This window comes from Lissotriton vulgaris, chromosome 3_1, assembly GCF_964263255.1.
Source record: "Lissotriton vulgaris chromosome 3_1, aLisVul1.2, whole genome shotgun sequence".
Lineage (NCBI taxonomy): Eukaryota > Metazoa > Chordata > Amphibia > Caudata > Salamandridae > Lissotriton > Lissotriton vulgaris.
In genome coordinates this window covers 1,871,432,211-1,871,504,299 of record NC_141689.1, presented here as the reverse complement: position 1 = coordinate 1,871,504,299, position 72,089 = coordinate 1,871,432,211, and positions in this window count along the sequence as shown.

Here is a 72,089-nt window from a genome sequence, read left to right as displayed (position 1 = left end):
TATCTGGAATATAAGTACAACAATGTTGCACTTTCAATATCCTGCAGACTCCTCCCTCTTTTGCTAAGAGTATATCAAGTGAAGTGAAGTGAAGTGAAGTGAAGAGGTTTTGTAAAGCGCGGCTGCTGCCCGAAGGCGTCCAAGCGCTGGTGGTGGAAAAAAAACTGATTCTGAGGAAGGGGAGGAGCGGGGGGGATTAGTTTCTGAATAGGAGTGTTTTAAGTTCTTTGCGGAAGTGTAGAAGGGTAGGGATGGCTCTAAGTGAGAAGGGGAGCGAGTTCCAGCGTTTGGCAGCGTTCAGAGAAAAGGACCTGCCTCCTGCTCTGGCTTTTTTAATTCTTGGGACCACTGCGAGAAGTGCATTCGTAGAGTGCAGGGTTTTTTCGGGGCAGTAGGGGGAGAGAAGTGAATGCTTAATTTCCGGGCTTGCTCTGTGAAATGCTTGATGTGATATGCAGAGCGCCTTGAATGTTATTCTCTCTCTGACTGGGAGCCAGTGAAGAGATCTGATCCCTGCCTTGACTGACTCTCTGCGAGGGATCTGTAGGAGAGTGCGGGCGGCGCAGTTCTGTGTTCTTTGCAGTTTTTCCAGCACATAATCTGGGGCTCCTAAGTATAGAGCATTATGGAAGTCCAGCCTAGATTGTACCAGGCCTTGAATGACCACTTGCCTGGCTTCGAAGGGTAGTAGTGGCAGGATTTTTTTCAACATTCGGATAATCCCGAAACAGGTTGCAGCTGTTATGGTTGCTTGAGTGTTTAATGTGAGTTTGTTATCTAGCCAAACTCCTAGGCTCTTTATATTTTCCTTGGGAGTTGGCATTGGTCCCAAGCTTGAGGGCCACAGCTGGTGGTAGGTGGTAGGAGGAGAGGGGCAGAGGATCATAATCTCGGTCTTATCACCGTTGAGTTTTAAGGATGACATTGTCATCCATCTTTTGACTTCCTCCATGCATGCTGCCAGATTGGGTTGGGGGAGCATGCTGCCTTTCTGTGCAGGGAGACCACCAGCTGGGTGTCGTCCGCATACGATATGATTTTGATACCGTATTTTTGGACGACACCCGCCAGTGGCCTCATGTACACGTTAAACAGCGAGGGGCTCAGTGAGGAGCCCTGAGGCACACGGCGATCTAGGGGTCGGTTTTTGGAGTAAGAGTCGCCATCGAAGACCTGGAAGGTTCTTTTGCTGAGGAACGAGGGCAAGTCGATTTTGCATTACCATTGCTCTCATGGCAACCATTTCAGTAACAACCATCAGGAAACCTCCTGCAGTATCTGTTAACAATCGATCAAGTATCGTAGACACTTTTCGGATTTTATTTGCATTGATTGAAATTCCCTCTGCTGGTATCAGTGCTCCAAAAACATCACCTATTATTTCTAATACACTCTCTCCTTTCTTTCTACTAAGAACTTTGCCTATCTCATGTTTACCATTAGTACCTCTATCTGCATGAAAAATTTCAGGAAAGACCAAACCCACATAACAAGTTCCATACCAATGGTCTGGTCGCTTATAATAAGCTCTATTCCCACAAAGAAAATAAACACCCGGGAAAACAGGATCTTTTCCTCCTTTAAATCCCCAACCCCCTATAATTCTATAGGTCTCTTTACATTGACTTGCACCCACAAAATAATTGTCATACACAGTATTGTCTCTTCTTATACAAAATTTCCCTAACATTGATGTATCTATTTTTATACCTACATTCACATTTTTATCATCCAGATTTTCATCTTTAAATGTCTCATATTTTGATTTTTCATGTTTAACTTTCTCACTTCTTTTATAAGCCATTCTCCTCTCTTCAACCATATCTAGAAAAGTCCTTTCCTCCAATCTTAATTTACATGTCAAATTATGTTTAAAAGCAAACTCATGAGTTAGCTCTTTTATTTGCAAAAAAACATTCTCCCATAACTTTTCCAGGTCTCTTTTTGTTCAATGAATTATCAATCCTTAATGTAGCAAAAATCCAATCTGTGTTGGAATAATGGTATTTCAATCTTCCAAGCTGGTAAAACAAACTTGCAATCACACAACAAGTTACTCTATATGGAAGAGGAAGGTGATGATACGTCACATCATCTGACACTGATGCAGGCAATTTTACACCAACATAACAGTCATCAACGTTCATGGTGTTGATATATTCAAGCATTAGCTTTGAAAATGTATTTTGCCAATAGTCACTGATGGACCTATCTTGATGCAACTCTTGTTTATACACATGAGTCTCATGAACCTCCACTTTGTCACTTGGTTTATTCAAACTCACATTTGATTTTAATGTTGTTAAATTATCCTGGAAAGGAATAATAATAGCTAAAATTATCCATAATATTATCAATAATCCCATACAAATGGAACAAAAGCTACACCATTTTCTATAAATAGAACACTTCATTTTATGATTATTTGGTGGCATTTTTCCCTAACAGTGTTTCTTCAACCTTGTGTCACTTATAATTTCTGCAATATCAGTTCACTAATAGAATTTTCTTCGACCTTGTGTCAGTTCTATTCTAATCTATTTTATAAATTATTTCTCTAACAAATTTTCTTCGACCTTGTGTCAACACCGACCTCTTCTATATTTACAATATTCGTCTCACAGGACTACAGACTTTTATTTATTATCATATACTTTTATTACCGATCAATTTTCTCTTAAGTTGACTTCTTTACTCACTTTTCCTAATTTCTTCTGGGAAGTACAAATTTTCCTGACTGCTATTAACTTCAGCAATAGGTGGTAGAACTTTATAAGTCCACTCAGGCAATTTGTATTTCTGATTTGGTCATCTTACTCTTTTTGGCCTTTGCACAACCTCTATTTTCTTTCCCAATGTTTCTTTCTGGCTGGTGATCTCATTCACCTGCTCTTGTGTCTCTTTTACTTTGTTTACAAGCTTAAATCTCGGTCCACAAGGTTCTTTAGGCCAATTATCTCCCTTACGGATTCTCTTGGTCTTTGGCTCTATTGTGTTATGCTCTACTCTCCAAGCTCTTTTCCTTCGACTTTTTCTTAACACAATTTCATCTGAACTGTCATCAGTTTCACTTTCTGTATCTTCAATTGTGTCATTGATTATGATTTTCACAATGTCTTTATCTTCGTCAGATTCAGCTTTTTTTCTGTTACTCTGTTAGGAACACCTTCATAACTGGTACTCGGAATCTCGTGCTTTTCGTGAGTCACTTCCTCTTCCCCAGTTTCAGGATTTCCGTTCCTGCCTTCAGAGTTTTCAGATTTTTTCCAGCTTTTTCCTCTTCAATTACTTTGTCTTTGCTTGCTTTTGCATCTTTACTGGTGTCTGTCTTTACCGATTCTCGACCCTCAAGTTGATCTTCGGAATCTGGTATCTCCACAATCTCCCTTTCACCTTCACCTTCAGACACAGAACTGGCTTCTGATACTTCCAGATGTCGACGTTCCTGTCAATCTTCAGTATCTGGATTTTCTTCTGATTCAGCTTCAGAATCAGAGTTAGTTGTACTTTCACCGTCGTATGGGTATTCAGGTGCAGGCACACGGATGGTGTGGCTGGCATGTACCCACCTCTTCAATCCAGCACACTTGACTGCAGTAGTACTGACCAGGATTACCTGTCGTGGCTTCTGCCACTGAGGTACCAAACAGTTTCTTCTGCAATGTACTTTCACTCGAACCCAGTCTCCAGGGACTAGATCCTGAGCTGGATTTTTCTCTTTAGAATTTGACTCAGTTCCCACCTGATGGAGCAAAGAAGTTACCACATCAGACACATTTTTGCAGTAGTTCAATATGATATCATCATTTATGGTTAGCAATTTATTAACAGGTACATAAGCTTGTCTCATAACCCTGCCCATCAAGATTTCATGTAGGCTTAATCCAGTCTTCTTGTCAGGAATACTTCTCAATGTCATGAAAACAAGTGGCAAAGCATCTGGCCACTTAAATCCTGTTGCCAAACACATCTTTGCAATTCTATTTTTAATGGTTCCATTTACCTGCTCTACTACCCCTGAAGCCTCAGGTCTGTATGCACAATGCAGCTTCTGGCGAATGTCCAGAGCTTCACAGATCATTTGCATCAACTCATTTTGGAAATGGACATTGGGAAACCAAATCGCGGTAATATTTCTCGTAAAAACAATTTAGCAACAGTTATTCCATCATTCCTTCTTGTGGGGAATGCTTCAACCCATCGGGAGAACAAACAGATCATCACAAGAACATATCTCTGTCTGTTGCATGGAGGCAATTCCACAAAATCAATCTGAACTCTCGTGAATGGACCACCCTCCCGTCCTATGGTTCCCAAACTCACAACGGTTCTTCTGTTTGGATTGAATTGTTGGCACATTAGACATATTTGGCACAAACTCTCAGCAATCATCCTAAATTCAGGATTATACCAAGTTTGTCTAAAAAGACGAATCATGGCATCTCTTCCAATATGGGCTTGACCATGGTACATTCGAGCCATGTCTGAAATCATGCTATCGGGCATTACTGATCTTTCATCTTTGTAAACCCAAATTTCATCTTCTTCTCGCTGTCTACATCCTGCCTTTAGCCAAATATCATTTTCTTCTGATTCTGCCTCTTCCTGTATCTGCTTCACTTCCTGCCATGTCTCAACTACAGTAGTTAGCATCAAAGGACTCGGAACATGTTCTTTTGATTTGTCTCGATTGATTGAAATTAGATTTTTTGCACAATGCTTTGTAATGGCATCCTCATAATTATTTCCTTTGGAAATATAATCCTCATTCTTTTTATGTGCTGTACACTTTACCACCGCTATTCTTGCAGGAAGCTGAATTACATCAATCAGTGTCTTCACAAACTCTGCATTCCGAAAGGGTGTTCCCGCAGAAGTTAACCCCTTCCATGCTCATGACAAGGTCAGCTCATCATGCAGTACACGGGTCGTTTGCTTATGACGAGCTGACCTTGTCATGAACAATGGTAAATCTGATTCTTCAGCACAGGAGGGGAATTCCCTTAGCACTAATGTGGTTAAATAACCTCTTTGAGACCAAAGCTGTCCATAATGATGAACAACTCCATAACCATACTGACTATCAGTCACTATAGTTATTTTCACCTCTGTTCCCAGTTCACATGCTCGTATCAAAGCAATACACTTCGCTTCTTGAGCAGAATGAATTCCTTTCAAACAAGATGCTTCCAACACTTCTGCTACTGTGCAAATGGCATAAGCAGCACTCAAAATGCCACTCTCTGTTCTCAAACATGACCCATCTACAAACATCAGGGTCAGAGCTGATTTGCATATCGCCATTGTCTAACCCAGGGTGGTGGGGAGTGCAAAAAAACGATGGATTTGGGCCCAGATCTTTGGACTGGGTTGAGTGTGTGACATTGATCCACATTCGGTCCATCACCTGTTGTATTTGCATATTCCGCCCTAAGTGCGCTGGGGATGCCCAGACGTGGGTCCCAGGCACTCCACACCACTGGAGTCAAGCTAGCCGGGCTGATGAGAGGTGTTACCTCGAAACCGGTCCGGTCCTCGGATGCTTGATTCCGTTCTGGGAAGGACATGGCTTTTGTAGTTCGGACTGGACTGTTCCCATGGGGCACAGGGTCAGAGCTGATTTGCATATCGCCATTGTCTAACCCAGGGTGGTGTGGAGTGCAAAAAAACGTTGGATTTGGGCCCAGATCTTTGGACTGGGTTGAGTGTGTGACATTGATCCACATTCGGTCCATCACCTGTTGTATTTGCATATTCCGCCCTAAGTGCGCTGGGGATGCCCAGACGTGGGTCCCAGGCACTCCACACCACTGGAGTCAAGCTAGCCGGGCTGATGAGAGGTGTTACCTCGAAACCGGTCCGGTCCTCGGATGCTTGATTCCGTTCTGGGAAGGACATGGCTTTTGTAGTTCGGACTGGACTGTTCCCATGGGGCACAGGGTCAGAGCTGATTTGCATATCGCCATTGTCTAACCCAGGGTGGTGTGGAGTGCAAAAAAACGATGGATTTGGGCCCAGATCTTTGGACTGGGTTGAGTGTGTGACATTGATCCACATTCGGTCCATCACCTGTTGTATTTGCATATTCCGCCCTAAGTGCGCTGGGGATGCCCAGACGTGGGTCCCAGGCACTCCACACCACTGGAGTCAAGCTAGCCGGGCTGATGAGAGGTGTTACCTCGAAACCGGTCCGGTCCTCGGATGCTTGATTCCGTTCTGGGAAGGACATGGCTTTTGTAGTTCGGACTGGACTGTTCCCATGGGGCACAGGGTCAGAGCTGATTTGCATATCGCCATTGTCTAACCCAGGGTGGTGTGGAGTGCAAAAAAACGATGGATTTGGGCCCAGATCTTTGGACTGGGTTGAGTGTGTGACATTGATCCACATTCGGTCCATCACCTGTTGTATTTGCATATTCCGCCCTAAGTGCGCTGGGGATGCCCAGACGTGGGTCCCAGGCACTCCACACCACTGGAGTCAAGCTAGCCGGGCTGATGAGAGGTGTTACCTCGAAACCGGTCCGGTCCTCGGATGCTTGATTCCGTTCTGGGAAGGACATGGCTTTTGTAGTTCGGACTGGACTGTTCCCATGGGGCACAGGGTCAGAGCTGATTTGCATATCGCCATTGTCTAACCCAGGGTGGTGTGGAGTGCAAAAAAACGATGGATTTGGGCCCAGATCTTTGGACTGGGTTGAGTGTGTGATATTGATCCACATTCGGTCCATCACCTGTTGTATTTGCATATTCCGCCCTAAGTGCGCTGGGGATGCCCAGACGTGGGTCCCAGGCACTCCACACCACTGGAGTCAAGCTAGCCGGGCTGATGAGAGGTGTTACCTCGAAACCGGTCCGGTCCTCGGATGCTTGATTCCGTTCTGGGAAGGACATGGCTTTTGTAGTTCGGACTGGACTGTTCCCATGGGGCACAGGGTCAGAGCTGATTTGCATATCGCCATTGTCTAACCCAGGGTGGTGTGGAGTGCAAAAAAACGATGGATTTGGGCCCAGATCTTTGGACTGGGTTGAGTGTGTGACATTGATCCACATTCGGTCCATCACCTGTTGTATTTGCATATTCCGCCCTAAGTGCGCTGGGGATGCCCAGACGTGGGTCCCAGGCACTCCACACCACTGGAGTCAAGCTAGCCGGGCTGATGAGAGGTGTTACCTCGAAACCGGTCCAGTCCTCGGATGCTTGATTCCGTTCTGGGAAGGACATGGCTTTTGTAGTTCGGACTGGACTGTTCCCATGGGGCACAGGGTCAGAGCTGATTTGCATATCGCCATTGTTTAACCCAGGGTGGTGTGGAGTGCAAAAAAACGATGGATTTGGGCCCAGATCTTTGGACTGGGTTGAGTGTGTGACATTGATCCACATTCGGTCCATCACCTGTTGTATTTGCATATTCCGCCCTAAGTGCGCTGGGGATGCCCAGACGTGGGTCCCAGGCACTCCACACCACTGGAGTCAAGCTAGCCGGGCTGATGAGAGGTGTTACCTCGAAACCGGTCCGGTCCTCGGATGCTTGATTCCGTTCTGGGAAGGACATGGCTTTTGTAGTTCGGACTGGACTGTTCCCATGGGGCACAGGGTCAGAGCTGATTTGCATATCGCCATTGTCTAACCCAGGGTGGTGTGGAGTGCAAAAAAACGATGGATTTGGGCCCAGATCTTTGGACTGGGTTGAGTGTGTGACATTGATCCACATTCGGTCCATCACCTGTTGTATTTGCATATTCCGCCCTAAGTGCGCTGGGGATGCCCAGACGTGGGTCCCAGGCACTCCACACCACTGGAGTCAAGCTAGCCGGGCTGATGAGAGGTGTTACCTCGAAACCGGTCCGGTCCTCGGATGCTTGATTCCGTTCTGGGAAGGACATGGCTTTTGTAGTTTGGACTGGACTGTTCCCATGGGGCACAGGGTCAGAGCTGATTTGCATATCGCCATTGTCTAACCCAGGGTGGTGTGGAGTGCAAAAAAACGATGGATTTGGGCCCAGATCTTTGGACTGGGTTGAGTGTGTGACATTGATCCACATTCGGTCCATCACCTGTTGTATTTGCATATTCCGCCCTAAGTGCGCTGGGGATGCCCAGACGTGGGTCCCAGGCACTCCACACCACTGGAGTCAAGCTAGCCGGGCTGATGAGAGGTGTTACCTCGAAACCGGTCCGGTCCTCGGATGCTTGATTCCGTTCTGGGAAGGACATGGCTTTTGTAGTTCGGACTGGACTGTTCCCATGGGGCACAGGGTCAGAGCTGATTTGCATATCGCCATTGTCTAACCCAGGGTGGTGTGGAGTGCAAAAAAACGATGGATTTGGGCCCAGATCTTTGGACTGGGTTGAGTGTGTGACATTGATCCACATTCGGTCCATCACCTGTTGTATTTGCATATTCCGCCCTAAGTGCGCTGGGGATGCCCAGACGTGGGTCCCAGGCACTCCACACCACTGGAGTCAAGCTAGCCGGGCTGATGAGAGGTGTTACCTCGAAACCGGTCCGGTCCTCGGATGCTTGATTCCGTTCTGGGAAGGACATGGCTTTTGTAGTTCGGACTGGACTGTTCCCATGGGGCACAGGGTCAGAGCTGATTTGCATATCGCCATTGTCTAACCCAGGGTGGTGTGGAGTGCAAAAAAACGATGGATTTGGGCCCAGATCTTTGGACTGGGTTGAGTGTGTGACATTGATCCACATTCGGTCCATCACCTGTTGTATTTGCATATTCCGCCCTAAGTGCGCTGGGGATGCCCAGACGTGGGTCCCAGGCACTCCACACCACTGGAGTCAAGCTAGCCGGGCTGATGAGAGGTGTTACCTCGAAACCGGTCCGGTCCTCGGATGCTTGATTCCGTTCTGGGAAGGACATGGCTTTTGTAGTTCGGACTGGACTGTTCCCATGGGGCACAGGGTCAGAGCTGATTTGCATATCGCCATTGTCTAACCCAGGGTGGTGTGGAGTGCAAAAAAACGATGGATTTGGGCCCAGATCTTTGGACTGGGTTGAGTGTGTGACATTGATCCACATTCGGTCCATCACCTGTTGTATTTGCATATTCCGCCCTAAGTGCGCTGGGGATGCCCAGACGTGGGTCCCAGGCACTCCACACCACTGGAGTCAAGCTAGCCGGGCTGATGAGAGGTGTTACCTCGAAACCGGTCCGGTCCTCGGATGCTTGATTCCGTTCTGGGAAGGACATGGCTTTTGTAGTTCGGACTGGACTGTTCCCATGGGGCACAGGGTCAGAGCTGATTTGCATATCGCCATTGTCTAACCCAGGGTGGTGTGGAGTGCAAAAAAACGATGGATTTGGGCCCAGATCTTTGGACTGGGTTGAGTGTGTGACATTGATCCACATTCGGTCCATCACCTGTTGTATTTGCATATTCCGCCCTAAGTGCGCTGGGGATGCCCAGACGTGGGTCCCAGGCACTCCACACCACTGGAGTCAAGCTAGCCGGGCTGATGAGAGGTGTTACCTCGAAACCGGTCCGGTCCTCGGATGCTTGATTCCGTTCTGGGAAGGACATGGCTTTTGTAGTTCGGACTGGACTGTTCCCATGGGGCACAGGGTCAGAGCTGATTTGCATATCGCCATTGTCTAACCCAGGGTGGTGTGGAGTGCAAAAAAACGATGGATTTGGGCCCAGATCTTTGGACTGGGTTGAGTGTGTGACATTGATCCACATTCGGTCCATCACCTGTTGTATTTGCATATTCTGCCCTAAGTGCGCTGGGGATGCCCAGACGTGGGTCCCAGGCACTCCACACCACTGGAGTCAAGCTAGCCGGGCTGATGAGAGGTGTTACCTCGAAACCGGTCCGGTCCTCGGATGCTTGATTCCGTTCTGGGAAGGACATGGCTTTTGTAGTTCGGACTGGACTGTTCCCATGGGGCACAGGGTCAGAGCTGATTTGCATATCGCCATTGTCTAACCCAGGGTGGTGTGGAGTGCAAATAAACGATGGATTTGGGCCCAGATCTTTGGACTGGGTTGAGTGTGTGACGTTGATCCACATTCGGTCCATCACCTGTTGTATTTGCATATTCCGCCCTAAGTGCGCTGGGGATGCCCAGACGTGGGTCCCAGGCACTCCACACCACTGGAGTCAAGCTAGCGGGCTGATGAGAGGTGTTACCTCGAAACCGGTCCGGTCCTCGGATGCTTGATTCCGTTCTGGGAAGGACATGGCTTTTGTAGTTCGGACTGGACTGTTCCCATGGGGCACAGGGTCAGAGCTGATTTGCATATCGCCATTGTCTAACCCAGGGTGGTGTGGAGTGCAAAAAAACGATGGATTTGGGCCCAGATCTTTGGACTGGGTTGAGTGTGTGACATTGATCCACATTCGGTCCATCACCTGTTGTATTTGCATATTCCGCCCTAAGTGCGCTGGGGATGCCCAGACGTGGGTCCCAGGCACTCCACACCACTGGAGTCAAGCTAGCCGGGCTGATGAGAGGTGTTACCTCGAAACCGGTCCGGTCCTCGGATGCTTGATTCCGTTCTGGGAAGGACATGGCTTTTGTAGTTCGGACTGGACTGTTCCCATGGGGCACAGGGTCAGAGCTGATTTGCATATCGCCATTGTCTAACCCAGGGTGGTGTGGAGTGCAAAAAAACGATGGATTTGGGCCCAGATCTTTGGACTGGGTTGAGTGTGTGACATTGATCCACATTCGGTCCATCACCTGTTGTATTTCCATCTACAAACATCACATAATCTGATTCAGGTAATGGTTCGTCCTTAATGTCCGACCTGGGTTTTGTGCAATACTCAAGAACACCCAGACATTTATGATCAAGTTCACCTTTTTCTTCTGCTTCAATAGTGTCAGGTAATAATGTAGAAGGATTAACATTCACACATCTGGCAATGGTCACATTTTCAGCTCCCAAAATTACTTTTTAATAACGAGTCATTCTGCTGTTAGTCATGTATTGTGTCTTTGCTCTTGTGAGGAGAATCTCCACTGAATGAGGTACATATACCCTCACAGGAAATCCCATCTCAATTCCTCTACTCTGCTCTAGGCTTACACTGGTTGCTGCTACTGATTTCAGACATCCTGGCAAAGCCTTTGCAACAGGGTCCAAAACAGCTGAGAAATACGCAATTGGTTTTCTCATTTTTCAATGTCTCTGAAATAATACTGACAATGCACAGCCTTCTCGCTTACTGCAGTACAGTTCAAACTCTTATTCATAATCAGGCATTCCCAATGCTGGTGCTTCACACAATTTTGTTTTCAGTTGTTCAAATGCTTCCATTTCAGTTTTGGTCAAAACTATTGGATCTCTGATGTCTGCTTTTGTCAGTCTCTGCAATGGTTTTGCAATCAATGAAAATACACTAATCCACTGTCTACAATAACCTACCATTCCCAGGAACATTCTTACCCGTCTTTGAGTTCTGGGTGGTTGCATTCGTTGTATAATTCTGATTCTGATTCTGATTCTGTCTATTCCCTTTGCAATCTTATGGCCAAAATATTTTACTTCTTTCTGACAAAACTGCAATTTTGACGGAGACACTTTATGTCGTTCTTCTGCCAAATGATTCAACAGTGCTACTGTGTCATTTACCCATGCATCTTTTGTTTTAGATGCAATCAAAAGATCATCTATGTACTGTACTAATACAGACTCTCCAGGCATGTTTAGACTTTCTAATGATTTCTTTAGCAACTGGTTAAAAATCAATGGACTCTCAGTGTACCCTTGCGGAATTCTACACCATGCTAGAATACGATTCTGGAATCGAAACACAAAAATTGGCTGACTTTCTGTATGTAATGGGTCAGTAAAAAACGCATTGCATAGGTCAATTACTGTGTACCATTCTGCATCATGAGGAATTTGGTACAAAATCACTGCTGGATTTGGAACAATTGGGCAACATGGGACAACAATTTTATTAACTTTTTGAACAACCTGAAATATTCTAAATGTTCTGTTTGGCTTTTTCAATCCCATGATCGGTGAGTTACAAGGGCTGCTTTCTATTTCTCTAAGAATTCCTTGCTCAATCATTATGTCAATCACTGGAGTGATTCCCTCAATTATTTCTGCAGACATCTTATACTGAGGTATATTTGGGTAACTTGCACCTTCTTTTACTGTGACCTTTAACAGGATCAACACCTTTCATCAATCCTATATCTTTTCCAGTAAAATCCCATACTTCCTCTTTCACTACTTCTTTCAATTCAACTGGAATCTTTTCTGGATCAAAAACAGGAAATACCTTGCTCTGCTCTGTCTCAATCATGAGCATCGTCATTTTGTACAAACTGTCTTCATCTGGAGTTTGCAATTCTATGCCATCTGGTGAGCAATATATGGCACAGTTCATTTTACACAGTATATCCCTACCTAGCAGAATAACAGGGCTACTGTCACACACCACAAATCCATACATATCTTTGTAACTTCCAATTCCTACTTCAACTGGTTCTGTCAAAGGGGTTTTTATCTGTCTATTTGCTACACCTACAACTTGGATGGACTCTCCCGATAGAGGAAGATTTTGAATTTCCACTGATCTTACAGTAGAACGGGTAACACCACTGTCCACTAGGGAAGTTATTTCTACATCATTCACCTTTCCGTTCACAAATGGACCAGACTGATCTACCTCAAGAGTGGCTCCAAGCACACTCTCTTCTCACTCTCTCAGGCACCGTCATAAACTTTCATCCGACTCACTGCCTACCTCTTCTTGGAACCAATACTGAGGACACGCATTCACTCTTTGCGGTCTTTTTACCTGTTCACCCCCGCTGGATCCTGTCTCTGCACTGTATCTCTGCTGGTTTACACTGTTTGGCAGTGGCGGTTGTGGCACCTGACTTTGCTGATTTGCTCTCTGCTGTTGTTGCTGTTGTGGATTTATCTCAAACTGCACCTGCAAATTCAATTAATTATTTTCCGCATTAACTCTTGGCGAACATTTACACTCTTTCTTCCAGTGCCCTAACTTGCCACAATTAAAACAAGGATGCTTCTTCTTTGATTCATCTATGTTTCCCACTAACTTTGGTTTACCCTTAAAGTTTCCTTGATTCCCTGCATTCTTATTTTCTATTTGCGCTACTTGCTGTTCCGCTACCTTTACTTGTGCCCACATGGCTTTTTCTTTTAGCTTTTTCTGTTTTGCATCAATCTCTTCACTGCAATATTCCGCTTTTCTCAAAACATCATCCACAGTACCTGACTGCCATCCTATCATGTTTTGTCGAATCATATCTCCAACTCTGGTCTTAATCCATAAACAAATCTGTATATGAAATGGCTCATATCTTTATCATTTAATTCCTCATAACCACTATATTGTTTAAAGACTAACAATCTTTCATAAAATGAATGTACTGATTCTTTTAGTTCCTGTGTGGTCCTGTCTATTTTTACCCAATCAGTTTCCTTTGGAGGTATTTTATTTTTCAGCCATTCTATTACCTGTTCATATTTTCGCATCACATCGGGTGACGGAGCTCCTGTAACTTTGTCTCTGACAAATTCTTCCCTTGGCGAATCTATAGCTATTTTGCATTCTGACCATAACTCTGCTGGCACCACTATGTCAAACAATCAATCTAGATCAATCCACAGAACTTTTGACACTTTCACAAATCTGTCTACTTGACGATACCATTCTACTGGTTTCTCTCTCAATCTTGGGAAATCATTAGTAAATGACAATATATCCTGTCTGCTCCGAGGAACATGTACATATCCTCCTCCAGGTATCTCTCTCATAGGAAACTCAGCTGCTACTGCCTCTTTTTCCCTGACCGGAAACGCTAATGTAGATTTGTCACTATTTTCTACCTTCTTCTTTGTCCACTTATGTCTCCATTTACTTACATCTCCCCATCTTCGCAATAGTACAATTAGCTCTTTTATTTGCAACAACCTCCATGCAGTATTCATGTTTTCAATGTCTCTTTCTGCAAAATCCACTCTGTATGATTTCTGCAATGATTTGAATTTTGAAAATTCCACTCCCAATTCATTTGCTAATTTCTCCAATTGATCATTCACTGATTTAGCTCTCCATGTAATGCTTTTACACATAAACATAAGTTCATCATCCTGATACGTTTTCAGTCCCTCTGTACCAATTATACCAATAATTAATTCTTCCATATCCACTTTTAATTTTGCTACATCCAATATCATCGGTTCATTCTCTTTTAATTTCAAAGTTTTAATCCACTCACTCAACTCCCTGTCTGACGGTCCTACAGGAGTTTGTATTAAATCTATTTTATCCAGGCTTCTCTCTGGTGTTGCAGAGTCAGATTCTGCACCCATCGGATATTTGTACAATGAACTTTGGTTAAAAGTCAATTCAGGTGGATTCACAATAACTATTCACTTTATTTCTGAAAAATATAGATAAATATTCTCTCTTGCTTTTTGCAAACTTTGTTGTAACGGAATTGTCAAACTTGGTTCTTTTATTTTCTGATTTTCAAATACTGATATTACTGGTCCTATTGTTACAGGGACTGTTACTGCTTCCATGTTTTTAGTTTTAATTAATTCATGTGTAGAACGTTCATAATCAGAAATATTTGGTTGCACATCATTTCTATTTTCACTACTTTGCACACTTCTGTGTGAATCATTCCTTGATACAGGAGTACCTGTAATTCTAGCTTCCGCAACAGGTGTATTTGGAGTATATCTAACCTCTACTCTGTCTAGCACATCTCTTAAACTTGAATATGGTCTTGGGGTTTCATCATTTCTTTCATCTATTGTTGGAGCATTCGGAGTAGTCCATAAAGAACTTGGTTGATATGATGGCGGTCTTCTATTTAATATTTCTTCTAATACAGCATCTTCTGATTCACTGTCACCATGACTTTGATTCACTGTCTCTATATTCTTTTTCTTCTCTGTACTTTTCCGACCCTCATATTCATCCACTAATCTGACTGGATACATACCATTGAACATATTACTGTCTCTTGATCTACGCATCCTGCTTTCATGAGTTTCACCCCATAAATTTCGACCTCTACCTCTCGGTCTGACATGTCTGCATAGTCTTTCACTCTACTGCTCATGCATCTCATCTTCCCCTTTAACTAAAGCCTCAAATTGTGTCGGTCTAGGTCTCGGATGAAGCTTCATCATTTTGTCTCTCAAATTTCTTAAAACTGCCGCATCAAGCGATCCTTCCTCAGGAAAGGCTAACACACCATCATCCTGAGAATATCTTGCCCAGTTTTCTAACCAAACACATGTATGGTAACCATATTTTGATAACATGTAAGAAGCTGGCGTTTTCAGTGGAGGAAGTAATTTGCCCTCTCTAGTCACAATTTCTTTGTCTTTCGAAAAGGCATTCTTCAATTTCTTAAACCATGAAGGCTTCTTCTTCTCTTCTTCGTAATAATAAGACATCTCTCTGATAATTCTCTGTCTTAAAAAAGATCGCGCACTCCCTGTTTACTGTTCCGTACACCAACCTATAGCAGCGCGGTTCACACTAACGCACCAATTAGAACACGATACGTTTTTCTAAGTGCTTAACCAATCTTTTTGCTGCTTTTTCGTGATGAACCTATCAGCTCCTACTCTGACTTGGTCACGTGAACCAATCCCAGCGCAGCTCTTTTGACGTCACCAGCTCTCCGGCTTCTACAGCGCAGACTGACCCCTCCTTTACTGGGTTTTTTCAAAAAGCCGTATTTACAAGATATTTTACAAAACCAGTTAGTAACTTACAGAAAACAATACCATTTGCCAGTTTCGCTAATAAAGTGATAGAATTTTCAATCACACAAGTATTCTGTAACCAGAGTAGACAACGCTTATCTCCTCAGGATTTTTAAACTCGACGATAAAGCAATACTACTGGCTTTACCCTTCTATCAGGCAATAACGAACTCGTTTCTCTAGGAAAGCACATACAGAGATCTTTTTTCACCTCCTTAGAGACAATCTCAGAGTTTCACTTGAACGCATATTGCAATTCCATTTACACGCGTTCATACAGAAATCCCTTTCTCAAATATACATGAATTCTGTATTACCAGTAGGCAGCGCTTCCAGCTAACCCACCACAGAATTCCTCTATCATTAGTAAAGTTGACGCCACTCCTTTACCCTTCTATCAAGCTTGGGTTGAGTCCTAATACTCTCCTCAGCGATAAGTTTTAGTCCGGATACGCAATGATCCCTATACTTGAAAGCCAAGATTTCATAGACAGTCCTCACTATACTTTTATCCTTTAATACCTAATGTCCCTAAACAGTGATATACGACGATACACCCACGGTGTATGACAATACAACTTTTTTGAAACAGACCAATGCACTGTGCGACTTTACTTGCCACACTTCCTCTGCCTGCAGATAGAGGCACTAGCTTCACGCAACACTTGGAAGCTTTTCTGAACTACATATAACGTAATACAAACTCAACAGATGTTAGTTCATAAATCTGTATATCAAACTCTATATAGTACCTTATACATAATCCTATCTAATTCCTTAGCAACCACTTCTCTGCTACCAAGTAATAACTGCTACAGCGGGACTCCAGAAATAAATTCTAAATCACCATGGCCATTTTTCCAAAACCTCAGAAACACGCATAACATTCAACAGTGGGGCCCATTACACTGCATACTTACTCTGTTCATTTAATTTAGCTCAGAGATTTGGCCATCAACCCAGGAGTCTCACTATAACATTGGCGGGGTGTCTAAACTTATTAAACTATTTTTATTTACACCTGCAATGTAAAGCAATTTACCATGGTTTCATCTTAAACACCATTTTATTCAGACACACCACCATAATGGCAATGGATCTGCTAGAACGAAAATTAGGCATAGGAAGAATCAAAGACCCGCATTTATATTCTTCATTTATCTAATTTTTATTCAAAACAAACAGTAGTATGTCCGACATTCAGGAATTTATTTAATTCTTTATTCAATAAGAATATTTAACTTTATTTTAAAAAATGATCATTTATTTTAAAAGCTCAGAAATAGACATTTATTTTAAAGTTTAGCAAAAGTTTAGCAAAGAACAGATAGTTCCAAATTAATTCTCTCCTAACATCCCTAGCTGACTCCCTCATCTTATCCTAACAGACCTGCAAAGAAAAGAATATGTCAGAAATTAAAGTCCCTACATTCCAAGTATTCGATCTTCAGTCCGGCAGCATCTCCAGAGGAAATCGAAAAAGTGACCCCTTCTAAGCAAAATCAGGGGTTTTTATACACTAAATCCCTAACCTAATCTATCTAAAAATTAACTAACATCACCAATTCGAGAACTGATTGGACAAATTTGGGGTAGATGAGCGCTTCCTCATCATTACAGCATTGTTTTTCATAATGAATCAGCAGAAAAATAAAGGTTCTTTGTTTAAGACAGTTCCTAGCCTAGGCGCATCCTGTATTCGTAATATACATCAGCTTTCCCAGGCTTTGGGCATTACATCGTCCATGCTTGGCACCCATCCTAGGTTCCGGAGCAAGGTGGCCTTGAACTCCCCATCAAGCACAGTCAGCTCACTCACGCTGGCAGAAATTTTTGAAGCGCATGCGTAGACCAGCACTCGCTCGCAGTGGCTCAGAGCGGCCATTTTCATGCTAGGCCTCATGGGCCACATTTGGAACAATCATAGAAACAAACTCAAATTCATGTTAATTATAGTAATGAAACCCTTCTGTTTACCTCCCACCATTCTAATATTTCCCTATTAGTTGTTACCTTGCAAATAAGCCACATAAATGCGGTTTATAGTTACATAACCATCGATCTTTTAGCACAAAACGTTTACAATAAGCACATTTAAATTGCATTTTGTTTATAATTAAGCTGCACATTATTTCACATCACAATGACAACATGTATTAATTAATTATTTCACTCATGCAAGCAGGATTATTACTTCCCATGTGTTTATGAATGCATATTACTCTAAGGTTGGTTATTTAAACACGTCACACCATTATTAAATGTTAACATTATGGAACGTTAATTTCACGAGGGGTACACAAAATTTTGCGTTTACCACCTCGCTCCATCAGCACGGTGCATCGTCTCCCCTGAAGGAAGGAGCCAATGCATCTCCATCCCTACGAACCTTTTGTTTGTTTTGCGTTATGCATCTAGCTACTTTTGTGAGAATTGTGTCGCATTTATCATCAACTTGAACTAAGTGACTTCTAACATCTTTAAGTCTATTTTGAGTACAGTATTGTGGATTTTTGTCAATTGTGGTCTTATGTTATGTCTCTATAAAAAATACTTATTTTTATAAAACCTGTGTGGTATCCATCTGTGGTGTTTTCACTGCATTACTGTATGTGTTCACAAATGCTTAACACACTGCCTCTAAGATAAGCCTGTCTGCTCGTGCCAAGCTACCAAGGGGGTGAGCAGTGATTATCCAGTAGTGTAATCCCCTTTCCCTGACTCAGAAGCAAGGGTCCCTATTTGGTCAAAGGTGTATACCATTGCCAACTAGAGACCCCCAGTTCTAACACCATCTATACCGATAGCCAATACGGGCACAGTGTGGTTCATGACTTTGGACAGTTATGGTTGCAGAGAGGGCTCCTAACATCATCAGGTTCTCTGATTAGAAATGGAGAGTATGTGAGACATCTGCTGAAAGCTGTGCAACTAACAAGAGAAGTGGTTGTCCCCACGTATTCCGCCCATGGAAGGGGATATGACTTTGTTACATCAGGGAATAGGTACGCCAATGAAGTTGCTCGTTTCTATGCAACACATGCATGCATTTTCAATGGGAAATAATATGGAGAGAGTACAGAGAAGGCCAAATTCAGCATGATGCTAGCTGTTTCAGACACATGGGATGAAGTCAGACGTTTGCAAATGGAAGCCACAGACAAGAAACACGTGGGTTGGATCAGAGCAGGTTGTGAGAAGGAAGAGAATGACATTTGGGTTTCAGTTGATCGCAGGGCAATATTACTAACCCTGGGCGGGCAACTTTGCTACGCCCACAAAGTGGGCGTAGTGTTGCCTACTTCGCCCTTTGCAAAGTAGGCGAAGCAGGCAACACTACGCCCACTTCGTGGGCGTAGCGAAGTTGCCTGCTATCCGCCTCCCTCCCGCCCTCCCTAAATGCTTAAATTACCTTAAAAAGGAATTATAAAACCACTTACCTTGTCCTCTGCGTCCCCGGGGCTCCCTCTCGTCATCGCGCCGCCGTCTTAGATACTAATGCACATGCGCGGCTGCCCGCGCATGCACATTTCTCGAGAAATGCGCATGCGCTGGGGGCCGCGCATGCACATTAGTATCTAAGACGGCGGCGCCGGCGGCGCGATGACAAGAGGGAGCCCCGGGGATGCAGAGGACAAGGTAAGTGGTTTTATAATTCCTTTTTAAGGTAATTTAAGCATTTAGGGAGGGCGGGAGGGAGGCGGGTGGGGCGTAATGCGTGGGTGGGGGTAGTTTTTTGCCCACTTCGCGTAGCTTCGGGAAGCCCCACTACGCCCACCCTTAAATATTACCTGATTGTCTGTTACATCTAATGACAAGGCAAATTCATGGAGCAGTTCACATAGGAAGGAATGCATTGGTGAGATTATTCAGACAGACTTGGCTCAATCTAAGATTTTGAGTGATTGCAGAAGCAGTTTGTCATCGATGTTTGACATGCCAACAAGTTAAAGCTAGAAAGAAGACTGTTGTTGCCTTGATTCACATTGGAAGGTCCCTTTAATCGAGGCCAAATTGATTTTGTTGAGAAGCCTGTGTGTAATGAGTTGAGATACAGCCTGGTTGTTGTGTGCATCTTTTCTTGATGGGTTGAAGCATATCCAATTAGAAGGTGCAACAGTCTCACAGTAGTGAAGTTATTATGGAGAGAACTTGTTTCTAGATTCTGAATTCCAACTACATTGGAATCGGATAAAGGGACCAACTTTCACAACAAAGTCATGAAATTATTGTGCACTGCCTTGAGTGTGGATCAAAGACTGCATTGCAGTCATAGCCAGGCAGAAAGCATCAGGAATGGTGGGGCAGATCAACATCACTTTAAAAGCGAGACTGGCCAAAGCACGTGATTCAACATCTCTGAAGTGGCCTGATGCATTGTCTTTGGTTCTAATGAGTCTGCGCGGCATTCCTGACAGGAGAACTGGGTTGCCACCACATGAGATATTACTGGAAAAAGCAATGCTCTTGCCTGCTGTGGATGCCACTGCATTATTAAATATCACAGATTGTCAGGGACTTAGCAATTCGATCGTAATCTATGTTTCTCAGGAGCAGTACCCAAAAGCCCCCCTTCCAGCAGCTTCGGCTCTGCACTTAAAAAGTTCTGCAGAGGATCAAAGTGGCTGGACGAGGGGAGGTAAGGATGGGTACTGCGGGGAGGGAGATCTGGAATGAGAAAAAATAAAAGTACTGGAACACGTGACCACTGACAAGCTGTTGAAGGAACTCCTTAGATGAATTAGACTCCAGTTACCTAAGGAAAAGACTGGTTTGTTATCAGATACATAAAAGTTCAAAACCACCTTGTTTGCTTACATCCAAAATAACACTTAAAGAAATAAAATCAGGGTTCAAATTACTGTTATCCTATTGAACCTTTAGTAACTCTTCAAACACTAAATATTGCTTCTTCACTGATTAGTACAAGCGTTAGTTGAGCTTCTTTTCTGTTACAACTTGTACCCTATTATCACAACTAAGTAAAGTATCATTCAAAGAGACACCATTAGCATTTAACCTCATGCATAGAAGTGTTCCACATCAAGTACCGGCTTCATAAATAGAATATTCAGTAAAGCTCTAAATCTTCCTAATAACGATATATCCAAGATATCCAAAAGCTGCTAAGTTGCTACTGTCTGAACTCTCGATCGTTGTAGTAGTCCTGGAAACGTTATAATCACCAAGTTCGACTTTTACAGAGTTCGAACTAAAAGGATCTCAATATTGCACACTTGCGTGTTCTATAATAGCATTACGTTTTGGGATTGACAGTGAACACGCATTAGAAATGACTGCCGAATTCAACAAAGAACTCCGCTTCAAGAAATGAAAGGCACACCCAGCCGGGAGCCTTTACCGACGTGCAAATCCAAATGCTCTCGTGCACACAAAAATGGTAGAAACCTACCTGCATCTTCAGTAAGCGGATCTCATGGTAGGACACTACCAAGGTCAGGAACTGCAACGGAAAGCCTCTAGAAGGGAACTGCAAACGCTGAAACAGACCTGGAAACAAGACGTCTTCACTAGGGAAAACTCTGCAATAATCCGAATGGATTCCAGGGCGTGGCACTATTTATAGTGACACAGATGACTTGACCCTTGACTACTGTAAAGGATTGGCTGATGTGGTTCCTACTGTGTCTCATCAGGTTGAAGCAACAGCTGCACAGACTTCAAAGGATCTCTGTCACGACCTAAACCCAGGGGACTGGATGCTCATCATGAAACATGAGGAAAAACTGACTTGACCTTCAGTGGCGTGAACCATATCAAGTGATACTGGTGAAGAACACTGCTGTGAAGTGTGGTGGAATACCCAACTGGGTTCATGCTGCCCATAAACGATGAGTCACAAGTCCCTCCAATGAAACAGCTCCTCTCCGAGACATATTTCCAGCCATGACCAAAGGGTCACGGTAGAGACCAAGCCAAGCTAAGCTGTAGAGATTCCTGAAGAGGCTGGATACCCACCACATCAAGCTACGGGGGTCAAGCTACACAAGGCCCTTGTGTAGACTCTGAGGGAGACAGTAACATTGCGAGTGTTATAGAGTCTGAATCAGCAGAAGAGACTGGCATGGAGAATGGTCATGTGCAGTAAAGGAAGAAGGACGCTGCAGATGAAACGTAGCCTGTAAGACAAAGGAGGAGAAACCTGAGACTTTCATCCGAAAGAGAACTTGCACCAATAGGTGAATCTTCAGAGTCTGATCGGAGTGAATTTGAGCAAGCCACAGGAAGTGCTAGGAGGTCCAGGAGAGCTTGAGTGCCATATTGGAGATATTTTTTTACAGAGTGCACTTATTTGGCTACAAATGTCAGGGAGATCCAGGTCTGAGATTTCAATACTGATTGTCGAGATCTTGTTGAGAGCTCCTGGAAGTCTGTCTAATGGACTTCTGTTATTGACTGTGCCTTTTACACCAGGGTTGAGTGACTTACCAACTCTGATTTTGGAAGACGTTGAATTTCCAAGGCTCGGAGCTCCACAGTCTCCTCAAGAGATTTCAGCCTTGAGAGCTGAATTGTTACAATGGCCATTGAGGAGAAAAGAATGTGATCTGATAAGGGATGTAAATTGAACTTTTGAACTGTAAATATGTTGCTTGAAAGAAGATAATCTTGATCCGAGCGCAAGAAGAATAAAAGTCAGTACTTTTCATCTAGAAGAAGAAAGAAGACTAGGGAAGTCTTTCAAGCTATGTAAATACTATACAAGAGACTGTTGAAAAGAATTCCAAAGGTTTCCAAGGAAGTTGCTCAAGAACTCTGTTGCACATAAATTAGAGGTAGAGAAGAGAGAATCTGTGTGTTGATCCTCTTACAAACTGTAATCCAAGCTACTTAAAAACTACCCAGTTTTCTGTTTTTATTGATTTCTACAGATAAATACAGACAGAAAACAATTGGTTTACTGTCTGTATTTATTTTTAAAAGCAGAACAATACAGAACATTCTGCTTTTTGTGGGTAAGTTTCAACACTGTCCTTCATGAATTTCAAGTCAGCATCTGAGCAGAGAGCCGCATGGGAAGTGAAAAAACAGAATGAGATTTACTTAAATGTAGGCATATGTTAACATATATTGGTTTATAATGCTAATATTTACATGTTGGTGTAGTTTTCTGCTATATTGGCTGCTTTATTTGCTAAAATGCAATTAGCATTAAAGTATGAGTGCATATTTAGCAAGTTAAATAAATGTGGAAAACACCATGTTTAGATTCCATTTATTATTAAGATACAAAATAAATACGGATATAATACCAATAAGATAGCCAAAAAATAAGTATGGATAAATACAGACGGAATTGTTTCAAAAATGAATACCATAAAACCAGGAGCCCTAATTATAATCACATTTAGACTGCACCCGCATATAACCTTTTGTTTTATTAATGTAAAGTGTTATAATCGTGAAGTGTATTAACATGGAAACGTGATGTCTTTTTGGCCATTGAAATGTAACATGGAGAAAACTTGTGTGGAAAAGGAATGTAACTAGCAGAAAACATTAACATGAAAAATTCATGTTGTGCAACTGACTACTGCTTATGTATTAAATGTGCCTATTAATTGTGTCATTTTGCATATTTGTAAATTCATTAATTGAACTTGCCTTATTGTTATGCTACTTCGTAAAGTTTGTATGATGCTTCCTTATGTTAGCTGAATTTTGTAGTTCTCAAATTCATTTTCCTGAACACTCTTGCTTTAGAATTAACAGTTTAAACTTCATGTGTGTAGGGGAAATTTTTCTTTCTCTCATTTTGTGTTGCAGGTGAAAGAAGTGCTCTTATTAGCTAGAAAAATGTCTTTGTTTTACCAGTCAGGCAAGGAGGGAAGAAGTTACAATGTTGTGGTTTGAGTCGATAAAAGAAGGTTGTTTTGCTTCACACAGGAGAAGGCCTGAGAACGAAGGACGAATTGTTTCGAAGGAAGAACACCATTGTACTGTGGAAAATGACCTTCAGGACTGTACACAGAGCAGATGGCGTTACTTGCATGGAATCTTGGGAATGCTACCCACAAATAATGTGTTGTTGGTAGTAGGGAAAAGCCCACTTCTTACTTGCCTTCAGAGAGAAAGCTTCGTAAAATGAACTCTGTCTTGGTAGCTTTATGCTACTTGACACATTCATTGTGGAGAGAAGTCTTAGGAAAATTCTACATGCTAACATCTTTTATCCTTTCGTCTAAAAATGCTTATCTCACCTTAATGCTACAGTAGGGATAAAGTTAATGCTTTTCACTTATTAACCCTCTATACAGGGAAACTTGGACTCATGCTTTCTGATCTTTTGCATTTTACTTCTTAAACTGATTGTATTGCTTATGTTGCATTGTCTAAACTGGATATGCAGATTTGGTTTCATGCTAATTCTGATGTATTTCTACACTCTCAAATGGGGGTGCCTATGTGTTCAGTTATTTTTGGCTTTGTAATAAATCAGCTAACTTTAAGTAGTTGTCCGTGGTTACTAAGTGTCCAAGATAATTATTGATTAATTGATTGGCCTCCTAACGACTTTTCTCCCATTTACACTTTCATGGTGTGAAAAAGAACCATCAAGTTGTGACTCTAGAGCAGTGTCCAGAACTGATGGGTCCGGCCCTTTCCGTCTGAAAGAGCTTTGTACTAACCAGACACACCAGGCTGTGTGCACTGCTTCTCTGATGCTCCAGAAGGTCAACCAATTCCCTCAAAGGAGGGCCTCTTTATGTCGCTCACACAATCATCGCCTTTCTGGTCTGATAAAAGAAGGGTTGGGGAGTGGCTGCACTGTTTACAAGACTGCAGACCAGTAGGGGATGAGAGTACTCTCAAAGAGGTGTGGAATCGCTTGCAGGAGGGCCAGGGTGCAATGGGCCTCTCACTCAAGGCCACCTATATCTCCATGCTCTAGAGATAGACCAGCAGTTGTGTGAGCAGGGAGAGTGCCCACATGTGCAGGCCCTCCAAAACCATCCAGGAAAATCGGGGCATTGGACCCCGACTTCTTCCACCCCAAAGGCACTCAATCCCTATCAGATAACAGAGAGGACATGTATCACTGCTCTTCCCCTCCTCGGCCTCACGGCTGCTGTGACTCTGGGCTCGAATATAGGTTATGAAGCTTTCTCCCAGTCTCTCAGCAGCAACAAGATCATCACAATGCTGTGCTGTAAAGGACAGCAATTGTGTCTGATGCTCCCCTGCCCGTATCCCAGCACAAGATCACAGTCCCTCTCAAGGACAGGATGATAAGGACTCCAAGCACTCCTCTTGCTGGCCATGTGGTCTGAGCCCAGTGTAAGGCAGGCTTCTGGAATTGATTGTGGCCTGTGCCAACGTGCTTACTCTGTGCTCCTCATGAGCTAGTTGCAGAACCTACCCCTGCTAAAGAATTGACATTGCTTTCCCATAAGGTGAAGTTCCTGGAGTAACACACGACTTGGCCTGTGCTGCAGCACACATTGGGAAACAGCACCTCTTTTAATTGTATCCCATAACCTCTCCACATTCCACATAATGATTTTAGAGGAGGTATGCAACCTACTCATTAATATCACACATCATATCAGTGTCGTGATTGCACAGGTGTCTTACTTCTATCCAATTTATGAATATGTAGATATATATTCCTCCTCAATGCAAGAACTGCGTATTGTAAAAAATTTGGCTTTTGAATGAGGGGGATGAAGACCGTTCTCAAGCAACAACCACAATCCCTATTATGGTGAACCACAAAGGACACAAAATTAACCTGTTATTAACCCTCTGGGAGCTTGAACAAAAGCAGTCAGGATTCACTTAGAAGCACTTTGCTAAGTGTTTATACAGTACACAAACATTAATAAAGTGCAAACACATCACAAAAAAATCCCACACCGATTTAGACAAATAGAGTGGAACTTAATAAACAAAATAACACCAAAACAAATCCAATCCATTCAGTACAACCAGATTCATGAATTTTTAAAGTTTTATGTGACAAATAGAGCTGAAAAGATCAAAGCACCAACCATGGGTATCTGGTTATGTTAAAATAGGGCAAAGTCAATATTTAAGATTGACAGTCATGAAGCACGGTTCGGCTTCATCATGTTGATTGGGCCTGGCCTTGGCTTACCTTCTGACTTAAAAGACATTTTGAGGAACATTTCCTGAAAAGGTAAAGTTCTGTGGGGCAAGGTAGTCAATGGTATCCAAGGAGGAACACTGTGTTTGTTGGGGACCACTAGCTGGAGTCGCAGTGAATATATCTATAGTAGGACTTTGTCACTTTTTTGGAAGCCAAACATCTCCAGCAGAATGAAGCCGCAGGCTGTAGCTGACAAGGGCCATTCCAGGCTGGATACCATTGCTCAGAGGTCCCACTGAACAGGATTTTCTGCTGTGGAGAAGAACGTAGCAAAAGCCTCCACAATGCCAAGCCGACTGGTGATGCACCTCGGAAGCCTCAGTCAGCAGGCAGGTCCCAGGCTCATGGTAGTTTTTGGCCACTTTTTGGTGAACATTTTTCCAGTGCTAACATTCAGGTTTTTGCTGCAGGAGCACATTTACCACCACCTCCAAAGGTCCAGGGCTGGTTAGGCACCACTTAGGGGGTCAGGGCTGCCTCCAGGCAGATGCCAGATGGCGGGCTTGAGGTCTCTGGAGTTTATTATTTCCTTGTGGTTAACAAAGCTAGCCCTTGGCATCATTATGGTAGCCCTGGGATCCAGGAGCAATTCTGGCCTCGAGCTGCAGTAGGGCAGTCCTCTGAAGTTACAAGGCAAACTTAAAACAGCAGGGCAGTTCTCTGGTGCAACAGGACAGTCCTTTGAGGTACAAATCAGACATCAAGCAGCAGGGCAGTCCTCTTAAGTACAAGGCACTCCTTCTGGGGATTCTCCCCAAGTCTAGGAGTGTACTGAAAAGTTGGCCTGAAGGTCCAATATTCATACCTGGTGCCAGTCTAAGAAGTGGGGGAAACTGTGAGGCTACTCCCCACATCTGGTTTTGGAACATTTCTTCCTTCTTTTGCTCCGAGTAGTCTAGGGTGTCAAGTTCCTCTGTGAGTATCCTGGAGGAGCCCTTTGAAATGCAAACAGGGCAGGGAACCGCTCTGTCCCATCCATCCTGGTAGGATGATCTATCCTGCCAAAACCTAGTCCCTATTTGTCTAATTGTCTGGGAAGAATGCACAAATGCCAACTTCCAACTATTCACATTCATGGGATCCACGATTTCTGTTCTGTATAACACTGTCTGCCAGGCTGCCACTCACTTTTATGTTATGACCCAGATGTATCACGTGTGCCTCTTTTCCTAAACCTGCAAGTTGCTCCCCTGGTGGGCGGGCCCAAAATCTATAGAGTATTTGCCGGGCTGACAATGTCCCAGCCCTGAGGTCTGTGATGTCATCAGCTCGGCAAATACCTAGCATCTCGGAACAGTCTCCACCCCCAGATGCAAGCCCTGTAGAGCAAAGCTTCCACGTCAATCAGGGAGTGGAGAGTTTTTTCACCCCATACTTTCCCATCTCGTTGGAGGGGGGGCCAGACCCACAGTGACGAGGTGGGAAAGGGTGGGTGAGACACTGCGCAGACTCAACTTTGACTGATTCCAGCCAGTATAATCATGGACTCCGTTGTAGCACCGGCGTGCTTTGTGTCTGTTTAGACATTTGATTTATTTACTGCTAGCTAAGGTGGTGACAGTGCCAGTTGGGGAGCAGGTCAGTAAGGGTCAGTGAGACCAATTCGACTGGGACGCTCCAGAAGCACAATCATTTATTACATGAAGCGCGAGGAGTTAAAATCATGGGAGGCCAGAACAGGGATACACAGTCGAGGTGAGCTTAAAAAATACCAGCTGGTCCAAGCCGTCTGTCTCTCTCTTTGAATGAAGTGGTGGGAACTTGGAAGGAATATGTTAGTGGGTAGTGGGCGAGTCTGAACCGAACCAGGCCAGCTGATGTTAATTATCAAGGGGCTTTGCCTGTTTGTCGAGAAACAAACAATCCGATAACAGAAGTTGGCCGGGGATGGAAAGGTTCGCCACTCGGGCATTGTGAACAGGCATTACTAACATGGATTTATTTTTACCATACACCAACTTTGGTGTGCCGGCTGACTGGAGCATTTCATTCATTAGAAGCTCAGTCCAAGAAAGAAACAACAGCACGAACACTGACATAACACCTGTTACTATTAATGCATTGTATATTGTATGTTTAATTTAGTTGTACTGATTAAAAAACATAAGGTGCGGTGTCAGTACTGCATGTTTAGCTATCTGATTAGATAATCAGTGTAATGTGATGTAATGATGCAAAGTGCGTTAGCACTAAATCCTCAGAGCAGCAAGTGTTCCAGTTTCAAAATATAAATTGTGGTTCCTGTTTTCAGTGGTTCTGGTGCTCGTGAATTCTGCAAGTGTTTCCTGTGTTTTCTAAAGTTGCTTTGATTGTGCTGCAAGCATGTCTCCTTAGTTCACCTTTCCGATGTAGTTTGTAGGACATTTGCCAATATGATGTTCATTTTTATTATTTTAGATTAAAGCACATTTGACAACAGTTATTTTAAACATGAAAGGAAAAGTGGGTGTTTTAGACAGTTAAATCTCAAACATCAAGTCACCTGTGCTGGCAAGGTGGGGAACATAACTTGTGATGCAGGACATGATGGTGCAGTGTCTGATCTGTCTAGGGACTGCGTAGAGTCCACTGATCAGAAAGTAACTGGAAAAAACTGGCTTGCCTGGATGTGCTTAATTTCTGGTTGGCGTCAGGTAGAATTGCAGTGATCTTTATCGTATGTCCAGCAGTTTATTTTAATATGGGCAAATGATAACATCAGCATATGCAAAGATTGTCCTTTATAGGTCATAAAAATGGGCAATTTCTTAAATTATAAATAATGTAATCGTATTGCTTTATTAACTTTTCGGCTTCCTCAAATTTGCTTGAAAATGCACCATTTATCCACTCTTTTTTTCAAACTTTTCTTGAGGGAGAACCCCCCAAACCCTCCGTAGGTTGTTTGAGCTCGCGCGCCACAGTGCAGTACGGCAAAATTGTTGCACCCTACCACTTTGAAATGTCACCAGCCTCCACCGGTGACTTATATGTACTACAAAGAGATGTTTAGGCCTGGCAAAAGGTTTAATTTGCCAAGTTGAATTGACAATTTAGAACTCCACTACAGGTTGCAATGGCAATCTTATGACATGTTTTTAAGTGGGTGTCACAATAAGTGATGCAGGCACACTAATAGCATTTAATTTACATGAGGTCAGGTCCCTCTGTCACCTCCTTGAGGGACCTTGATTCTCTCATCCTTCAATCCAGTCTCATACATCATTCAGCATCTGGAAGCATAGAGCCCCCACATCCACAAAGTCATTTAGTTTTGTTGGGAACATCATCATGTCTGTCAATCCAAGGTCAAGTAGCTTCTCCTTGTGACATTGAATGTATGCCTCTGCTGCTGAATGGCTTGAGTGAAGATTAGAACCAGGAGTACTTGCCATAGGTAAATGGTCTGTTTTATTGGGCATATTTTACACTGACATCTCTGTCTCTCTAAGGAGGCAGTTGACCAGGGGTTTGATTGATTATTTTAAGGCTTCATTGAATAGACATATTGGGCAAAGACCTTTTTGTTTCGAGATATTGTAGATCCAATTTTCTATGAGCACTTCTTTGTATGGACTCTCAGTCCATCCCTGATTCCCACAAATAGAAAATTGTTACTATGAGCTCACCCCTCTGCTTCTTCAGCTCTCTATTAAAGGTATTGTGTGTCTTCTGTAATGATTTGATGGTTTCTTTCAGTTGTTATTCTAGGTTATCACCTTCCCTTATCACTGATCCGTCACCCCACATGTTTGAATTTCTTTTGGAAGTCTTTGTCAGCTGCTGTAACGAGTCAAATGAAAGAATGAGACTGATATGCATCTGTGGAAATCTGATGCCGCTCATTAAGCAGTTTTGATGAAGCTTTGTTTTAATGGCTCTAAGTACTTTGGGTAATAGGTGATGGACATGCTTAAAATGAATCAATAGAAAATAAGATGCTAATGGCTCTAGTTTTGGTCAATCTCTATCGGAAGAGGTTGTGATTCAGGGGCTGCAAAATCTAGTCCTTTCAAGGCAAGGCTCGTGCTGGGGGGCACTCTTGCTGGAAAGTCCTGGTTTCAGCCCTCCTCCTCTACCACATCCCCACCTCCTTCCAAAGCATGACCATGCAGAGGATCTTCCAGTTGGATGACACCTGTTGCATTTCCAGGAAGTGTGTTGAAGGTTGATTAGAAGTGCATGGGCTCTGGTAATAGCCACACAATTCTATAAGATATATTTCAGCAAACTTCCTTGTTAACATTTCTGTCAGACTTCTCATAAACACAAATCCTGTTTGTGTACAGGCTGTTCTGGATGCCCAACTCTTAATGAAGAATTCTTATGACCCAGGAGGAGAGATTTCAAGGATTATACTCCATGCTATTTTTGGTACAGAACATATCTGTTGTGTTTTGCCCTGTCCTGGGTCTCAAGCAGGTACATCTCCACACAGAGCATTCAATATGGTCTTTGCAAATTTCCCTGCCCATGATCAGAGTGGTACACTTTTTGGCTTCTCTGGAGATAATGGATGCACACCTCCATATCTGAGGCCATCCCTCTTGCCACAAGTACTCCTGTTTGCAGTCTTGGAAAGCATTATCAATTCCAGGTTCTTCAGTTAATGCTTAAATGAGGCAAGAGTGTTTACAAAATTCTTGGCATCTATGGTGAGTATCGTGCATGCTTGAGGTATTCAGGTATACCCCTCCCTGATCGATTGATTAATATACTCTTCTTCCTTTCCAAGAAAGAGCAAGAGATTCCTCAGGCAGGCAGTCTTTTTCAAGTGCACAGATTTCTTCTCCATGTCAAGAAGACTCACCTCCCCCCTTCTCAGCAGCTCCAATTCATTAGAGCTCTTTTTGAACCGGCCTAGGTCAAGTCTTTCTGGTAAAAAAGAGGAGGGAATAATTAAGATCCCATCTATCCTAGCTTCTATAAAGTACTAAAGCCTCTGCAAGAATATTGCTCAGAAGCCATGGGGAGTTGACATTGACTCCTCCAGTTCTGCCCTAGGTTAGTCTTCATCTATACCCCCTTCAGAGGCATTTCTTCCATACGAGCGGAGGAGCGTCCCCCCCAACACTTTGTGCAGAAAGCTGGAAATCTAAAATTGTAATAAAATGATTTTAACACTCTTATATTCCTCCAGTTTCTGCTGAATGGAGAGTGAGGGCAGGGCCAATGTGGCATTGCTGCTGATTGGCAGCAATGAAAATTGGTCCCTTCAGTTTACAGTGCGAATGTCGGTTTGGCTGGCTACCTTGCTACGGCCTGCCCGGCAGGTGCAATTCAAACTCAACCAAGCTGTCTTATACAGCTGTGTTGGAGAGCAAGCAAAGGCCTCCAGTGCATTTCAGAGTGCTGAAAGCAAAAAGAACAAATGATGGATGGAATTTTGGACAAATCAAACATTTACCCCCACTCACCAATCTGTGTTTGGCCCATTTTTTTTTTGCTTACCATGCTGCCCCAGTTTGGACCCAGCCATAGACAAATCAGCCTTGACCCTACTTCCCATGAGAACTGTCCAGTCTGAACTGCCGGGCAGGTTCTCTCTGGACAGGAAACAAGCATACTGGCACCGGTTTTGGCTATCTTGAATGGACTGAAGAACATGAGGAGGTGCTGCAGGCTATGGTAAGTGAAACATTTTTTTTATTTGTTAAATGTGGTACCTTCCTGACTCACAATATATTTTGTTTGTGTGTGCTTGTAGGGCTGTGTTTCTGATTGTGATTGTATCTGTGTGTGTGTGTTTCTGTGCTTGACTGTATGCCTTACCATTTTTATATGCCACAACTGCTTCTGACCCCTTGGTCACCCCCTTCATCATTTCTGGAGTCTCATTTCCAAGAACTGTGTGACTCTGATTCCAGCACAAATGGACAATGATTTTTCTTTGACTCCTCCAACCTGAAGATCCTCCAAATGGATGCAAGCAAGTTAGAGTGGGGAGCAACTTTCAATGTCCCCTCAGCCCAGGGCAGACAGAATAAACAGTAAATCCTCTATTCACCTAACCTGAAAAAGTTTGTGACAGTGCACAGAGCCCTTTTTATTCTTTCACCCTCTTATGCAGCATCAAGCAGTTTGTATCTAAACTGGCTGCAGATAGTCACGTAATATATCAACTGCCAGGGGGTAATATACAAATTTTTCTCCTTTCTCAGATTTTATTGCTTTGGGGAAGGACAGTCTCTACTCTCTATCAGCAGTGTATCTTTCGGGAATGAAGAATGTGCCTACGGATTTTCTTAGCCAGAAAGTTCCCTCTTCAGTGTCCCTGTGTTTGTGTCCTCATCTCTTCTAAGAGATCAAGGCGAGGTACAGTTTTCCTTGGCTGGATCTTTTTGCCACAGAGAGCAATCTCCTGCCTCAATACTGTAGCTTAGTACTTTGCAGTGAGGCAGGGGTAACCGACACCTCATCAACCGCTGTGCCCTGGGTCTCCCTTGTTGTTTTCCTCCATTCCAACTAATTCCCAGAATTCTGTGGAAAATTCTGCAGGAGTAGGCCGAGGTTTTTCTCATTGTCACAGCCTGGTTGAAAGGACTGTGGTATTCTTCCCATCTCCAGAGGCCGATCCCAACCCATTGGCAGTTCCTGATCCATCTTTCTCCTCTGAGACTTCCTTTTCTTCCACGAGGCACTTTCCAGAGGTCAAACCTGGTAGTTGGTGCTTGAAAGGAAGAGCCGTGTTGCTTTAGGTTGTTTTCTTGAGGTGGCAGAATGTAACCAGAAATCGATATGACCTTCCACCTTGAAAATGTATAGTTGCCATTGGCACAATTTTGATGCATAGTGTGAGGAGAAAAGATTTTCCCTAGCCTCCGGTGGGACCAAGAGAATTCTTCATTTTCTTGGGGACAGTTCCCTTCTGGGCTTTTCTGTGTTTACTATTAGAAGCCAATGAGTACCTTTCAGGCATTTTGGAGTGAAAGGGTTCATTCAGTTTCTACCTTGGCTACCCGCTTATTAAGGAGTTTTGTCTTAGGAGACCAATCATTCACTCCTCTATCCATTACAAGCTTCTCCATTTGAGTCTTGGAATCAGTGGACCTTAAGGGCTCCATTTATGAGGTTTTGCTGAAGGGCAACGCAGCAAGCCTTCCTGCTGCACTGTCTATCAGATGCAGCACACTCCTGTCCTTTTCCCCTGCGCCGGCACGAAATGGGCTGCCATGTGCCAACGCAGGTACCTGTGCACCATGGTTTAAGGGTCTGTAAGTGAGAGAAAAGGGTTCAGGGGCTCTGGGTGGTTTTGCCAGTGTTTGTCTGCAATAGGCAGAGGAAATTAGCTCGAGGCACTGGACCCTTCCAGCCTCTTTTATATAACTGGGCAAGGACAATTTGAGCGTTATCTCCCCTTTAATTGAAATTACTTCTCCCAGAAAGTATCCTGTTTGGTTCTAATATTTAGTTTGGAAGAAAAGCAATTAAAAAAATCTTTATTGGTTGTGTCCTTGTTTTTGTAATATTTTGGATTTTGAATGTGCAAACAGCCAACACGTCTTTCGCCCTACTTGGTCTATTGGACTAGGGATTTCTCAAGGCTTATTGGATAATCATAGCAACAATGAGCTGTTTCCCTCAGCTTAGGTATATAATCTAGAACATCAATTTTCAAGCCAACCAATGTACAAGCTGGAATTTTATTTCCAGCAGAACAGCTGTCCCGGGACAATCCCTTGTTCCTAGTGTCGTGGTAATCTTAATATTAGAACCAAACAGGATACTTTCTGGGAGAAGTAATTTCAATTAAAGAGGAGATAATGCTCAGATGTTCCTTACCATGGTGCAAGGGTGCCTGCGTTGTGGGGATGATCATTTTTGTACAGGTAGGGAAATCTTCCTGTATAAAAATATTCTCAAGAGGCTTTTTCCTCTTTCTATGTGTGCTGCAGGATGCAGCACACATAGAAAAAGGAAAAACAAGGAGAAAAAAATATTTTTTTTCTTGCTGTGCCCCCCTTACGCCTCCCCTGGGGATTCGTACGGTTTTGGCGCTGCCTTAGATTTACGAATTATCGTAAATCTGGGCCAATGTCAAAAAGCTATGGATGTTGCTGGGAACGCTCTCAGCAACATCCATTGCACGCTCCTTTAATGTAGAAAACTGCTTTAAAGCGAGCAATATTTATCAGGCAGCAATAAGCCAAAAGAAAGTAGTTTAGTGCTGCCTGATAACTATCACGTATGCTTCTGTGCCAGGGAACATCACAAAAAGTGACATTCCAGAGGTGCAAAAAGTCTAATAAATGAGGCCCTAAAATTCTTTCAGCCAAAGTAGTCTTCTTGGTAACATTTATTCTGGTAGAAGGGGTGGTGAGTTTTGAGCTCTTTTATTCACCACTCAAATTTTAAGGTTCTTTCCAGACAAGGAGGTCCTGAGTTTGTTGTTTTTGTGTAAGATTCCCTCTGTATTCCATGGTTTGGATCTTATAGTTTTATGAGTCTTTTTTCCTGACCCCCTTTCCAATGAAGTATTAATATTGCACACCTTAGATTTTCACAGTGCTTTACCAACCTACCTAAAAAGACTGGTTTCTTTCATAAGGTAGATTCTCTCTTCATAACGTTTGATCTGTCTGGGAGAGGGCTGTGTCCTTCTTTTCCTACACTATCTAAGTTGATCAAAATCAAGATTTCCAAGTCTTACGAGATCTCAGTGCTGAAGCTTCCATCTCAAATTCTTGGACGGTCTACCAAGGGAATGGTAGTGTCTCAAGCACTTTTAAGGGGGCATCTATGAAAGATATTTGCTGCCCTGCAACATGGTCCTCCCCTCAAATATTAATGTTGCATTATAGTTTGAAGCTGGGCAGAGATTTCTCTGCAAGTTTGGTTCACATGCATTGGCATCTGTACATTCTACTTAACCCCTTCGCTGCTAGGCCTTTTTTCCCTCCTGTGCATAGCCTTTTTTGGGGTATTTGGTGTAGTGCACTCTTAGGCCCCTGTAACTTTTTGACCACATAAGGTATCCACGCCAATTTTGCGTCCTTTTCTTCTAACATCATGGGGATTCTAAATGTGTACCCAGGGTTTGTGGATTACCTTGGAGGGGTCCCCGAAATTAGCCAAAATTCAGTAAATTATTTGTTTTTTTCTGAAAAATGGGAAAGCGGGCTACAAATGAAAGCCTCTGGGTTTTTCCCTGAAAATGTTATCAAAAAAGTGTTTGTCGGGCCGAAATCACAATTTTCCCAGCTTTTAGGGAATGACAGTATTTTGTCTGAGAACCAACATTTTTTAGACAGTTTTGGCATTTTTCTGGAACATAGCCTATTTTTGCTATTTTTAGTGCTTTAAACCTCTTTCCAGTTAATGGTAAAAATGAGTATGAAAGCAATAATGGATCCTGGAAAGCTATACATTTTGGAAACGTAAACAAAATTCTGAATTCAGAAAGGGTTTTTAGATCCATCAAGGTTTCTTTCTAGAAACTAACAATTAAATATTGGAAACATTGAAAATTAGTTGAAAAAAGCAGCCTTTTGTGTCAACGTTTTCACCTGTAACTTCTTGCAATTATGCCAGCTCTTTGAAAGCAATATACCGTTACATCCGCTGAACTTTCCTAGTTGTGGGGATATATAGGAATTGTAGGTTTACCAAGAAGCAGACGAACCCAGAGTCAAAAACTGAGTAGCAACTTGCAATGACTTTTTCTTATGTACCGGATATATAGCAATTATTGTGCGAAAATGTATACCTGGAAAAATCGGTATGAAAGACACCTATGTATTTCTGAAATGGGTACATATAATAGAGTTTAGAAACAGTACATATTGCACGTTTTCAGAATTGGGAATACTCATACTAGCACGAGAATTTTTGGGCATTTTAAAAAAACGACTTCTTTTTTATACAATGTCTTTCATTTGGAAGGCAGAAATGCATCAAATCTCAATAGGTAATAACATTTGCTTTACAAATCTGAATTACCCTAAGTCTCCCGACGAAGTGTGTAGCTGTCGCTTTTGAACCCTAGCTCTGCCGCACCTAGAGAAACCTAGCAAAACCATAGATTTTTGAAAACTAGACACCCAGGGGAATCCAGGATGGGGTGAGTTGACTGCCTACCACCATGTTCTGTTACCTAGAATCCCTTACAAACCTCAAGAAATGTCAAGAAAGCCACCTTTTCCCCACATTTCTGTGGTGGAAAGTTTTAGAATCTGGGTGGATCCACACATTTCTACACACCTGTGATCCCCAAAGACTTATGAGAAAAATGGTACCTCACTTGTGTGGGTTGGCCTAGTGCCCGGGACAGGAAATGGCGCAAAACGCAACGTGGTCACACCTCAATCTCGTAGTGAAAAATGACCCTTTTTTGCCAAAGTGCCTAGCTGTAGTTTTTTAACCCTAGCTCTGTCGGCAACTCAGTAAACATAGCAAAACTATACATTTCTGAAAACTAGACACCCAGGAGAATCCAGGATGGGTTGACTTGACTGCCTCCCACCAGGTTCGGTTACCCAGAAATGCTTGCAAACCTAGAAAATTGTCAAAAAACACGTTTGCTCCACATTTCTGTGATGGAAAGTTCTGGAATTTGCATGTACCCACAAATTTCCTTTCCCCCGCGTTCCCCAAAGTCTTCTGAGAAAAATAATATCTCACTTGTGTGGGTTAGCCTACTGCCTGTGACAGGAAACGGTGCAAAACGCAACCTGGTCATACCTCAATTTCACAGGGGAAAATGACCCTTTTCTGGCAAAGTGCCTAGCTGTAGTTTGTGAACCCTAGCTCTGCCGGCACCTAGAGAAACCTACCAAACCCACACATTTCTGGAAAGTAGACAACTGTCGGCTTCCAAGAAGGTATAGTTTGCGCGGATCCTTACCCAGAATCCCTTGCAAACCTCAATTTTAGCTGAAAAAAATAAATTTTTCACACATTTTTGTGTGGGAAAGTGTGGCATCACCGGGCTCACACAAATTTCCTACCACCCAGCATTCCCCCGGGTCTCCCGTTAAAAATGGGGCCTCACTTGTGTGGGAGGCGCAAGTACCCGCGACAGGCAAGGGCCCAAATCATAGTAAGGCTACATCAAAATTGCCTATCTAAAAAACCACCTGCTTTTAAAAGGGGGTGACCTGGGTTTTCGTCCTCGTGCTCGCTGGCCATCTTGGGAAACCTACAAAGCCCACACATTTCTGGAGAGTAGACAGCTGGGGGCTTCCAAGGATGTATGGCTTGCGTGGATCCCCCAAAGTCCCCTTACCCAGAATCCCTTATAAACCTTAATTTTAGCTGAAGAAATCCGTTTTTTCACACATTTTTGTGTGGGAAAGTGTAGCATCACTGGGCTCACACAAATTTCCTACCACCCAGCGTTCCCCCAGGTCTCCCGATAAAAATGGTGCCTCACTTGTGTGAGAGGCACAAGTACCTGCGACAGACAAGGGCCCAGGAATCTTTAAGCATTAAAGGTTGTCAAGTGGAAAAGATGGATAGCCAGCTTCTTGTACCAAATGTAAGCTTTACGATGAGCAGCATAGGGTTCTAACCTCTGATCTACTCTGTCAACACCACCCATGTGCCTATTATAGTCTAAAATGCACACAGGTTTGCGCGCTTCAGCAACCTCACCCCAAACAGTTACCGGTTCAGTGCTTTCATCATGGATGAGTGTCAACATGTAGACATCCCTCTTGTCTGAAAACTTCACAGCTAGAAGCTCCTCGCAATGCAATGCACTGCAATGTCCCCGGACAAGCTGTTGACAAAAAAGTTCTTTTGAGAAACCATTATGGTTACAGCGGATTGTGCCACAAGCAACAGTGTCCACTTTGGCCAATTCCCTGAACAACCGCACACCAGTGTAGAACGTATCTACATATGAATGGGGGCCTTTATTAAATAATCCTCTACCAAGTTCCCACACAATTTTCTCAGTCACTCCAAAAGTGGACAGACAACCAGAGGGGTTAATCTTGGATTCCTTACCGGTGTACACCCTGAAATTAGAAACATATCCAGTCCGACTGTCACACAGCATATACAGCTTAATTCCATAGCGTGCCCTCTTACTAGGAATGTATTGCTTAAAAACCAAGCCGCCCTTGAAAAATACCAAAGACTCATCCACTTCAATTTCTTTCCCTGGAGCATAGATATTAGAAAATCGATCAACAAAGTGATCAATGACAGGGGAAATCTTGAAAAGACGGTCACAATTAGGGTGATCTCTTGGCAAAGGTAAACCATTATCGATAAAATGCATAATCCGAAGCAGAAGCAAATACCAATAACGACTCATGACTGCCGGAAATATAGCAGTAGCCATCAAAGGACTAGTAGATCAATATGAAGCCATTGATGGTTTCCTTAGCAAGCCATCAAAAAAGTTAAACTCAAGAACTTCTTCATCTCTTCCAGATTTGTGGGAGTCCACCAGGTAGATCTAGAGTGGGGCTTAAGACAGGCATTGTTGTCCCTCAAAAACTGTTCAGCATACAAATTAGTCTGCTCAACAATCTCTACCAAAAACACATCATCTATAAACAACTGAAAAAATCTATCGGCAAAAAGTTTTCAGTGTTCACCCTACACCCTGGAACACCAGTAACATCTGGAAATGCCAGCTGCACCATGCTTGGGGCAACAAAGAGGTCAGCACTTTTAACAGGAAGCCTTGCAGCCCTAGGCTGCAGCCCAGCTGCCTCTTGACTCACTATACCAACGGGAAGTCTTGCAGCCCCAGGCTGCAACCCAGGTGCCTCTTGTCTCACTATACCAACGGGAAGTCTTACAGCCCCAGGCTGCAGTCCAGATGCCTCTTGCCGCACTATTGGCACATCAATGTCCTCTTCTAACACAGGTACTTAATTCGCATTAAGAGTAGCTTCAGCTGCACTGAGAGTATCTTCATCATCTGATGATCCCATGTGGAGAGAAAACTCACTGCCTGAATATTCCCCTCCCACCTCTGCCTCAGAATCAGAGTCAGTCTCTGGACCATGGTCAGAGGAAGAATCAAAAAGCATTCAAACAACCTGGGAGCTGTAATCCGGCGGCTAGCCATTATCCTCAATGCCTCACTCCAACAAGGAGTTGTACCCCTGAGCTGGAAGACGGCCGTTGTAAAAGCCCTATTGAAGAAACCTTCTCTCGACCCGGAGAATTTGGCGAACTACAGGCCCATCTCCCTACTCCCAGGAGTCAGTAAGATTGCGGAAAAATTAGTCAATAGGATACTCTCGCAGTTTCTGGAGGCAAACAATAAACTAAAAAGTTCCCAGACGGGCTTCCGACCAGGGCAGGGCACTGACATCGCCCTCCTGGCAGCGGTAGAGGAGGCCAGAGCGCTACTGGATGGGGAGGATCAGTGGCAGTGATCCTCCTCGACCTCAGTGCGGCGTTCGATACCGTTGACCACCAACTCCTCATTGAAAGATTGGAAAGAGTCGGAGTGGAAGGTACAGCCCTATCCTGGCTTTCATCCTTCCTGGCCCAACGGACCTATCAGATCTGGGAGAAGAACGCCCGCTCCTCCGAAATGCCCCTCCAATGTGGTGTGCCTCAGGGCTCTTCCCTGAGCCCCACATTATTTAATATCTATATGTCCACATTGGAGGAGGTTATCACACCATTCGGAGTGAGCGTCGTCAGCTATGCTGACGACACACAACTAGTGGTGTCTCTGTCCCACCCCAAGCAACAGAAAGCTGATCTACTCAACTGCCTTACGCAGGTCCACCGATGGATGAATAGATCAGCCCTAAAGCTAAATGGGACGAAAACCGAGGTCCTCATACTTGGCCCGAAAGGAACCTCACTCCCCCTGGACATCTGGCCAGCCTGTCTAGGTCCTCCCCCTGACCCAAAAACAGAGGTAAAAAGTCTGGGTGTGTGGATTGACACTGATCTCTCATTCGCTACGCAAGCAAAGAAGGTAGCAGGGACCTGCTTTGGTCTCCTAAAATCGCTGAGGAAAGTCCTGCCCCTTCTCCCCCCCAAGTCCCAAAAATTGCTAATCCAAGGTCTCATAATATCGAGACTGGATTATAGCAATGTGATTTATCTGGGCGCTCCTGAAGCGACTCTCAATAAATTTCAGAGAATCCAGAACACCGCTGCCCGGATTATCACAAACACCCCGGCCAGATCATCTGCTAAACCTGCTCTCAAACTCCTTCATTGGCTCCCCATAAGGGAGCGAGTCAAATTCAAGGCCTTGTGCCTCGTCTACAAAACATTGCATAACCAAGGCCCCCCAGTCCTTAGCAACTTTGTCACCCCTTATAAAACCACTAGATCCCTCCGTTCTAACGCAGAAAACCTCATCAATACCCCAAGATTCAGGAAAGCCCGATCAGGAGGAAGACGCTTTTCGGTAAAAGCTGCTCGCCTTTGGAATTCACTCCCTCGCGATCTGCGTCTTGAACCACAATATCTGCGCTTCAGGAAGCAGCTAAAGACGCATCTCTTCCCCTAGCTGTTTTTTGTCTTGGCCCCCCTCTCTTTCTGAATCCTCATCTCTCTTCTCTTTCTGCTCTCTGCTCCTGGTCCACAGGTCTGTAGAATTAGGGTTTTCAGCGCTGGGATACCTCCGGGTGACTACGCGCTTTATAAAAATAAATAATAATAATAATAATAATAATAATCCTTACTAAGAAAGGAGACTGCACAAACAGGTCAACAACCAACACTGTGCAAACTAAGTAAAAAAATGTGGGCCGTTATCAGTAAGATCTATCTACTTAAAAACTATACAATTCACTTACAAGGGACAGCTACACTCAACAGCACGAAGCGTTCGTGGAATTTGCGGATTTTTTTGCAAATTCGCGGTCCGCAAATTGCGCAAATTTGCCCAAAAATCCACAAATTCGCAAGCTGCGAATTATTTTGCTTGGTCGCGCTTGAAAAATAAAATATTGCGCGCGCGGCATTGACTTACCGTGATTCTGAGTCCGCCGAGTTGTTTTTCTCCCGGTTTACGTGTGCTGCCCATTTTGGATCTTGCTGCGTGATCACGCGAGAGTTTTTCGAACGCAATTACGTCATCGCGGCTCGCCATCTTCCACAGCGAGAGTTTGACAACGTGTGTAAGTCATAAGGGCCCGCGATCACGCATTGCAGGAGTAAACAATGCCGAACACGTAGAAGAGGCACGCAGCTGACTTCCGGCGGGAGATTTGAACAGCTCGCTTTCCCGAAATTGCAAAAATTGCAATTCTGCACCAGAAATCCACCGCAGAAAGCATAAACCTTCTGAAAATGATGATTTTGATCAGAATAACTCCTCAGATTGACATTTGGCTGCACTTTTTGGTGCAAGGAGTCCATTTTTGGGGGGTGGTGGGAGGAAGGAAGTGCCCCAGAGTCTCCAACTTCCTGTTCCTGTCCATAAGGCTCCTCCCAGTGCTTTGTCCATGTCCTGGTCACTTTTGATTTGGATCTGGAGCTGGAAGGATTACTTTTTGTGGCTGCTGCTGGATATTTGTATTTGAGGGCTTTTTGGACTTTATAGTTTGGATCACTTTTGGACTTGAGATTTTACAAGTAAGTTGGTGTTGTTTGTTTGGGGCATTGCATTTGCTGCAACTACAGTTTAAAAACTTTTTTTACAACTTAAAAAAAATATATATTGTGGGTAGCCACAGTATCCAGTAGGCCCAGGGTTAGTCATGGGTGCATGATACAACTGTTTCTGTGATTTTTTTCAAGCTTAATTCTCATTTATGTCATGGAATTTTATCTCACTGTTATATGTTGATTTTTTTTAATTTTGGGGTGCCTGTAAAGCCTCACTAGCCAGTAGGCCCAGTGGTGCATGTACCAAGTCTTTCTGTGGGGTGTCTTGAATTTAAACATCATTGAGGGCATGGATGGCATTGGATTGTGGTGATTTTTGTGTGTTTTTCAACTTTTTGTTATTGTTATTGTTAATGGGGTTTTATAGCGCGCCTAATCACCTGCAGGCCTCTAAGCGCCAGGAAAGATGGTAGTAACAAACTTTTTGGGGTGTTGTTGGGGCCTGGCCATGTGGGTGTGGGCCATTTTGAGGCCTGGTCCATGCAGGGCCTCACCATGTGGCTGGGGTCAAGAGCCCATTTTGAAGCCAGGCAGTGTGCTCAGGCCTGCACCCAGTTTTTCTTGCTTTCTTCCATTAGGCCCAGGGGTACTCAGTGGTGCATGGACCAAGCCTTTCTGTGGGGTGTCTTGAATTTAAACATCATTGAGGTCATGGATGGCATTGGATTGTGATGATTTCTGTGTGTTTTTCAACTTTTTGGAGTGTTGTTGGGGCCTGGCCATGTGGGTGGGGGCCATTTTGAGGCCTGGGCTAGGCAGGGCCTGGCCATGTGGCTGGTGATCAAGGGCCCATTTTGAAGCCAGGCAGTGTGCTCAGGCCTGCACCCAGTTTGCCGTGCTTTCTTCCATTAGGCCCAGGGGTACTCAGTGGTGCATAGACCAAGTCTTTCTGTGGGGTGTCTTGAAATTAAACATCATTGAGGGCATGGATGGCATTGGATTGTGGTGATTTTTGTGTGTTTTTCAACTTTTTGGGGTATTGTTGGGGCCTGGCCATGTGGGTGGGGGCCATTTTGAGGCCTGTTCCAGGCAGGGCCTGGCCATGTGGCTGGGGGTCAAGGGCCCATTTTGAAGCCAGGCAGCGTGCTCAAGCCTGCAACCAGTTTGCCTTGCTTTTTTCCATTAGGCCCAGGGGTACTCAGTGGTGCAAGGACCAAGTCTTTCTGTGGAGTGTCTTGAATTTAAACATAATTGAGGGCATGGATGGCATTGGATAGTGGTGATTTTTGTGTGTTTTTGACTTTTTGGGGTGTTGTTGGGGCCTGGCCATGAGGGTGGGTCCATTTTGAGGCCTGGTCCAGGCAGGGCCTGGCCATGTGGCTGGGGGTCAAGAGCCCATTTTGAAGCCAGGCAGTGTGCTCAGGCCTGCACCCAGTTTGCCTTGCTTTCTTCCATTAGGCCCAGGGGTACTCAGTGGTGCATGGACCAAGTCTTTCTGTGGGGAGTCTTGAATTTAAACATCATTGAGGGCATGGATGGCATTGGTTTGTGGTGATTTGTGTGTGTTTTTTGATTTTTTGGGGTGTTTAACTGACGTTCTGTTAAAGCCCAGCTCACCTGAGTTTCTTTTCAGTTCTGATGGAGGTTGAAGACAGTCCGACCACACCCTGAAACTGCTCTTTCCAGCACACTAGTTTTAAAACAGTGCACTAAGAACCAGAAGCTCAAGGGAAGGGGGGAAGTGGATACAATAAAAAAAGAGGGACAACACCGTTCTTGCATTTCCACTGTAGAAGAGCTGCTAAAATCTGCAGCCCTCTCTGACTTCTGTAGAAAGTGGTGCCTAATGAAACATAAACAAAGAACAGATAAGTGCAACCTTTTCCTAAATGTGTTCCTGACTAAACCTTAATCTTATTAGAAATTCTCTTCTAAAAGTACCTCTTGGATCCTGGTCTCAAGCTTCCAGGTTTGGAATGTGTTACTGTTCTGGGATGTGCTTTCTATTACTGTAAAACTTCTGTAAAATAAAACGAATATCATTATCAGAATTACCAACGTCTAACATTCACCTTAATATAACTAAAGCCTAAATTCTTAATAGCAAACTCACTTTTCAAGTCAAGTCAAGTCAAATAAGTCTTTATTCGATATTTCATCATAAAAGACATACTACACAAATCAACCATAAAAACAATTCAGCCCATTAAAATGACCGGTTAGTGTGGGTACATTACCCTACAATACAAATTCGCGGATGTAATAAAAAATGTGTACAATGGTTTAAAACAATAAATTAATATGCATTAAGAACAGACTAAAAATAGCATTAAATCACAATATACAAGACTTCGTTTACAATAAAAGACCTGTATAAACAAAACATTTATAATACAACAAATCGTTCCTAGGTACGTCAAACCTGTGCCCAATCTGGCATATTAGGGGGCAGTTAATAAAGAATTAATCAACCTTAACCGTAGGATCCAGGCCCAGCCAATACATTTAGCAACCCCAATTACCACCAGTAATGAGGTGTCGGTCTTTAGAATTCTGTTAGCTGTCTTCGCTGAACGTGTACCCAATGACCTAGAGACTGGGCGTAACCACTTATGTCTAGGAGCATGGTACATAGGGCAGACGAAGAGAAAGTGGTCAACTGTTTCTTCTGACTCTGTACACAATGGGCAGTATCCATTACCACTGTTGGCCCAAGACTTTGTTAGACCCCTGAGCAGTAGTGTCCCTACTCTAAGCTGGTGGAATAGCTTACAATCCAGGGGCCTAGTGATGATATTCCAGTCTTCAAGGTGACAGACATCCTTCACCAACACAAAGGATGCCGCCAATGAGCCGTCTGTCAGTGAAGCATGTCTTTTAGAAACGGCCCATCCCCTGTACAGATCTCTCAACAGCTTTTTCGGGGGAAAAGTAGCTGTGTCTGGGTTACACCAGAGTTCCCCCAACCCCATATCAAACAGTGTGGGTCTTAGGTCTCTCAACCAGCCTATCCTGTAAGAACCCTGAAGATCCCTAACTTCTAACATAGCTTTTGCGTATAGGGAAAGTTCTGGCGTAGTCAACAGGCGCCGCCAAAACGCTAGTGGTCTATATCGCGCAACATCCTCAACTGGTTGGCACCCTAAATCATATAGAAGGGGAATGCGGGGTGTAGATTTTGGGAGGCCTATTGCTGCCCTAAGGAATTTGTTTTGGGGCACTTTGAGGGGGTCCAAGTTACTATAACCCCAAAGCTCTGTGTCATACAGCACCGCTGGCAAAATATTTGAGCCGTAGATCTTCATAAGTGGGTACATGGGTTTTGTTTGGGAACATTTGTGTTCGTTGAGGAGAGCTCCACCTAATTGAGCATGCTTTAAATCAAGAAGGTCTATCTGAGGGTTCCAGCTAAGATTGTCACTAAATGTGACACCAAGATATGTAAAGAACGAAGTCTGTTCAAGGGTGGCCCCACCCATTGCTACCCTAGCTGTAATTGGGCTCTCCCCCCGTAGAACCATAAACTTGGTCTTGGCCACGTTAACCTATAGCTCATGTTCGCGGCAAAAAAGTTCAAACCTTGACAGGGCTAGCTGAAGTCCCTGTCTCGTTTTAGATATTAAAAGCGTGTCGTCCGCAAACATGAGCAGAGGGATTTTCATACCGGCCAAGGATGGAGCATCTGTAGGTTGGTTTGTGAAATAGTTTAGGACCCCGTTAATGAATAAAGAAAATAATGTAGGGGCCAAAACACACCCTTGTTTAACACCCTTGGCGACATCAAATCTATCAGTAACCTCGCCAGGCTTACCCCAGCGAACCTGTGCATACGTGTGGGCATGTAAATTCACCAAAAGCCTCACCAATTCTACTGGCATGCCCAGTTTTAATAAACATTCCCATAGCTTTGCCCTTGGTACAAGGTCAAATGCAGACCTTAGATCCACAAAGGCCGCATATAGTTTGTCACCCCCGAAGAAGACTACCTTCCAGTATAGTAACACAAACCTAAATGCCTGTTCAAGGGTTCCTACATGGGTTTGAAAACCCGCCTGTAAAGGTGTTAGTATATCAAACTCAAGCATCCAGGACTGAATACGTCCCAGAACTAAGCGGGCCGTAATTTTTTGAACCACGTCTATTAAGCTGATCGGCCGATCATTGGACGGGACTGAGCCATCACCCTTCTTATATATTGGTAAAATCTCAGCCCGAACCAGGAATCGGGGACCTGCGCACCATCAGCTAAGGCGTTAGCCAAGATAGTGATATAAGGAACCCAGAGATCCTGTTCTTGCAGGAAAAGGTCCGCCGGGATGCAGTCAGGGCCTGGCGCTTTTCCACTCGGGATAGATTTCATAACGGTCTTTACCTCTGAGTGTGTAAATATTAGGCGTTCATCAAGGTTTGGGGGGGGAAGAACCACCACAGCCCTAGTATCGGTCCTAAATCGATTTTTGAAGAAACTGACCCACTGTTGTTGGTCCACATAGGCAGACCTTGGCCGTTCGTCCGGACATTTGCCCGATTTAAGATGATGCCAAAACTGCGACAGATTCCTACCATCACAAGCCTCTGTGAGGACCCTCCAACGTTCCTCATCCCAATTGTTTTTTGCATTTTTCTGAGCTAATTTATATGTAGCTCTACAGGTCTGTATTAAACCCTGTACTCTAGATTTAATTGCGGCAATCAATTCATGTTGGGCCTGCCTACACTTATGATCGTACCAGGTAGCATTCCTTTGAATTCCCTTCCTACCCTGGTTAGAGATACTCTTAATAAACATGGGCACTAGGAATTCTAGCAGTAATCGAATCCTGGGTGTCACAGCTCCCCAAGGATTCCATGGTTTGAGTGACTAGTGATCTTATCTCGGCTCTAGCTACTTCATCTGTGGCTATCTTATGCCACCAAACCCTTCTCAGATCATTTTTTAAAGTAACCTGCGCTTGGACGACGTTAGAGTCATCGGGAGGAAGGCTCAAAAAGCTATAATCTAATAGGGCCAGTACTAATGGGTTATGATCACTTTCTGGTCTGGACATAATTTCCATATCAACAACAGCAGACCATAGCTTCACATCGATCAGAATATAATCAATTCGGCTACTATGTCTGCCATTGTTGAAAGTATTTTTGCCCATCCTATCTGATTTTACCCTTCCATTAGCTGCCCTCAATCCTAGGTTAAGACACAGGCCTTTAATATACATAGCGGATTGTGTCCACTTCCTTATGGGTACCAGTTCAAGCTGAGGAATTCCCCACATCATGTCCTCAGTTTCGGTGAGCTTTCCGTCCTCTCTATCCAGCGGCTCAAAACAGGTATTAAAATCTCCCACCACCACCCTGTTCCCCTCACTCAGTGTGTTAGTAAGGAAGTCCTCCAAGAGTGTAATAGTTGGAGAGACTTTCCTGCCCTGAAGACCCCTTACATAAACGTTCACAAGCAGAATGTAAAGACCCTTGGTCGAATGGATCCTAATAATCAATATATCAGGACTATCAATTGTGATTTCTTCCACTGTAACTCCTTCGTGCTGGCGAACCCAGGTTGTCAAACTGCCTACTGGTCTCCCTCTATGGCCTTCAGCTGCCGGTTTAAAAAAGTTTAGGAAGCCAGTGCGAAATAAAGGAGTAACCGCCCAAGTTTCCTGGAAGGTCCAAACATCCCCTTGTTCTATGAATTCCACCCAATCAGGTACACAAAGTCTAGACTCCAAGCCAGCTATATTCCAGCCAGAGATCATGGCATGGTGGGTGGCTGGCAAGTGCTCATTTTCAGTCATAGTGGGAATGTTTGATTTCACTAGTATAGTGGGACTCAAGTTTACTGAGGTGGGGTACAATACCGGATCATCATAAGGTCCTAGGCATGGTGGAACTAGTGAAACCAGTAAACATTTCTCAGCTAACACAGTAACATTGTCTATCCCTGGCAAAGATGGATCATTACCAACCCTCTGTCAGTTGTTTTCTTCGAGGGTTGACAGTGGTGCATATCTGTTATGAGTCAGCAGGGACTGTATTGGAGCAGGGCCAACATTACCCATAAGAGGAGCATTTTCTAATCTAGTTCTTACAGATGGCATGAAACGAACTTTGGGGTAAAAATCAGATAGATCCCATGTTACTATGCAACCATCTCATACTTGTGGTTGCCAGCTTCTTAGGAAAGGGATCACACGGTTATTCTTGAAAGTTACTATGACCAAGTCTCCTGGTATGTCCTTGGTCATATGGCCTAGCCACCCGACCCTTTTAACGTTTAAAATTCTCCCATCAATATTAGGGGGAAGCGGTCTATTTCTGCTTCACCAAAATTCAACTTTATTTTTTAATTCTTGATGTCCCTCTATTTTCCCATTTGGGAGCCCTGGAACCCCAGATGGGACACACACAAAGGGTGCAGCCTCTGGCGGTAGATCAATACGAGTGTTGTTTCTGTTACTTATTTCATGATCAGCACTTACCCCACCTACGTTATTGCAAATATTGGACTGCCTCACTTTCGGGGCAGCATTCTTTGGAGGGGTAAGACCTTTATTATGTTTTGGGTCCTGTTTGTTAGGAGGTGTGGATTTATGAGCTACAGATTGACTTGTATTTGTTATTAAAGCCTCATTATTTTAGCCACTGTAGATACTGCTTGGTTCTCAATATGATTGTTTTGAGCCAGTTTCTTAATTTCTACATTATTGGCATTAGTTACTTCCTTAATATTCCCCACCATTTCTCCTAGTCTCTTAAGTCTTTCTACCAGCGGCAGAATTAGGGATCTCACTAGATCTTCAATTTGCGCCAGAAGGTCTGGTGGAGGAGTTAATGAGGGCACTTGTGGTTCCTGGTTGGTCTTCATAGGTCTTGGGGTATTATTAATAACCTTAGGGGGACTTAGATACAATTTAGCTTGTTTCGCCAACCTCCCCCTGTGCTTGGCACCCTTACACTTCCTTTTTGTAGGAGGGACCTGTTCGGATACAGTGAGTTTAGTGTTATTTTTGTTAGGTGTGTTGGATGGAGTTCAAAGAATGCTTTCCTCTGATAGAATTTGCACATCTGGTGCAACACTTGTGTTCCCCTTCTTTAAATCAGGGCTGCCTACCATATTTGGACTTTGGTCTAGCTCCACAGTAATCCCAGAAGTATTAGCAGAGTGAATGGGCTCATTTACACGCCCCGGTATTGGAGGTGTTTGTGAAAGTTCAGATGGCCCTAAAAAGGATTGTTTGTTAGGTAATGATTCTAAGGAAAGCCGCTGTTCAGCCCTCACAATTTCCCTTTCAATGGCAGATGATGCCCGAATTAAATAATGATCAATTGTCCCCTTAAGAAACCCAACTTGGGAGATAACATTTTTAGGGACACCTTTTGTGGTCATAATGAAGATAATATTAATAAACGTGTCAGGATGATATCAGACACAGAAGCAAAAGGAATCCTCTGCTACGTTAAGACATCGTAATGGCAAAAATCATAGGCAACGGTAGACAAAACACCAATTTTAGCTTACTTAGGGGTGTCCAGATAGTGTCCAGGTCCTTGTACAGAAAGAAAGAGAGGGTTGCCCTGCCCAACCTCCTCTGGCCTTTGAGGGCCACAGAGGGCCCGCCCTTTGCCCGGGCTTAGCCCGGCGCACTCCCGCATGCTCCCACGCAGCGTGGACATGTCAGCTAAATAGGCCCCGTGGTGACCGGTGGGCGGGCCGAGCAATAAACGCAGACCAGGTGTGAGAGGTCTCGCAGGGACTCCTGGATAACTGAGTCCCTGCGGCGTTCAGGCAGCCTGCTCCTTCTCCTCCACGTTCTGCAGCACCACTACACAGGCAGCAACGAGAACACCTCCCTGAGTCCAGTGACTCGAAGCAGCACCCGCGAAGCGGGTGCGGCGAGGTGCAGTGTCAGAATCAAGCAGACAAGCACGGGTAAGCTCAGGCAGCGTCCTTCATAGATGCGGGCTCCACTAGGTGCGAGATAGAAACAACAACAATCCCAGGTTCGGGTTGTGAGACAGCAGGATTTCAAGTGCGTGGTGACCGGTGGGCAGGGCCGAGCAATGAACGCAGACCAGGTGTGAGAGGTCTCGCAGGGACTCCTGGATAACTGAGTCCCTGCGGCATTCAGGCAGCCTGCTCCTTCTCCTCCATGGTCTGCAGCACCCTAACACAGGCAGCAACGAGAACACCTCCCAGAGTCCAGTGACGCAAAGCGGCACCCGCAAAGTGGCACCCGCGAAGTGGCACCCGCGAAGCGGGTGCGGCGAGGTGCAGCATAAGAATCAAGCAGACAAGCACGGGTAAGCTCAGGCAGCATCCTCCACAGATGCGGGCTCCACTAGGTGCGAGATAGAAACAACAACAATCCCAGGTTCGGGTTGTGGGACAGCAGGATTTCAGGTGCGTGGTGACCGGTGGGCGGGGCCGAGCAATTAACGCAGACCAGGTGTGAGAGGTCTCGCAGGGACTCCTGGATAACTGAGTCCCTGCGGCGTTCAGGCAGCCTGCTCCTTCTCCTCCATGGTCTGCAGTATCACTGCACAGGCAGCAACGAGAACACCTCCCAGAGTCCAGTGACGCGAAGCGGCACCCGCGAAGCGGGTGTTGCGAGGTGCAGTGTCAGAATCAAGCAGACAAGCACGGGTAAGCTCAGGCAGCGTCCTCCACAGATGCGGGCTCCACTAGGTGCGAGATAGAAACAACAACAATCCCAGGTTCGGGTTGTGAGACAGCAGGATTTCAAGTGCGTGGTGACCGGTGGGCGGGGCCGAGCAATGAACACAGACCAGGTGTGAGAGGTCTCGCAAGGACTCCTGGATAACTGAGTCCCTGCGGCGTTCAGGCAGCCTGCTCCTTCTCCTCCACGGTCTGCAGCACCACTACACAGGCAGCAATGAGAACACCTCCCAGAGTCCAGTGACGCGAAGTGGCACCCACGAAGCGGGTGCGGCGAGGTGCAGAGTCAGAATCAAGCAGACAAGCACGGGTAAGCTCAGGCAGCGTCCTCCACAGATGCGGGCTCCACTAGGTGCGAGATAGAAACAACAACAATCCCACTTTTCACACATTTCCAGACTTTTTATAAAACAAATACTGTACTTTTACATCAAAATACAGCAGGTAATTTGTGCAAGTCCTTGATTTACAGTTTGCCTTGCTGTCAATGGTTTCCTCTGTTCCATTCTTAAAAAAGTTCCATGTAAAACAATGTTTATTTCACAAAGTTCCACAAAGTATTCTTGTAACAAAGGGTTTGAACCACAAAGTTCGTGGGAGATATCTTGTTCCAAATTATCTTTACGTGAATCCAGAGATCGCCGATAAAGTTCTTTCAGGTAATAAAAGGTTTTGCACTTACTTGTTGCTGAAAAGGGATACTGATCAGTGTAACCTTGACCTCTTTCTCTTTTGCAGGTCGATTGCAGTGGATAGAAGAGGGGCTGAGGCAAGAAGTAGCCGGAAACCAGAATAAGGAAGAGCCAGAAGCCGCGCACATTGAAGTAAATTAAGGTCTGGAGAGAGCAGGAGTGCCAGCGCCGAAGGATATGTTCTCAGGTAAGTGGGAGGTAGACGAGCACAAGCACTGGGTGAGGCTCAGGGGCTGCCTTTTATAGACAGGGCTGGGTGTGGTTCGAAGAGCTGGGTGTGGTTCAAAGAACTGGGTGTGGTTCTCACAAGCAGGTGTGCAGAGCTTCAGTTATAATGTTAATGAGTTGAAGTGACACATGGCCTAGGGAGGAGTGTTTAAAATAAGCCTTGGTAAAAGCAAGGTCTAATGTTTTCTAAATAAGCCTTGGTAAAAGCAAGGTCCAATGTGCAAACAAGACAGCAATGTCCAAACTTGTGAATACATTGAGCAAGATACACAGAAGTCTTAGGGAGGGACTGAGATAACAAGAAAGGCTTTCAGTAGTACATTTAAAGAGAGCTATTACAGAGATCACTAGTGCAATGAGAGGGGACATGCTCTTTGCTGTGCACAAACCCTAACATGTTCCTCTGGCTTCCATTGCTTTTAGGTGCACAAGAGTACCACCAGTGCCAGGAAGAAGTTCTGCAGCGGTGTGTGCAGCACAACGTCACGTGACGTCACGTGTGGCCACAGACAAGACAACTCTGAAACTCGTGCAACTGCGGCCTGCTGTTCTGACATCTGAAGAAGATGGGCACAAAGAAAGGTAGCCGTAGCGCCTCATCGAAAAAAGTTGCCAGTGCCACTGCCAGTACGAAGGAGCAGAAGAAGCAAGTGGCACCACCTTCCAAGGAAACTGGTGTGCACACAACACCTTTTTTGGGAGAAAAAAAAACTACGCCTGCAGCAGCAGCGGTGTCCGCCAGGGACCAAGCTGGAAGCAGCACCTCCACTTCATTGGGCTCAGTGCCACCATGCCAAGTTAGGTCCAAGACCATGAGTGCTGCTGAGGCACCCACTTTACTTTCTCAATCACCATCGACCAGTGATGTTGGCTCATCACAAGAAAGTACCATCCAATCAACGCCGGGTGTAACTCAGCTGATGAGTGTTCAACAACCACAGCCACAATGACAACCACAGGTGCAACTAGTACAAGCGCAAGTACATGGGCAAGGAGAGGCGCAAGTAGAGGCGCAAGCAGAGGCACAAGGAGAGGCGCAAGGAGAGGCGCAAGGAGAGGCGCAAGTAGAGGCGCATGAAGAGGTGCATGGAGAGGTGCAACTAGAGGTTCATGGAGCGGCACAACTGCCTACAACGCTTGTTCCTCCAGAAGTAGGGGCACATCAGGAAATTGATATTCAAGCGTTATCATCCGAGGAAGCCACTCCTCCTGATGAGGATCCATTGTCTTCCAGATCCCCAGCAAGAAAAAGGTCAAGGAGGGCTACTACTACTACTACAAGTTCTTCTTCAAGCCCCCTTCATTCTGATGATCTTGCAATTGATTTGAACCCAGCAATGCAGTCTGAGAGTGAGTCACACCATGAGCCGACAAAGGTAGCTAAGCCTAAAAGGAAGGTTCCTGCAAGGCTTCGACTTATTGGTGATGACGACGAACAAGAAGTGGTGTCTTGTGCTGCTGATGAACAGTCTGACGATGACCCAGTCATCACAGTCGTCACTCCAGCCCCAGCGGGCATGCAGCAGACAGCCATTTTCACCCTATCCCGAATGGCTGCTGAGCGGGATGTGGGCGGCGTGGCACTGGTACCACCACCAACGCAGTTAACTAGAACACCAACACGACCTACAGCTTCCATATTTTTTAGTCAGAATGGCTGGCAGGGACCTCCATACAGCTCGACCTCAAGTAGTGGTGCTGTAAGTGAACAACAGAAACAAATTATGTCACGCCAATCCTCAACTTCATCTGCCATTGAAAGTCAAAGTAGCACCTCCACCACCAGCAGACATCACCAGTCCCCAGTTTGGGACTTCTTTGCTGTTAGCGAAAAGACGGAAAACATGGTCGTTTGTTCGATTTGTAAAGTATTAGTTAGTCGGGGTAAGCTTGGTACCAACTATGGTACCGGAGGTCAGAGAGGTCATCTCAAAAAACACCACACTATCCAGTGGGATGCGCACCTAAGGAACATCCAGGAAGCCCAAAGTAGAACTGATCCAAATATATCCATTCACATTGCATCTGATGCTGACTAGGGGCTGATTGTGCAGGGGGGAAGTCAAGAACCGACCAACATTTTTTCTGGCACACCCAGTACCCCTGGCAGCAGCACTGCAGTGGTAGCGCCCACACCCTCTACCCCTGCAACATGTATGAGGCACACTAAGAGTCTGGGAGAGACACCAATGCGAAAAAGTACATCACTGGGCATAACTGGTTTGAAGAAGTCATCATCATCATCACGTAAAATGGTCCAGCCCACCATTAGCAGAATGTTTTGGTCGGAGGCGCCGTTTGAAAGCAACCACCCAACCAACGGTACATCTATATAACGCAAAGCTGGCTAAAATGCTAGTGCTGGACATTTTCCCTTTTTCTTTCGTGGAAGGGGTGGGTTTTCTAGAATTTGTGGAAACAGTCTGCCCTAAATGGAAGGTTCCTAGCCGGTCCTATTTTGACAGAGCTCCAGTTCCAGCACTACATCAAGATGTGCTGGAGGTGATTGGGGCAGCTTTGCAGAAGAGTGCTGTTCACACTATCCACTTGACAAAAGACATGTGGACCAGTTGCCAAGTCCTTGATTACATGTGCATCACTGCACACTGGGTCTCTTTTTCAGGGGTTAGAGACAAGACAAATGCAGATGTTGCCCTGGACACAGTTTTTCAAGCTACTCGGAAATATGCAACATTAGCCATGTTTGCCATGGAGAAAACTCATACTGCACCTAACCTTTTGGACGAGTTTGATAGGAAGGTCTCTGAATGGCTGCATCCAATAAATCACATAGCTGGTTATGTTTCCACGGATAATGGTAGTAATATAGTTAAGGCCATGCAGCAAGGTGGCTATTTCAGAGTGCCGTGTTTGTCGCACAGTATTAACATCGTGGTGCAAGATTTCTTGAAAAATGAAAACACAGTCAGCAAGTTACTGAACACCTGCCGAAGAATATGCACACATTTCAGCCATTATTTTAAGGCCCTGAAGCAGCTGAGAATTATTCAACATGAACGTAGACTGCCAGTCAAAGGACTCATCCAGGAGGTGGCAACACGTTGGAACTCAACCTTTTACATGCTTGAGCGTCTGTCTGAGCAGTGCATGGTAATCAATGAGTATGTCTTTCAACGGGGTTCTACTATGAAAGACATGAGACTAGATTTGGAGGAATGGAAGCTAGTTGCAAGCCTGACAGACATGCTTCGTCCTTTTGAGGTCTTCACACGTGAATTCAGCAGGGAGGACTGTTCTTTGGGCAAAGCTATCCCATTGTTGGTCATGCTAGAGCACCACCTGAAGGCGGTGTCTTCAACGTTCAGAGATGATGCTGAAAAGCAAGATGCATATCAGTTGGCTGAGAGGTTATTAAGCCGCCTAGTTGACAATGAAAGGCTTAAAAACATACATACAGAACAAAATTACATTTGTGCCACTATTCTGGATCCATGGTACAAAAAGGCAGTGGCCAGCAAAGCATTCATTCCTTTTGATGAAGCAGATGTTTCAAAGTACAAACATTGGCTAGCTGTGTCAGAAAATTCAAGGAGCCGACAGAAGTCCAACTGAATCAGCAGGCCATCCGGTGTAAAGTTCCACTTCTGAATCTGTGGCCGAAGGGAGTCACTTTCCCTCACAGCCATTAACGACACCAGCAGCAACTGTATCATCATCCTCACCTGCACCAGGCCCAGCCATATTATTGTCGGAAGCGGATTGGCTAACTTATCAAGGGTTTGCTCGTTCCAGTGCTGCAAAGACCACAGATGGTACGCAAAGTGGAGCAACCGTGGAGAACCTTGAGTCGATGGTGCAGGCCTATCTGGATGACCCAACAGAGGTCATTGCTGTATTGGTATAGGAAAAGGCCTCTATGGCCACTGATCACCAACTTGGCTCTAAATTATTTTTTTTGCCCACTCGCAAGCGTGTCTTCAGAACGTGTTTTCAGTGCTGCTGGTGCCATTGTAACTTCAAAAGGGACCCGCCTCTCGCCAAAAAAATGTGGAGAGGTTAACACTGATCAAGATGAATCAGCACTTCATACCACCAGATTACAAAATACGTGAATGCACGTAGGAAGAAGAGGACATCGACTTAAGTGACGGAAATTCTTCTCTGTTAGCTGACCTACTCCCGTCTCAATTCATAGAGTTTGGGGACGAACTCTACTTCCCTGACACCGAGGCCTGAAAATGACTTCCGTTTTTTTCGTCCTTATTCACTTTTATTCCTGTGTGTCTTTCTTTGTTTTGCAACTTTTACCACAACAAAACTCTCACAACAAGTCCATCAGCAGCACTGTCTTCATATTATTTTCCTTATTGATTTGAAGGTGCTGCAGTCTGCATTCCTGAGGCTCACAAGTTCAAAACTCAATCATGCTCCTCTATCCTCCTCCTCCAGACTCCACCTATCCATTTCCCTCAAGGCAGATGGATGGATTATGAATAATAAAGAAACTTTGTTTTCATAGACGAGTCCCCTCAAGTGGGACTGAAATTACTGACTGACTACATGCTTGCTGATTGCTGACAGAGTTACTTTGGAAATTGACAGGAGAGGCTGCCCTGTGGGCCCTCACTTTCCAAAGAAGATGCGGACAAAAAGTAGAACAGGTAATGAATAATTAAGAAGATGGCATGCAGTGGACAGCAATGGCTGTCTGGCTCTGATGAAACCAATTGCTGTTTGTTTTTTGTGTGCATGAAATGAATCATATGTCTTGTCTTGGTTATTAATTAATCTTTTACACAGTATCATGTCTACTACTCTTTTTTTTTACCTTGTTTAATTCAAATTGTACTTCAAATTCAGGGGCAACTATGTTGCATTTTACAATATGCAAAATGTCCTTGGATTGGACTCACTTGCCAATATACCATGATGATTGATTAAATAATATATCTTTTTTCTTTACAGTCACTCACTGGGATGGATGGATCATCAGCGTCGGTTTACGGAAGAACTATGGCCAATTCGTGAGTGGCAAACAGGTAAACCAGTCTACAACAACTACTACAGCAGAATTACATGTCTGTTTATTCATGGTATGTAGTGGTCGAGGGTGAGGCAGTGTACTGTTGTTGTTATGCCAGGCAGAGTCCACTCCAGACAGCAGTACATGTAAAATTGGGGCTATGTGGGGCTATGTGGCTTGCTGCATACAATTAGATATGCTTTGTCTGTTTAACAAAGAGCCTAGGTATTCTACATCAGGTTGCTTCACTCAGTGGTGCCTGCCTTGACCATCTGCATGGCACTGCCTCAAGCTTGGGCCAAATATCCGTTATGTTTGCGAAATGTACTGTTTTACGTTTTTTCGCGCATCTTGCGAAATTACAGAAAAATCGCAAATTCTTGAGCGGAACGGATTTTTGGCCCATGCTTGCAGCAGGGCCATGCAGACGGTCAAGGCAGTCACCACTGAGTGAAGCATCCTGATGTAGCATACCTAGGCTCTTTGACACAGACAGACAAAGCATATCTAGGGTTTAGGGTTCAGTGCGATTTACTAGGGTTTTTGGGTTTAAGTTGGTAGGGTTCCCGCTGAGTCTAGGGCTCAGGGCCCGATGCAGGCTTGTTCATAATATGTTGGCAAGGTTTTAGGGGGGTTTGGCATTCTTTGGTCCAGAATTGGTAGAATTATGGCCTTTTTTGGTGTTTTGCGGGCGCGAGTGTTTGGGTGAAAACTAAGTGAAAACTAGTCGTAGACCTTCTTCTTCTTCTGCTTCTTCTTCTTCTTCTTCAAAGAGCGCAGTGGTTCGATTTTGTTCTGCCTTGCTGAGATTCTTGGGAATTGCTGGAACAAGTGTCCAGGTAAGTTTCAAGAGGATCGAAGTAGTGTGAAGTGCTGAAAACAGCAATATTTTGTGAACAGCGCAATTGGCATGTTTTGAATATACCAGTATTGCATGTTTTTGGGGGGCTGTTTGGGGGTGTTCTAGATTTGTGGGGGTGGGTCGGGGGGTCTTGGAGCACTCCTGGGAATGTCTAATATTGAATGCAAGTATTTTTAAGAAAATCCATGGTGGAAAAGGGGGGTTTGGGCCTAGTTGCAGAGTGCGTTTTGGCACGATTTGAAGTTAGGGTTCAACCTGGTAGCAGTATCGCATGTTTTTAGGGGCTACTTGGGAGTGTTCTACATTTTGCCGACTGGGTTCAGGAGTCTGGGAGCACTCCTGGGAATCTCTAATTTTGTTTGCAATTTTTTTAAAGAAAATCCATGGTGGATCCGCAGAATTCAACCATAGTTACTATAACTGTCCTTGTAAAGGAGAACCAGGTTACGCACTTTTTAAGTGATGTTTGTATATAATAATAATGTCAGCTCTGAAAACTGAAAGTGATATTTTTGCACTACACCGCGTACCTTAGATTTTTTTAACTGGTTCACTTCCTGTTTTTTTCCATCAAAAATTACAGGACGGCTTTTAACATGTGCCATGGAACAAACGATGAACTCAGACGCAATCCGCAATTACTTATCAGGCAGCCAGTGGACAGTGTGTCTGGTCGCCAAGATTGATCGACGGAGCGTAAGATGGAATGGAGGAGTATATCGGGAATAAGAGGAATGGCTGGATGCATGCAACTTCACCAATTCAACAGGACAAGTATAACATAAGTTAAAGTATTCTCTCTTAACTTCTCCTTATCTTTTAAATGTAATTGTTGTAAACTTGAACTTCTACGAATGTGACTAGGTGCGTTTCTTTGTTCTCTGCTTCAAAGTCATCTCTCCAGCTATTTCATACATTTCCTTGCTAATTTTATAACTAACTTAATGTACTAATAATAATTGTTTATTCTCTATGAGGGCAGAAAGGCAAGTGAAATTGTGTAATTAATGCAGCCCTGTACTAGTGTCAATGTCAAATTGTTTCCTCATACTTACCAATAAGATGTAGTAAGTACAACTTTTCAGTAACCTAACCATCCGTTTAGCAAACAACTTCATGCATGGAGTAGTGCACTACCTTAATATCCCTTAAAAGATTTATGGATATCTTTGAATCCAAACATTTGTTTCTCTTCTTTTGTTGTTTGTCCATGCAGTGTTTTTTTTCTTCTCTCCACAAAACTTTTCCCCAAAAATCCCATTCCCATCCAATCTTCAAAAACCCTAACCCTCTTCCCCCGGGCTGTGTGGTTTTTCATTGATGTATGACTAAATGACAACAAGAAATTCCACACACTTGCAGGGGAGGATAAGGTCTAAGCAACAGAAAAATGTTGGAAAATGGAATTTCATGTGCGACATTGTGGATTGAGCATCAAACATCATGCTCGTACACATGATGAATCAAATGGTTAATACTTATGTTTAAGTATCCTTTGCCTTCTTAATATTTCTTATAGTAGCCATAGTCCACGAAACTAGTACTTATATTTAGAATACTTTAGCACTGCTAAGGCTAAAATTTATGGCACTGTTCTGTAGCGTACTATCAATCGTACTGTTTCTAATGCTACACTCAGGCCACTCAATGCTTCATTTCCTTTTTTTTCATATGCTGCTACTGCCAGTGTGTACCACTACTACTACCAGCACAACAATGATATTTCATCCGTCGAGGATTCAAGTCATCAACCAACCTTAATCACCATTTGCCATGCAGGCAGCCCTGTGGCTACCCCTATTCTCAAACATGAATCACAGGTAAGATAAGCATTTTGGAGAGATAGAGTAATGGGCTAGGACTAGGAGGAGAGCAGAGACTGCCAGTACTACTAGTAAAGTACTAGTAGGGCTACTGAATTCAGTAACTCGGTTACTGGCACTTTGGTACATTTCAGGACTAGATGTTTCATTCATGCTGGTAAGTTGGAAGAAACCAAACGTCCAGTAAAGACCGCCCACCCCCACACAAAATAATATGAACGCATATACTATGTTTTGGTATGAAAAAGAATTATTAAGAAATATATTGAGATAGTCAAAAAATAAAAAAAATTAACCCAACTCACCCCCCTGCTTAACCCCAACCAATGTCCAAAAGTCCAAAAGTCCCCATTTCCAAACACCCAATTCCCACCCCCCCAACAGTCTTTAAAAAAGGGGCAAGGGACAGTCACTTCCTCCGGTGGCGTAGTGTGGACAGCTGATCCTGCACGTCCCGCAGCTCTTTGCGGAGGTCCCGGAGCTGGTGCCTATGTTTTTCGACCAACCGCTCCAGGTAGTCCACTGTTTTACGGAGGCAGCGCTGACGTACCATCCAGGCTCTGGGGGTGGGCAGCTGATTGTGTTGCTGCTGTGCGGCGGCAGTGAGAGGCTGTCGGGCCACAGCTCTGTTTGGCTGGAGGCATCTGGCTGGTGGACCCGGTGGCACTGGAGGAGGATGCAGTGGTTGCTGTCTCCTCCTGGACAGCATCTCCTTTCTGGTGACCTTTTTCGGAGTAGAATCTATATGAAGAAAGAAAAATACTGAAGCCAATAGTCTTTAACATAAAGTCAAAATAATTCAACGGAAAGTTGACTCTCAGTAACACCAGCAAGTAGCAACCACAGTATAACATTTTGGCATGTATCTTTCCGCCGTCTTTGTAGGCCTGTGACATTACTGGGAGTTTCAGGAATTCCACTAGCAGGACTATGGATGGACTCACTACTACATACATAGTCATAGAGTACTAAAAACAGTCTTCTGTTTTTTTCTCTTGTTTTGCAAAAGAAATTACTGGTACGTGAACTTGTGGTAGCCGGTATGGCAGCTCACTCAGCTTGCACCCAAGAAAAACAGACACAAGCCATGATGACGCAGACTCGCAGTACTTTAAGCAGTACATGCAGGTGGGGATAGGAAGCTCTTACTTTTCTATAGGGGTGGCACTGTCACTGGCCATACTCGGTTACATCAAGGGCTACTGCTCAATGTAATGACATCTTTCGCACTGCCCCCCTGGGCCTTGACTACTACAAAAGAAGAATGAAGAATATTCAATTCTGATCATATATCATTATCCTGCCGATCACATGATCTTTGGTTATATGATGGATGACTTTAGGTGCTTTGTTTTGATAGATTGAGTGAACTACTGCAATAGTCCACCCATGACACAGCTGAAATAAAGTTATTAACATAGGGAGTGAGTGGGGCGGGGTACCCAAAATTGCCGGAGGAAGGGACTTGACTTGATATAATGTTGTCAACTATACAATACATACACAATAGATGCTGTGCTTGCAAAGTAAAGTACTGTACTGTTAGTCAAGGCAGGGAGTATTTGTGAACAATCACAAATTCTAGTATTTGGATTTCCTCAGCTTTGCTACTCTGGCACGGACAAGCTGTTCAAAGTAACAATCTTCATCCACTCAGCGTCTGTTCTACTACATCATACACCTCTGCTATCGATGAGAAAAAAGAAGATAACATCCAGGCTTCCAAAGTACGTCTATCATTCTTCTTAATGTCTCAAATGTACCAAGTTTTCTTTTTCTCAACAACCAACTAACACCCTTTTCATTATATTTTGGAAACCACCGTCTTCTTCTCTTGAATTGCATTTAAAAACACCATTCTTTTCAGTCATAGATGTTAAGACTCGCTCGTCCATTGTTTCACCTTTCTTTCACTTTTCGTTCACTTTTCGTTCTTCACATCCCTAAAGTACATCTGATATGACTTGGCTTCACGATAAAAGTTTGCCAGCAGAGTTGAAGTCAAATAGAGGGGTCATTGCTTACCCGAGAAGTACCGCCGCTAATGTTAGTACGAGTCAAGGTTGACTGTCTTCTCCGTGATAGCCAAAAAAGTAGTTCTAAATTAGTAACTGTTCTTAACAGTACAGTGTACTTGTACTAGTGTACTGTGTACTGTACAGTACATCATGCACTCCTTTGCGAGCCTACTCAAAAATTTCAATAAGTAAAGAGTATATTAACTTACCACCGTCCGCCGCCGCTGAGCCTTCCCCCCCAGCTCCTCCTGGTGGCGCAGCCACATCCGCCCCTAGAGTGGACCGCTCCACACTGCTGGCCCCGGCACTGGTGGTCATATGTGCTGCATCAGATGTTGTGACGTTTAGAAAAAACATGTCATATTTTCAGATGCCATACACAACCCCCTATTTCGTCTCGTAATGGAAGAAAATGTTACATAACACATTTTTTATTACTGGGATTGTAAAAAAGTAACGGTTTTGGGGAGGGTGTTAACTTTTTATATGCTTATTCCATTAAATGCTACACTTCTTAGGACAACTGATGAATGCTTGCTTAACGTGCATCATTTTTCTAATTACAGAAAGAAGATTACATTGCCCTTCTGCCAACAGGACGATTCACCAACCACTAGTAAGTCATCACCAGCAGTACTTTAAGTACTTTAAAGAAGGTGGGGGCTCCCGCACAGTTATTCTAATAATTTCATGTGTCTGTTAACTATTACGTTAAAGTAATTTGATTCATGGGAATGTTGTTCAAACTTTAACGTCATCTATCAGCAGTGCTCGCTCTGAATACTACGCTATTAAAAAATAAAGAAATAATTTTTTCATTTCTTAATTCAAAATAAAACTTTAAAACTAATAAACACTGTGTGGTTTTTGTTCATGAGTGAGTGAACGGAAGGGTTTGAACTACTGCACTTGGCAGTCATGTTTCAGTGACTCAGATAGGCTGGGACTCGGCGGTAGTCTTCTTCTGTTCTTCTGGGTCATAAAATCATTGGTCAGACACAGTCGGTCGGGGATTGGGGGTTCAACTTCTGTTCGGACTGAGGTATGTGGAAAGTCGAACTGCACTTATCATCAATAATGTCCTATTTCTCTTGTCCATACTTCTTTATGTGCAGAATAGTTCCTGAAACACTAGTGGTATGGTATGTGCTCCTAGCAAATCAGAAAGGCAACTGCTAACTTTTTCTTGGTGTAAACATTGACATTTTGTTGTAGGAAATTGTCAAAGCACTTACATTAAGAAGATTGGAATAGACAGCAAGGGCAACCCAGATGACTGAACTCAGTTTTTTTTAACACCGTTTGCTGACTGGACAAGCTTAGCTACCTACACATAATCGTAAATGGTAGTAGCACAGAGAGTGATGGTAGAGGCAGGATAAGAACGTAGAAAGTAGTCTTGAATAAAAGAAGATCAAAGACTATTTTGTAAAAAATAGAATTAGGAAACAGTTTGTAATGAATAGGAGCTGTAAAAGTTAGGGAAGTATAAGTATTAATATAACAATAGAACAACTTACTGGGGCCAGCAGAACCTGCAAGGGACCGATCCTGTGACTGTCCACCTTCTTCCACCGGAGTCTCAATGGTGCTAGTCACGTTGCTCCTGGGTGGTGCTGATGATCATGAAATAAAGAAACACAACATGGATGATTGTTTTTTTGAAATATTTGATTTCTTTGAACACAATCTAAAATCATCTTGGGGAAACAAATTAACAACAATTGCACTACATGTATTGACCTATCTGATCTGGTCAACTAGGAGGATAGTACAGTATTGCAGGATTCGCAGACCGTCTAATATTAAATTTATGTAATTCACTAACTACACCAACAACAAAGAGGTTCTACTACGACTGCCATCACTCAGCAGCACGAGACGTCACGTGACAGACACACTAACAAATAAATAATACACTCAACGTATCAATCCACCACTATCTCTTCTTAGTGGCAGCAGGAGTACAAAGAAGGACTAGACTTGAGTCTCTACTGTCTCTAGCATTACGCAGTTATGCTCTCAAATGAGCAAAAAGTTGCAAACAAGTAAGCATAGTAGCAACGCAAATTACCAGGCGAGCATCTGCAATGACAGAAGCTATTTAAACATTAATTTACCTGCAATGTAATCAAATCAGCAGCATTCGTACTCTTCCGGAAAAAAATAGATTAGCAATATTACACAGAGCAGAAGAAAACAAAGTAGTTATTAAATAGCTACTCACAAAGCCCTGGGATCTCCACACCTAGCAGGTCGAGCTGGTCATGCTCCCGGTCGAGGTCGTCGGCCCACTGGTGCGTCGCTTGGTCATAGGTGCGCCGGACCCCCGACTCACATAGCCCGGCACACCTTATCCCACTGCTGGCGACTCTCCCGGATGCCATAAATATAGGTTATCTGTCCTCAAGGGGGGGGGGCAGAAAAGTCTTACAAATAAATTAGGCCCATAACGAAGTGACCCTTGCCCAAGGGGTTTCTTCCATTTCAAATTTTAAACACTCCCTGGTGTCTAGTGGGGTTTTCTGCCTCCCCCTTGGGTGGCAGAAAGGCCAAATAAACAATCCGATCTGCCCCCGGGGGACAGAATATGCTTTTTAATAAAATATGGCCCCTGGAAGTGAGGTGTCACTTCCAATTTAAAAAAAAAACAACTCCCTGGCTCTAGTGGGCTTTTCCGCCCCCCCTGGGGCCATAAACGCAAACAATCAGGCTATATGTCCCCGGGCGGGGGGAGGGCAGAATATAATTTTAAAATAAATTGGGCCCCCTGGAAGCCACCCTTGCCCAAGGTGGAGTTCTGGACTAATTAAGGTCCAGAGGTGTCAGGGATAACACCCGAAGACCCCTGAGTTCTACCTGTCTCGGTGCACAAATAAAACAGAAACACGGGCTTCTCGATGGTGGCGTCAAAGACCAAAGGTTTATTACTGCAGGGATACAGAAGTCACAGAAACTACACACGGGCAGATTCTAGGAGCCTGTTCGATTTGCACTAAGTGAGTTGCTCCTTAAATACACGTTTTTTGGCTGTAGGCAACATTCTTCACATACTCGTACATTTCTTAAACTTTGTATCCTAAACAATAAATATTTGGCGTCAAACAGGAACAGTCAACAAATTTCTGATGTCGGACATTACGAATGAGGGGTTCCCACTGTTCAATCATAATCCCATGTCATCTTTTCATTCAAGAGCCGGACCGCCTCATCGTAAATTTCGTTACCTCCCCCTAATAAAGGCCCAGAAGGAAAGGAGCAGAGCCAGGTGTAGAAGATAGAAAAACAGGATAAGAGATGTTTGAGGGTTGTAAATGGGCAAGGCTACTGACTTCGGCCGCCTAATCATGATCAGGCCAACGAGTACGAGAACCAGTATAGCAAGACTGGCCTCAGGCAGAGGGGGCAGCTTCTGCCGAGTCATGCGGCCACAGCGTTTCTGAACTAAGGTGTACATGTCATTAACAAGGTGAATCACCGGCTAAAGCCTACGTGTCCTTTAGCAAAATGAATTGATCAGAGGTCACTGTTTGTTCATTGACTATGTGAGGGCAAGAATACAAGATGGATGCCATAATTTAAAATGGATGCCATCGGTGTACCGGAAATGTGCTCGTAACAAGAGTGCTCTTGCTTATAGCATAGCGAAAACACCAGGATATACTATATGGATCATTTACGGTTCACTGGTACCGAAATTATAGGTTTACGACGATGTCGAAAACACGGGTTCGAATCGTCACGGAACCTCAAAGGGGTCGCTTCCATTTAAAAAAAAAAATAATTCCCTTGTGTCTAGTGGGGTTTTCCGCCCCCCCCTGGGGGCAGAAAGGCCAAACAAATAAACCAATCAACTTATTAACAATTTAGGGCCCAAGGAAGCGACCCTTGCCCAAGGGGTCGCTTCCAATTTTGATAAATAAATAATCCCTGGCTCTAGTGGGCTTTACTGTCCCCCCTCCCTGGGTCCAGAATTGGCCAAAAAAATGGCTTATCTGCCCTCAGGGGGGGCAGAAAAGTCTGAAATAACTTATGCCCCTGAGGATGCGTTCCTTGGCCAAGGGGTCACTTCCTTTTCTCAAAATAAAAGCATCCCTGGTGTCTAGTGAGGGTATTCCCGGCGCATGATCGCGACGCTGTGCACCAGGAATGCCCTGTATTGGGACATCATGGGAGTGAAAACACTGTTTCCTCCCACCTGATGCCTCAAGGCACAAATAAATGCCCCTCCGCCCCAACGGAGGCCCAAACCTACCGCCTCTCCCTGGACGTGTTGGAAACAAATGGTTTCCAGCGCGCCCAGTGCTTCCTGATGACGTCAGCGCGTGCTGTGCGTACTGACGTCATGGGGAAGCGTGGGGGGGGCTCGGGGTGGCAGCGGAAACTCTTCCACTGCCATCCCTGTTTGTGGGGGCAAGATTGATGCCCCAGGGGGGGAGCACCAGCGCTGTGCTCATGACGGAGCGGTTCCGTCATCAGCACAGCCCAACCGATGCTGAGGATGGAACCGCTCTGTCATCAGCTTTGAAGGAGTTAAGCTGCTTTGTTTTGTTATTAACCTAAATAAATTCATGAGTGTTGCATTAACATGGCCTAATTTGTTATTTTTCCATGAATCCCTATGAAATCAATCAAATGTTGCCTGGTATTTCCACATATGTAAGGTATGGAGGACTGTACAAAGAAATGAACTGGAAGGTATTGACCCAGTTACCTACCGGTTATCTTCATTACTCCGAGGCCAGGTCTTCCTCGTTACAGTCATGAATCCCTCCCTCACAGTTTGATTGATTGATTTACTTTTTTGGTAATAGTTTAATTATTATTGCAGTGCCCAGTAAAAGTGACGTATTTTAGTACTTCTGGGTAAATGGTAGCCATTTTGGGAGAGACTATTAAAGTTGGGCTTGATAAACAATGTCTGCCAGGCAGGAAGATTAACTCATATTTAAGGACTGTGATGAAGAAGACCTGGACTTGAAGTAATGAAGAATACTGGCATGTAACCAGGCTGTTTTTTTCCACAATATACGTATTTCATTCATGAGACGCTATTAGGAGTATTCTGTTGAGCATTGCTTTCTAAGAAATTGTTTGAGTTGGTAGATAGATATTGTGATCACAAATAAATTAGAGACTCAAATCACAATTTCAGCATATACAAAGAAATATATGAGAATGAAGATAAAGATATTCAAATTCCTATGTGTGAGAGGTACAATCCAAAGAAAAGCCTTGTATTTCTGGTGGGACAGGTCCTAAAGCAAGCTGTCACTACTGGATGCTCAGAAGTAGCATGGGAATTGGGTTAAGATTTGAATTTAATTTCTTTATGTTAATAACCTATTATGCATGATTTATACTCTCACTAGAAGAAGCGGAGACAAAATAGAAATCAATTCATGAAACTGGATGACAGTTAGACAGAGTAGGGGAAATCAAGGGTACATTTTTATTTAAAATAGGGTCTTATGTGTTAAACAAAGGAGACTTGGAGAAGATGCTTAAGCCAATTGGCCTCATATGTCATTAACTGTTTTGCTAATTGATTTTTTATTTTACAAAATAAATTTCTCTTTTTTAGTATTGTTCATAAAGATCTTTGGTGATATTGCGCTGTAAAAACACTTATTATATTACAGAGTACACTGCACCCAATGCTACATGTGAGGGTGACTTATATGTCCTGCTCGCCATGTGCATTCTCCGTCAAAACATAGTAGAAACAGTGGATAGGACATATACTATATTCTCACTGACTACCCATACGTCGAAATCGAACATTCTTTATAGTTTAGAACGTGCTCTTTAGGGAACTTGGGCAGCTTTGAACAGCACATTTTCCATGGTTTCAAAGGTAGATATGCTCACTCAGTTCCAGGATTGTGGGCCTTGCAAGGTAGTTCCGAACACCCCCAACTTGCATCCACAAATTGGAAGGAGTTGGGTTCAGCACATTGAGTGCGCTAAAGGTGTATGAAGGAAGCATTTCCTTTAGCCTCATGAAGCTGTCATGGGAGCAGTTAGTAAAGGTTAACTAGTCATGCCTTTGGTAATGCTCAGAACGTCATCAGATACATGACAGGTTTTGAAAACGTAGGCAAACGCCTTTTCAATTATGAAAGTTGTTGATACACCAACCATTAAGATGTCTGGAACCTGCAGGAATCCACAAAATTCCTACCACCCAACATTACCCCACATGTGCCGCAAAAACACCGTGGGGGATATTCTCAAGAACATGTGATAATTATCGCAAAATTAGCTTAACGCAACTTTCAACATCGCAGTCTATCAAAGGAAAATAGCGCAGTGCTAACATGGAATTCTCAACACAGCGGTACCATGCGATAGTCTCACGATTATGCATCTAATGACTGCATTAAAATTAACGCAATGCCTAAAAAATGCAAACACTAATGTGAAAAAATCAGAGATGTCCCAAACCGCAAAAAAAAAATCTGCGATAACCAGGGACAGGCCTGCAATTCCCACGCGTCATGCGGGAAATGCACCAGAAAAGAAATGGTGAGATGACAATGTATGAGTACAACCTCACATCCGTGATGTAGTACAAATGTCCACTGTAGTGCATCTAATAGGCATTCCTCACAAACAGTCACAATGGTCATTGTCATGCAGTCTGTATGTAAACTTCACCAATGCGTCAACATACATGAAACACACTGTGAAACTGCATCTCCCCTTCACAATGCAAAGGGACAATCAATACCTCCTGCAGAGCAGACCCTACATCACGTCAGTGACGATGATGACGACCCCCCCTGCAATGACCACGGCGAACTCCAACGGTTCATGGACAACCTCCGCACCCCACCTCTAGTAGCAGGGGAGCCCAGCATCAGTGAGGTGAGCCCACCCTCTTCACAGACCATACAGCAGGAAGCACCCACCACCACGTTTGGCTCCCATCACCTCACCGAAGAACACATGGCGTTCCAACGCCGTGTGTTAGACCACCAGAAGGAGCTGGCTGAACTGATGAGTGGGATTCCATACTACCTGTGACACACAGAAATTAAATTTCGAATACGTGACACCCTAAACAGCCTCTCTGTACAGAGGTGACACATCCACCATCAATTCTCAAAATATGAGATTGTTAGCACTACATGTTGCACTTGCACTTGTCAGAGTGATGTGCTTACACAGAGGAGTGACATGCACTCAGGGAATGTGTGTCGTAATGAATTTATTTGCACATGCTGTGCCTGTGGGCATTTCGTACTGTCCCATGATTGCTAAGGACTGCGACAAATCACAATGAGAAGTGCTCATGTGCCAGAGGTACAGCAAGACTGTTGGTGGAGCCGAAAATAGAATCTGAGCACCGTAAGACCGATCGCTGATGCGATGAAATGAAGTTGTGAGCGCGGCTGCTCAGGTAAGTGCGATGAGTCTCCGGGTGGTTTAAGACAGGCGCCACTCATTATTCATCTTGTAGGGTAAGAAGTTATTGCTAGCTTGTCCTCTACTGCTCCAGTTGTTCATCGCATTTCACACGATGTCTTCATGGGTATCACGGGATTCTAGCCCCTCCACTAGCCCATTCATTGACTCAGGCACGGAAGAGTGTCTCACAGCGGACTAGTGAGCCGCCGCCATCTTGCCTCATAAACAGAGAAGTAACCAAAGGAACATGCATCGACTGCTCCCATACGAAGACGCTGATGGCTCCGAAAAATGCAGCGGCGGTGGCAACAGCTGCCTCGAAGACCCGTGCAGCCAAACAAGCGCTTCGAGACCAGAAACTTGCTGCCAGACGCGCCGGGTCACTAACGGACGAAGCTGCCGGATCGGATGGGGGACAAACCCAGCTTCAACTTCACCCAAAACAGCAGAGAACTGTAAGGAATACTAATACTCCTGGGCCGGGTCCTTCAGTGGTAGACTTGCTCCGTAAAACGCCGGCCGGAGCTGCTCCCTCCCCCTCCAAACAACACGCAACAAGCGGAACGCTGATTGCAGCTCCGCCGGTAACTCCAACAGCGCTCCCCGGCTCGGATTCGTCAACGGCGGCAATAGTGTATGCGGCAGCAGCGTCTGAATTACCAGCGGATCTAAACTCCTTAGCAAGCTCTACACAGTTAGCTACTCCCGTAGCTACAGCTGACCCGCTATCACCGCCTTCACCGTCACTCCCGCTGCAGTGCTCAAATGTAACAGCAGATACTTTAGGCGGTTCCATGGTAGAGGTAGCTACAACAGAAAAAACCACAATAATTATCGCGCAACCACAACCACAAGCACCAGAAACAATACGTGCTACAGCTGAGCCTACAGCAACTACCTCTAACACAGCAGCATCTGTAAATGTTATAAGCGATGTAAGTGGCGCAACAAATATATCCACTGCTCCTCAGCCTGAAATACAATTGACATTGCTAAATCCTGTCCGTGAGGAGGCTAAATTAATATCACCCGCATCAGCGCAGATATTTGCTGAAACCCAAGGCATCTCTGCACCAGTTGGGGAAGTAAATGTTGAAGACCTAACACTGCCTGGGCCTGACTACGAAGGTGGAGCAGGAATCACGTCTGATACAGATGTAGAACCTCTTGAATTTTACACTATTTCTGAAGGCCGTGAGGACCCAGGGTGGCACCATGACTTAGACTCTTATTTAGATTCTCTATCCGACCTACATACCGGCTCCAGTTCCAGCACCCAAGATAGCGATGTGGATGAGCTATTGGGAGAAGCCACAGCCGGAAAGCACACAGTGATCAAAAAAAAGAGAAGCCACCATATCCCAGCAGGCCCTCACCGAGAAGGCACCCCCGCACTAGCTTCTAGCTCTCATGGAGCTGCTTCTTCTTCAAAGGAACAAAACACAACCTTAACTGCGGTAATGGACACTGTGCTGCAGGCAATCGCATCACACAGAGAGCAAACATCAAAGGATGGACGGAAAGCACAACAAGCTCTACAAAAGGTACAAGGAGTGGTACGCAAACTTTCAAAAACAGTGGCAGCATCCAATGCAAGAATGTCGGACATGGAAGATCGAATTGTGGTTATTGAGGCGGAAGCTACTGTAGTGAAAGAGAAGGTTGATGCACACGACGCCGAGATGACTGACGTAAGGTGGAAGCTTGAGCAGATGGAAAATCGTATGCGTCGCAACAATCTTCGAGTACTGGGAATACCGGAAAAAAGTGAAGGAGATGATATACGCGTCTTTATGATTCAACTCTTTAAAGACACCTTTCCTGAGCTATCTTCATGGAACTGGGAGCTGGAAGTTCAATGGGTGCACAGAACCCCTTCTACATTGCGGCCTACCAACTCGCAAAGCAAATATCCTAGGGCGATCCTCGTCTACTTTGGTAACTTTTTGCTACGCCAAATCATTGCAGAGAAAGCGAAACCTGAGGCCCATCGGATCCGAGGCGACATCTCATACTTTGTCAGGCCGGACTTCTGCCACACAACTGTGGAGCGGAGATGGCGCCTCCGTCAGCTAATCAAACCTTTTTTGGACAAAAAAGCTAAGGTCTATTTGAACTATCCCGCCATACTCAAGGTGTTGTATAATGGTCAGGTAAAAATTTTTTCCTCTGAGATCAAAGCAAAGGCTTTTTTAGATAGCTTGACCTAGTTTTTATTCTTGAGTAAATATGTTTTTTCTTTAAGAGCCCTAAAAATGCACCGGTCATCTTGATTACAGTAAAGCCACCGGATGGTGAGCTTTGTTTTGCAATTCCTAAAGTTAACACCAACTCCAATGCTTTTTGGATAAATCGCTTAGAATAGGACTAGAATATGCTGTATAATCTATTATCGGTATAATGAATTTCTCTCCTAGCATTTAAGGGTTTTTTTTTTGCATGGCTCATTGGGAATTGCGTGGCTCTAGGATGCTTATTCTTTCATAGCTTTGCATGTTTTCCTTTTTTTTTACATACCCTTTCACTAGCCTACACATGTGTTATTTGAAGTATACAGAATTAATGATAAGGCACGGTTACAGGGTGTTTCTCCATCATTATAGACTCTAGTGAGAGTCTGTTATGCCTCATAGGGTGGAGTTCGTGGGGAGGTGGGGGGGTAAGGCCTCGGGGAAGGCCTTGGGGAGGGGGTTGAGGAGGGGGGGAGGGAAGGGGGGAAACCAAAAAAGAAAAATTGGCAAATTCGGTCATAGACTATGTTGTATTAAGAGTAAAAGCTACAGAAATGTTAAAGAAAAGCAAAACCGTGTTATATATTTTAAGGAGAATGGGTGTTTAAAGCTTTTCAGGCTAGCCTTTCAAATTAATTTATGGGGAGAATAAGTCTCTGTACGTGGAATGTGGCAGGCCTCAATCATAAAGATAAAAGGGCCCAGTTATTTCAATTAATACAACAAAACCCTGTTGATATATTATGTCTCCAAGAGACACATATTGCATATTCTGATAGGAATTTACTTAGACTACCTGGTTATAACTTATTGGCAGCTACATCTCAAACTTCCAAAACTAGAGGGGTAGCTATTTTCGCTAAACCTATAATAGGCCCCCCAATTCGTAAATCAGCTGATAAATATGGCAGATGGGTTATAATTCAGCTTCAGCTGGATATCACCATCTGTGCAATCTATGGTCCAAATTTAGACGACCCTGCTGTTTTTCGAGAGCTCGAAATTGAATTGGCCTCTTGGTCAGGTCCCCTGATCTTTTGTGGAGATTTTAACATCGACATAGGGTTGTCTTCTGGGAACTCTTTATCTCAAAATTATAAAGGGCGCAAACCAAAGGTATATACAGCATTGGATCAGATGATGAAAAGTCACAACCTGGTTGACGTCTGGGGTCTACTCCGGGGGCCAAATTTGGATGGCTATACATATTTCTCTTTCCCCCATAACAAATATGTTAGAATCGATTATATTATGTCAAGCATTAACCGTAAGGATATTATAAAAGTAATTAAATCACCGAAAACTTTATCTGATCACAATGCATTGACCTTTACCTTTGATACGGTTAATTTAGTTAAACCAAAAACACAATGGACTTTTGATAGGAGGCTACTGGTTAATCCAGATTACATAGCGTATATTAAATCATGGACCCAGTCTTTTTTTGACTGTAATCAGTTTAGTGCTCCCCGTATTATAGTATGGGACTGTTTTAAAGCAGCATTGAGAGGAGAGACCATTTCATTTGTTGCTAATAAGCGAAAACTAGAAAAACAATCCAATCTGGAAATGATGCAGGAGTTGTCCAATCTTGAGGCCCATCACGCTTCCCAGCTAAATTTGTCTCGTAGAGGCCAAGCCGATCCTGCCGCTGATCCTGGGAAAATCTTAAAAAAAATAATGATCTTAAAAAATGAGATTAATAGTACGTTAAAGCCGCGGAAACCTATCAAGCCAATAAGGATAGATTATATGAATCAGGGGAAAATGTGGGGAAGCAGTTAGCACTACGCACACGACAAAAGCAATCATTGAGCCATATTAAAA